We start from the raw sequence: 70465 nt of genomic DNA on the forward strand, positions 1-70465 counted from the left end.
TTCAGGAGCGTCTGCGTGTGGCGTTCAGGAGCGTCTGCCTGTGGCATTCAGGAGCGTCTGCGTGTGGCGTTCAGGAGCGTCTGCGTGTGGCGTTCAGGAGCGTCTGCGTGTGGCGTTCAGGAGCGTCTGCGTGTGGCGTTCAGGAGCGTCTGCGTGTGGCGTTCAGTAGCGTCTGCATGTGGCGTTCAGGAGCGTCGGCGTGTGGCGTTCAGGAGCGTCTGCGTGTGGCGTTCAGGAGCATCTGCGTGTGGCGTTCAAGAGCGTCTGCGTGTGGCGTTCAGGAGCGTCTGCGTGTGGCGTTCAGGATTGTCTGCGTGTGGCGTTCAGGAGCGTCTGCGTGTGGCGTTCAGGAGCGTCTGCGTGTGGCGTTCAGGAGCGTCTGCGTGTGGCGTTCAGGAGCGTCTGCGTGTGGCGTTCAGGAGCGTCTGCGTGTGGCAATCAGGAGCGTCTGCGTGTGGCGTTCAGGAGCGTCGGCATGTGGCGTTCAGGAGCGTCTGCATGTGGCGTTCAGGAGCGTCTGCGTGTGGCGTTCAGGAGCGTCTGCGTGTGGCGTTCAGGAGCGTCTGCGTGTGGCAATCAGGAGCGTCTGCGTGTGGCGTTCAGGAGCGTCGGCGTGTGGCGTTCAGGAGCGTCTGCGTGTGGCTTTCAGGTGCGTCTGCGTGTGGCGTTCAAGAGCGTCTGCGTGTGGCGTTCGGGAGTGTCTGCGTGTGGCGTTCAGGTGGCACTCGCTTGTGGCGTTCAGGAGCGTCGGCGTGTGGCGTTCAGGAGCGTCTGCCTGTGGCGTTCAGGAGCGTCTGCGTGTGGCGTTCAGGTGGCACTCGCTTGTGGCGTTCAGGAGCGTCTGCGTGTGGCGATCAGGAGCGTCTGCGTGTGGCGTTCAGGAGCGTCTGCGTGTGGCCTTCAGGAGCGTCTGCCTGTGGCCTTCAGGAGCGTCTGCCTGTGGCGTTCAGGAGCGTCGGCGTGTGGCGTTCAGGAGCGTCTGCCTGTGGCGTTCAGGAGCGTCTGCCTGTGGCGTTCAGGTGGTACTCGCTTGTGGCGTTCAGGAGCGTCTGCGTGTGGCCTTCAGGAGCATCTGCCTGTGGCCTTCAGGAGCGTCTGCCTGTGGCGTTCAGGAGCGTCTGCGTGTGGCGTTCAGTAGCGTCTGCGTGTGGCCTTCAGGAGCGTCTGCCTGTGGCGTTCAGGAGCGTCTGCCTGTGGCGTTCAGGTGGTACTCGCTTGTGGCGTTCAGGAGCGTCTGCGTGTGGCGTTCAGGAGCGTCTGCGTGTGGCGTTCAGGAGCGTCTGCGTGTGGCGTTCAGGAGCGTCTGCGTGTGGCGTTCAGGAGCGTCTGCGTGTGGCGTTCAGGAGCGTCTGCGTGTGTCTGTTCATACAGCAGAGCAGTGTGGAGGTGATGTTGTTCATGATGGTGAAAAGTTTAGGTTTCCTGTCATGTTGGACCAGCGATGGAGATCCTGAGAGCTGCAGTCTGACTACAACAGGTAGGACTGTTCTTTATTCTGATTGGTTGTTGCTGCGCCCAGCCTTGAGGTGCAGGAGCTCATTTCTGTTGTTGCTCTACAATGTTTGCATCCTGTTGTGTTTGGATGAATTCCTGGTCATCCAGTGGCTGCTCTGTGTGGCGTTGGACCAGCATGGAAAACACTCCGAACTTCAGTGAGACGCCATAAGGTAGGACTGTGTTCTTTATTCTGATTGGTTGTTGCTGCGCCCAGCCTTGAGGTGCAGGAGCTCATTTCTGTTGTTTGCATGGTGTTGTGATTGGATGCCTTCCTGGTCATCAGTGTTCATTGTAAAGACTGTAGAACAGGGCGTTCAGGAGCGTCTGCGTGTGGCGTTCAGGAGCGTCTGCGTGTGGCGTTCAGGAGCGTCTGCGTGTGGCTTTCAGGAGCGTCTGCATGTGGCGTTAAGGCGCGTCTGCGTGTGGCGTTCAGGATTGTCTGCGTGTGGCGTTCAGGAGCGTCTGCGTGTGGCGTTCAGGAGCGTCTGCGTGTGGCGTTCAGGAGCGTCTGCGTGTGGCGTTCAGGAGCGTCTGCGTGTGGCGTTCAGGAGCGTCTGCGTGTGGCAATCAGGAGCGTCTGCGTGTGGCGTTCAGGAGCGTCGGCGTGTGGCGTTCAGGAGCGTCGGCGTGTGGCGTTCAGGAGCGTCTGCGTGTGGCATTCAGGAGCGTCGGCGTGTGGCGTTCAGGAGCGTCTGCGTGTGGCTTTCAAGAGCGTCTGCGTGTGGCGTTCAATAGCGTCTGCCTGTGGCGTTCAGGAGCGTCTGCGTGTGGCGTTCAAGAGCGTCTGCGTGTGGCGTTCAGGAGCGTCTGCGTGTGGCGTTCAGGAGCGTCTGCGTGTGGCCTTCAGCAACATTTGTGTGTGGCGTTCAGGAGCGTCTGCGTGTGGCTTTCAGGAGCGTCTGCATGTGGCGTTCAAGAGCGTCTGCGTGTGGCATTCAGGAGCGTCGGCGTGTGGCGTTCAGGAGCGTCTGCGTGTGTCTGTTCATACAGCAGAGCAGTGTGGAGGTGATGTTGTTCATGATGGTGAAAAGTTTAGGTTTCCTGTCATGTTGGACCAGCGATGGAGATCCTGCGAGCTGCAGTCTGACGACAACAGGTAGGACTGTTCTTTATTCTGATTGGTTGTTGCTGCGCCCAGCCTTGAGGTGCAGGAGCTCATTTCTGTTGTTGCTCTACAATGTTTGCATCCTGTTGTGTTTGGATGAATTCCTGGTCATCCAGTGGCTGCTCTGTGTGGCGTTGGACCAGCATGGAAAACACTCCAAACTTCAGTGAGACGCCATAAGGTAGGACTGTGTTCTTTATTCTGATTGGTTGTTGCTGCGCCCAGCCTTGAGGTGCAGGAGCTCATTTCTGTTGTGTTTGCATCCTGTTGTGATTGGATGCCTTCCCGGTCATCAGTGTTCATTGTAAAGACTGTAGAACAGGGCGTTCAGGAGCGTCTGCGTGTGGCGTTCAGGAGCGTCTGCGTGTGGCGTTCAGGAGCGTCTGCGTGTGGCGTTCAGGAGCGTCTGCGTGTGGCGTTCAGGAGCGTCTGCGTGTGGCGTTCAGGAGCGTCTGCGTGTGGCGTTCAGGATTGTCTGCGTGTGGCGTTCAGGAGCGTCTGCCTGTGGCGTTCAGGAGCGTCTGCCTGTGGCGTTCAGGAGCGTCTGCGTGTGGCGTTCAGGTGGCACTCGCTTGTGGCGTTCAGGAGCGTCGGCGTGTGGTGTTCAGGAGCGTCTGCGTGTGGCGTTCAGTAGCTTCTGCGTGTGGCGATCAGGAGCGTCTGCGTGTGGCGTTCAGGAGCGTCGGCGTGTGGCATTCAGGAGCGTCTGCGTGTGGCGTTCAGTAGCGTCTGCCTGTGGCGTTCAGGAGCGTCGGCGTGTGGCGTTCAGGAGCGTCTGCGTGTGGCGTTCAGTAGCGTCTGCGTGTGGCCTTCAGGAGCGTCTGCCTGTGGCGTTCAGGAGCGTCTGCCTGTGGCGTTCAGGAGCGTCTGCCTGTGGCGTTCAGGTGGTACTCGCTTGTGGCGTTCAGGAGCGTCTGCGTGTGTCTGTTCATACAGCAGAGCAGTGTGGAGGTGATGTTGTTCATGATGGTGAAAAGTTTAGGTTTCCTGTCAAGTTGGACCAGCGATGGAGATTCTGAGAGCTGCAGTCTCTACAACAGACTGCAACAGGTAGGACTGTTCTGTATTCTGATTGGTTGTTGCTGCGCCCAGCCTTGAGGTGCAGGAGCTCATTTCTGTTGTTTGCATGGTGTTGTGATTGGATGCCTTCCTATTCATCAGTGTTCATTGTAAAGACTGTAGAACAGGGCGTTCAGGAGCGTCTGCGTGTGGCGTTCAGGAGCGTCTGCATGTGGCTTTCAAGAGCTTCTGCGTGTGGCGTTGAGGAGCGTCTGCGTGTGGCGTTCAGGAGCGTCTGCGTGTGTCTGTTCATACAGCAGAGCAGTGTGGAGGTGATGTTGTTCATGATGGTGTAAAGTTTAGGTTTCCTGTCATGTTGGACCAGCGATGGAGATCCTGCGAGCTGCAGTCTGACTACAACAGGTAGGACTGTTCTTTATTCTGATTGGTTGTTGCTGCGCCCAGCCTTGAGGTGCAGGAGGCTTTTCCTGCTGTTCTGCTACAATATCTGCTACTGTTGTTGAACGTACAATGAGCCGGTGACGACTGAAACGCTGCAACAGCCGATCTGTGTGGTCTGGAACCCAGAGTGGATATAAGCGGTGGGCGGAGCTAAGGTGGCGTCCCCCATAGCGTTCTCACTGATTGTATATAAGAGATGGGCGGAGCTAACGGGGCGTCGAGCACACCAGACTCCACCTATTTCACCAAGTGTACTGGTGGAGTCACTGGAGGAAATGGGTGGAGTCTGATCTGCTCCAGCTCCAATGAGACTGGGGCTCTTTCTGAAACCAGCTTCATCGCCCCCTGCTGGAATTTCCCAGGAATTGCACTTCAGCATGGCTTCCTGTTTCCTGTTGGCGCTCGCTTGGAGCAGCAGTGAAGAAGCTCAGAGCTGCAGTCTGGCTCCAGAAGGACGTCACTGTATTCTGATTGGTTGTTGGACCAGAGGCTTTTCATTGTTCAGCAGTTTGAGTTCTGCTGTTCATCAGTGAGACGGCAGCAGACGTCGTCCTGTCCAGCCGTCCGTCTGTCTCTGGAGGTTCTGTCCTTCGTTGTAAAGACAGTGTGGAACCTTTATGTTGTTCTTCGGTTCCAGTTTCATGTTTAACAGAACCATTTCCCAGACTGGACCGGTTCTGAGGTTTCAGGCTTCTGTTCTGAGACGGAGACGTTTGTCCATACAGTGTCCTTAAGGAGACATGTCCGTCCACGTTCCAGCTTGTGCATTGCACTCCAGTTACTGGAGAACAGCATGGCGTTCTTCATTTGAGGGAATAAAGTAAACAAAAGATCCAGTAACATAAGTGCACGGTGGACGCCATCAGGTCGACAGGAGCATCCAGCCGGTGAGCGGGAACGGGACGCCGCGGGGGAACGGGACGCCGCGGGAGAACGGGACGCCGCGGGAGAACGGGACGCCGCGGGGGAACGGGACGCCGCGGGGGAACGGGACGCCGCGGGAGAACGGGACGCCGCGGGAGAACGGGACGCCGCGGGAGAACGGGACGCCGCGGGAGAACGGGACGCCGCGGGAGAACGGGACGCCGCGGGGACGGGACGCCGCGGGAGAACGGGACGCCGCGGGAGAACGGGACGCCGCGGGAGAACGGGACGCCGCGGGAGAACGGGACGCCGCGGGAGAACGGGACGCCGCGGGGGAACGGGACGCCGCGGGGGAACGGGACGCCGCGGGGGAACGGGACGCCGCGGGAGAACGGGACGCCGCGGGAGAACGGGACGCCGCGGGAGAACGGGACGCCGCTGGAGAACGTCACCAGGAGGAACAAAAGCAGCGATAGTAGCCCACCATCCCGAGAAAACGCATCAGCTCTTTCCTCGTCCTGGGCTGTGGGAACTTATCTATGGCCTCAACCTTTCCCCTCGCTGGCCGAACACCCTGACCAACAACACGACCCAGATCGACGACAGACGCCTCAGCAAACTCACACCTGGCTAGATTTACAGTGAGCAGAGCTTCCGCTGAAAGGACATAAACAGCTTGCAAACGAGACAAGTGCTCTTCCCATGTATTAGAACACACGGCCAAGTCATCCAGGCAAACAGCGCAACCGTCTAGACCGCTAACAACTCCATTCATCAAGCGCTGGAAAGTCGCCGGCGCATTCCGTAACCCAAAAGACATGACACCGTACGAGTGCAGTCCATTCAGTGTAATGAACACTGCTATCTGTTTAGCCTGCGCCGTAAGCGGCACCTCCCAACAACCTTTCAACAAGTCCAGCTTGGTCACACAGCTCGCCCCCCCACCTGGTCTACACAGTCCTCCATCCGAGGAAGAGGGGACGAGTCGGGCCTGGACACTGCGTTGACTTTTCGGAAGTCAGTGCAGAAGCGTAGATTGTCAGGCTTTGGCTCCAGTATCCACGGCGAGGCCCAGCTGGAGTCCGACGGCTCTGCAGTTTCATTTTCCACCATGTAACAAACTTCAGCTTCGAGCTGCCGCCGCCTCTCAGGATCTACCCTGTAGAACCTTTGTTTAATTGTGGTGAATCACCGACATCAATGTCGTGTTCGATCAAGGTGGTACATGATGGAGCGTCACCAAAAAGACTCAGGAACTGCTTAATCAAGCCAACAACCGGAGTGCCTTTACGCGGATGCAGATAAGCCAAAGAGGTGTCAACTGTTTCAACGATCCACTGTTCCTCAGTCTTCCAGACACCACAGCCTCGTCTGGCTCAGGCGGATCCCCGGGCCCAGCACACCGAGGACGAGACTCAGACGGTTTTTCCCCCGTTGCAACCCGGTGTCTGGAGAGAAGAAAGGTTTCAACAAGTCGACGTGACAAAGCTGAGTTTTAGCTCTACGCTCTGGAGGTGAGATCAAATAATCCAGATCAGAGCTCTTTCCACCACCGTATACGGACCCGGAAACTTGGCCTGAAATGGAGATGAAATTAAAAGCCAAAAGAGCAAGAACTTGGTGTCCCGGCAAAAATTCTCGGTGTGCTGCCTGCACATCATAGACACCTGAAGCCACTGACAAAATCCATCAAGTCACTTGGAGGATCAGAATCTTTCCAGTTGTCCTGCAGAGCTCCAGGGGCCCCGAACCCTGTGACCGAAGACGAGACCATGTGGGCTGAACCCGGTGCCTTCCTGAACCACCTCAGGAGCAGCAAGCAGCACCCAGGGCCACACCTCCTCCCAGCCGCCCTGCATCTGGACACGTTTGATGAAACCTCTACAAAGCTCCTGACTCAGAGCATGTTAGGCAGAACAGAAGTTATGTTTTATTTTAACATCTTCAGGAACTGGTCAAACAGTTTAACAAGAATTAGACCCTTGGTCGTACTGAATGACACGAGGCAATCAAAAACAGAATGAACTGAGACCACAGACGTAGCTGTGATGCTGTGCAGAGGACAGGCAGGCGGACACCGTGCAGATGGACACCGTGCAGGCGGACACTGGTCAGCAGGTATCCAGTAGCTGATGTGGACGGTGGCCACGGGCCAACAGTCTATCAGCAGATGCTCAAAAGGCCAACTAACAGCTGGAATCGGACTGAGAGGCCCCGGCCTGAGAAACTGGTTGGTTTACTCGTCACCTGACGTACGGCCAGACTTACCGTATGCAGAGACATCTCTTCTCAGGCGAGGCCAGAAGAAGTACCTCAGAACCCTGTCATACGTCTTCCTGACCCCAAGATGGCCGCACCGGTCCTGAGAAATCTGCAACCCAATCCTACAAAACTGCTCTGGCACAACAGCCTGGTGAACAGGTTCCCCCACAAACCCTTCAGACTGAGGCGTCCATTTTCTCATTAGCACGCCGTCGTGCAAAAAGGAATGACGAGAACGGCTTCTAACCTCAGAAGGAGAACCGACCCGATCCAAGAGCTCCTCAAGGTACCGCTCGCCTCCTGCTGCTTCACCAGCTCACTGCCAGAAATGGAGCAACAGGAAGCGCAAAATCAGTCACAGGATCCTCGTCTCTGACCGTGTTCACGCTGCTGTTTGACCGAGTCACCACACAAGCCCCAGGAGCTCCAGGCAGCTGAACTCCATCCTCAGGAGCGCAGCGTTCTCCTGGTTCCTGATGACTCCGACTGGAGGAGGAACACTGGCCGCTCTGCTACCGGCAGCCTCATTCCCCAGAACCAGAGCTGCTCCGTCCACTGGTGACGCTGGACGGACACCGTGAGACCTCACCCTGAAAGAAACCAGTCAGGCACCGTCCTGGGCCGTGGCACACTCAGAACACTCCGGCCCAGACCCTCTACAGGAGCACAAGTTCCAGGAGAGGTTTGTTCAGAAAACGGTAACACAGAAGCAACGACGAAGCAATCAACCGAGCCGGAGTCACAAAAGATCCTCACTCACTCACTACGGCCACCAGAGACCAAGCCCTCGGTGGTGAACGGCATGTAGGACCTCAGCTCCGGAGAACCTCAGGGGCAGCCTCCGAAAAACCAGGACCGGCAGCAGACGCAGCACACGTCTCAGGCTGAAGGTGCAGGTCTCAGACCAGACTTCAGAGTAAAGCAGTCCTTCTTCCAGATCCACGCTTCTGACAGTAGCTGCAGATCTGATCAGAGTCACGAACACGACCCGTCCTGAACTCGGCTCCATCCGACCTTTTAAATGTGTCTCGGTAGCCAGAATCGCCCGTTTGGCCCGGTGAATGAGACGGCGATGATCCGGCAGAGCAGCAGCCTCTGCCAGACGCCGACAAACGGCATCTGCTCAGAGACCGAGTTCTAGAGCTGTTCCAACATCAGCTCACGCAGATCCTCTCTGGTCGCCTGCTGAAGAGCAGCAGCGATCATGACTACTGCAGCAACACGTCATCAGCAGGTCAAACTAACCCTCTCACCACGGTCTGACCAGCTCACGCTCCCTGTTAGTGGAGAACAATCCAACACTGGTGAATTCTGCTTCACAATGACAGGAAGAGCCACATCCAGGGATCAAAAAGCGACGTCGCTATGAACGCTGGGCCGCCACGAGCCGGTTCTCCCTGTGGGAACTGTTCTGACTCCTCCTGCTTAAAACCCAAACAGAAGGATGGTGAGGCCGCTGAGACCGCTTCCAGGGTCTGGACTCAGACTGGAGATCAGGATCAAACCAGCTTTTGCCCTTCTGTCCTGCGCCCGTGGGGGTGGCGGTGGGGGTGGAGGGTGGAGGGAGGAGGTGGAGGGTGGAGGAGTCAGAGGGAGGACATGGAGGTGGAGGTGGAGGTCTGGCCTGGCTCTGTCATCGGGAGGCGTAGCAGCGTTCCAGAACAGCCTGGAGAGGAACCCTCAGTGTGGAACCCCGGGTGGAGCTGGAGAACTGGCGTCACTGCAGGAGGACGGAGGTCAGAGGTCAGAGGTCACACACTGCTCACTCTACTGACTACAGAGCATCTTCCTCCTCCAGCGTCTTTCTGAGGTTTTATGGATTCTCTGTAGAAAACATGAATCTGTTCAGATCTCTTCAGATCTCTTCAGATCTCTCTAGAACTCTCCAGAACTCAGCAGCGGCTCAGATTCTCTCCTCTGATCATCACAGGTTCAGTCTGGACTCTGAGCTGCAGGGATCAGCAGGAACCAGGACCCTTCAGGACCCTTCAGGACCCTTCAGGACCCTTCAGGACCCTTCAGGACCCTTCAGGACTCTGCAGACGGAACGTTGAGACATCGTCCCTCCATGCTGTCCTGGTCTTCCCCGGGTCCTCCTCCCGGTGGGACATGTCCAGGACTCGTCCCCACGAGGCGTCCTGAAGAGGATCCTGGTTTTTAAAGACCTGGTCCACACAGTGGGTCTTCACCTGGAGTGCAGCTCAACAAGTAGCACCTGGCGATGGCCAAGAGGGGGCGCTGGAGCGCCACCCAGAGACAATAGAGACCAAATAAACAGTGAAGGACCATGAACAGTGTGGTGTCCTTTCAAAATAAAAGCATGTTCTCTACGTTTCTTTCTTTGTAGTTTAATTCTGTGAATCCTGATGGTATTTATTGTTGTGTTGTGTGTGTGTCTCCTGGCCCGTCTGCTTCACTGTGAGCACAGCGCCACCTGCTGGACGGTTCCTGTAGCTCCACCCTGGAGCCAGAGCTGCTGGAGACCCGAGACAGGAGAACGTCGCGGTTCCGTCCTGCCGTACAGTCCGACTGTTCCCAGTGGTCCAGAGTCCAGATGCAGCTGAAGGGAGGCCGGAGGTTCTGATCTGGTCTACAGAACCCCGCGGGTCTCTGGGGACACTCGGGTCCGGGTCAGCCGGTCCTGGATCTGGACCTCGGGACGCAGGAGTCTGTCTGCTGGACACAGACCTGCTGATTGGACGGTGGAGAATCGGAGACGTCCAGATGAGACAGACGCTGCAGAGTGGACGGAGGACAAAGTCAGTCGCAGCCAGAGTAGGAGTTCCTGCCGACGCCTGTTTCAGTCGTTCTGACGGGACCAGAGCTCTGAGACGTCAGACGGACAGGACCGTCCTGGTCGGACGGTCTGGACACTGGTCCTGCAGACGGACGGAGCGCAGCGCCGGCGGCAGAGGGGAGGAAGAACGGCGGAACCTTCTGCTTCACCAGGAGTTCAACCTGAACGGGCTGCTGAAGACCTGCAGCAGTCACTGGGAGCTGCTGGCCGTCCGTCCAGAGCCGCCCGAAGACACAGGGACACTGCAGGACAGCCGAGGCCTTCGTCACAGATGTGATGCACATTCCAGTGTATTACAAAACACCTGAGGAAGTATACTGGTAAATACAGGTCCTTCTAAAAATGCTCATATTGTGGTGAAGGTCGTTGTTTTCTGTGAAGCAGTGAAACCATCAGACTGTCAGATGTTCGATTCGTCCCCCGGCTGGAGCAGTTCAGGCCTTTATTGTTTTAATGTGGAGGATTTTGGCCAAAAAGTGAATAAAAACCGGCCTTTCTCAAAAAGTGAGCATGTTATGAAAAGGTCCTCTGAAGGAGAATCAGCGGTTCATGACTCCAGACCGCTTCCTGGGTCAGACCGCCGCCCGGACCGCCGCCCGGACCGCCGTCCAGAGGACATCAAGGACGCCCTCCAGCCAGAGGGGGAGGACAGGAAGACACTTCTGCTCCCAGAGTGCATCAGGGCCCCTCAGCGGGACCAGAAGAGGGGACGGACCCTGAGGAGGACTGTGGAGACGGGCCGGTTCCAGACCTCGATGGACCTGCAGAAGCAGGACTGAGTCTGGAGTAGAACCGTCCAGAGCCGCCGTGCACAGGCGTGTGCAGGACACGGGCTCCAGGTCCACACTCCCCAGGTCAAGACACTCCTGAACCAGGACCAGCGGCAGACGCTCCGGACCCGGGTCCAGGAAGCAGACTGGACTGCTCAGGGGTCCACTGGACTGTTTTCAGACGAGAGCAGATTCTGCAGGTCATTCAGAAACCAAGGACCAGAGTCTGGAGGAGGACTGGGGAGGAGTCCAGAGTCCAGGACCCAGTCAGTGCTGGTCTGTGGGGCCAGTCAGCTGCTGGGGGGTCCACTGGGTTTCATCCAGGCCAGGTCAGTGCAGCTGCTGCCAGGAGGTTCTGGTCCTGCTGCTTCGTGGAGAGGAAGGTTTCTTTCTTCAGCTCACAGAACCAGAACCCCTGACCCTGGTCCTGCTGAGACCTGAACCCAGAGAGGATCTGTGGGATACTGTGAAGAGGAGGCTGAGAGTCAGCAGACCCCCCACTGGGATGAGCTTCAGGCCGCTATCGAAGCATCCCGGGCCTCCAGACCCCCCCAGCAGGGCCTCAGGCTGACTGCCTCCAGACCTCCAGACCCCCCCAGCAGGACCTCAGGCTGACTGCCTCCAGACCTCCAGACCCCCAGACCCCCCCAGCAGGGCCTCAGGCTGACTGCCTCCAGACCTCCAGACCCCCAGACCCCCCCAGCAGGGCCTCAGGCTGACTGCCTCCAGGCCTCCAGACCTCCAGACCTCCAGACCCCCCCAGCAGGACCTCAGGCTGACTGCCTCCAGACCTCCAGACCTCCAGACCCCCCCAGCAGGACCTCAGGCTGACTGCCTCCAGACCTCCAGACCCCCAGACCCCCCCAGCAGGGCCTCAGGCTGACTGCCTCCAGACCTCCAGACCCCCCCAGCAGGGCCTCAGGCTGACTGCCTCCAGACCTCCAGACCCCCCCAGCAGGGCCTCAGACTGACTGCCTCCAGACCTCCAGACCTCCAGACCCCCCCAGCAGGACCTCAGGCTGACTGCCTCCAGACCTCCAGACCCCCAGACCCCCCCAGCAGGGCCTCAGGCTGACTGCCTCCAGACCTCCAGACCCCCAGACCCCCCCAGCAGGGCCTCAGGCTGACTGCCTCCAGGCCTCCAGACCTCCAGACCTCCAGACCCCCCCCAGCAGGACCTCAGGCTGACTGCCTCCAGACCTCCAGACCTCCAGACCCCCCCAGCAGGACCTCAGGCTGACTGCCTCCAGACCTCCAGACCCCCAGACCCCCCCAGCAGGGCCTCAGGCTGACTGCCTCCAGACCTCCAGACCCCCCCAGCAGGGCCTCAGGCTGACTGCCTCCAGACCTCCAGACCCCCCCAGCAGGGCCTCAGACTGACTGCCTCCAGACCTCCAGACCTCCAGACCCCCCCAGCAGGACCTCAGGCTGACTGCCTCCAGACCTCCAGACCTCCAGACCCCCCCAGCAGGACCTCAGGCTGACTGCCTCCAGACCTCCAGACCTCCAGACCCCCCCAGCAGGACCTCAGGCTGACTGCCTCCAGACCTCCAGACCCCCAGACCCCCCCAGCAGGGCCTCAGGCTGACTGCCTCCAGACCTCCAGACCTCCAGACCCCCCCAGCAGGGCCTCAGGCTGACTGCCTCCAGACCTCCAGACCTCCAGACCCCCCCAGCAGGGCCTCAGGCTGACTGACTGCCTCCAGACCTCCAGCCCCCCCCAGCAGGGCCTCAGGCTGACTGCCTCCAGACCTCCAGACCCCCCCAGCAGGACCTCAGGCTGACTGCCTCCAGACCTCCAGACCTACAGACCCCCCCAGCAGGGCCTCAGGCTGACTGCCTCCAGACCTCCAGACCCCCCCAGCAGGACCTCAGGCTGACTGCCTCCAGACCTCCAGACCCCCAGACCCCCCCAGCAGGGCCTCAGGCTGACTGCCTCCAGACCCCCAGACCCCCCCAGCAGGGCCTCAGGCTGACTGCCTCCAGACCTCCAGACCCCCCCAGCAGGACCTCAGGCTGACTGCCTCCAGACCTCCAGACCCCCCCAGCAGGGCCTCAGGCTGACTGCCTCCAGACCTCCAGACCTCCAGACCCCCCCAGCAGGGCCTCAGGCTGACTGCCTCCAGACCTCCAGACCTCCAGACCCCCCCAGCAAGACCTCAGGCTGACTGCCTCCAGACCTCCAGACCTCCAGACCCCCCCAGCAGGGCCTCAGGCTGACTGCCTCCAGACCTCCAGACCTCCAGACCCCCCCAGCAGGGCCTCAGGCTGACTGCCTCCAGACCCCCCCAGCAGGGCCTCAGGCTGACTGCCTCCAGACCTCCAGACCTCCAGACCCCCCCAGCAGGGCCTCAGGCTGACTGCCTCCAGACCTCCAGACCCCCCCAGCAGGACCTCAGGCTGACTGCCTCCAGACCTCCAGACCTCCAGACCCCCCCAGCAAGACCTCAGGCTGACTGCCTCCAGACCTCCAGACCTCCAGACCCCCCCAGCAGGGCCTCAGGCTGACTGCCTCCAGACCTCCAGACCTCCAGACCCCCCCAGCAGGACCTCAGGCTGACTGCCTCCAGACCTCCAGACCTCCAGACCCCCCAGCAGGGCCTCAGGCTGACTGCCTCCAGACCCCCCCAGCAGGACCTCAGGCTGACTGCCTCCAGACCTCCAGACCTCCAGACCCCCCCAGCAGGGCCTCAGGCTGACTGCCTCCAGACCTCCAGACCTCCAGACCCCCCCAGCAAGACCTCAGGCTGACTGCCTCCAGACCTCCAGACCTCCAGACCCCCCCAGCAGGACCTCAGGCTGACTGCCTCCAGACCTCCAGACCTCCAGAGCCCCCAGCAGGACCTCAGGCTGACTGCCTCCAGACCTCCAGACCCCCCCAGCAGGGCCTCAGGCTGACTGCCTCCAGACCTCCAGACCCCCCCAGCAGGGCCTCAGACTGACTGCCTCCAGACCTCCAGACCTCCAGACCCCCCCAGCAGGACCTCACGCTGACTGCCTCCAGACCTCCAGACCTCCAGACCCCCCCAGCAGGACCTCAGGCTGACTGCCTCCAGACCTCCAGACCTCCAGACCCCCCCAGCAGGACCTCAGGCTGACTGCCTCCAGACCTCCAGACCCCCCCAGCAGGCCCTCAGGCTGCCTGCCTCCAGACCTCCAGACCCCCCCAGCAGGGCCTCAGGCTGACTGCCTCCAGACCTCCAGACCCCCCCAGCAGGACCTCAGGCTGACTGCCTCCAGACCTCCAGACCTCCAGACCCCCCAGCAGGGCCTCAGGCTGACTGCCTCCAGACCTCCAGACCCCCAGACCCCCCCAGCAGGGCCTCAGGCTGACTGCCTCCAGACCTCCAGACCCCCCCAGCAGGGCCTCAGGCTGACTGCCTCCAGACCTCCAGACCCCCCCAGCAGGACCTCAGGCTGACTGCCTCCAGACCTCCAGACCTCCAGACCCCCCCAGCAGGGCCTCAGGCTGACTGCCTCCAGACCTCCAGACCTCCAGACCCCCCCAACAGGGCCTCAGGCTGACTGACTGCCTCCAGACCTCCAGACCCCCCCAGCAGGACCTCAGGCTGACTGCCTCCAGACCTCCAGACCCCCAGACCCCCCCAGCAGGGCCTCAGGCTGACTGCCTCCAGACCTCCAGACCCCCCCAGCAGGACCTCAGGCTGACTGCCTCCAGACCTCCAGACCCCCAGACCCCCCCAGCAGGGCCTCAGGCTGACTGCCTCCAGACCTCCAGACCCCCCCAGCAGGACCTCAGGCTGACTGCCTCCAGACCTCCAGACCCCCAGACCCCCCCAGCAGGGCCTCAGGCTGACTGCCTCCAGACCTCCAGACCCCCCCAGCAGGGCCTCAGGCTGACTGCCTCCAGACCTCCAGACCTCCAGACCCCCCCAGCAGGACCTCAGGCTGACTGCCTCCAGACCTCCAGACCTCCAGACCCCCCCAGCAAGACCTCAGGCTGACTGCCTCCAGACCTCCAGACCTCCAGACCCCCCCAGCAAGACCTCAGGCTGACTGCCTCCAGACCTCCAGACCTCCAGACCCCCCCAGCAGGGCCTCAGGCTGACTGCCTCCAGACCCCCCCAGCAGGGCCTCAGGCTGACTGCCTCCAGACCTCCAGACCTCCAGACCCCCCCAGCAGGGCCTCAGGCTGACTGCCTCCAGACCTCCAGACCTCCAGACCCCCCCAGCAGGGCCTCAGGCTGACTGCCTCCAGACCTCCAGACCTCCAGACCCCCCAGCAGGGCCTCAGGCTGACTGCCTCCAGACCTCCAGACCCCCCCAGCAGGACCTCAGGCTGACTGCCTCCAGACCTCCAGACCTCCAGACCCCCCCAGCAGGGCCTCAGGCTGACTGCCTCCAGACCTCCAGACCTCCAGACCCCCCCAGCAGGGCCTCAGGCTGACTGCCTCCAGACCTCCAGACCTCCAGACCCCCCCAGCAGGACCTCAGGCTGACTGCCTCCAGACCTCCAGACCTCCAGACCCCCCCAGCAGGACCTCAGGCTGACTGCCTCCAGACCTCCAGACCTCCAGACCCCCCCAGCAGGACCTCAGGCTGACTGCCTCCAGGCCTCCAGACCCCCAGACCCCCCCAGCAGGGCCTCAGGCTGACTGCCTCCAGACCTCCAGACCTCCAGACCCCCCCAGCAGGGCCTCAGGCTGACTGCCTCCAGACCTCCAGACCTCCAGACCCCCCCAGCAGGACCTCAGGCTGACTGCCTCCAGACCTCCAGACCTCCAGACCCCCCCAGCAGGGCCTCAGGCTGACTGCCTCCAGACCTCCAGACCTCCAGACCCCCCCAGCAGGGCCTCAGGCTGACTGACTGCCTCCAGACCTCCAGACCCCCCCAGCAGGGCCTCAGGCTGACTGCCTCCAGACCTCCAGACCCCCCCAGCAGGACCTCAGGCTGACTGCCTCCAGACCTCCAGACCTCCAGACCCCCCCAGCAGGGCCTCAGGCTGACTGCCTCCAGACCTCCAGACCCCCCCAGCAGGACCTCAGGCTGACTGCCTCCAGACCTCCAGACCCCCCCAGCAGGGCCTCAGGCTGACTGCCTCCAGACCTCCAGACCCCCCAGCAGGGCCTCAGGCTGACTGCCTCCAGACCCCCAGACCCCCCCAGCAGGGCCTCAGGCTGACTGCCTCCAGACCTCCAGACCTCCAGACCCCCCAGCAGGGCCTCAGGCTGACTGCCTCCAGACCCCCCCAGCAGGGCCTCAGGCTGACTGCCTCCAGTTCAGAGAGATGTTTCCGGTCGGAGCCTCTCGGGAGGCGTCTGAAGGGGAGATGGTCGATCATGAACATGTTTAATGTTTCCGATCGCAGATCCTGTGGTGTGTGGAGCTCCGAGTAGAGCCGTCTACACCCCCGGAATAGAGCTCCCTGATTGGCTGAACAGCTCCGTCTATAATGAAACTTTCCTAATCAAAGTTCAACGAGTTTTTATTCTGGGGTAAAATATCAAATCATTGGACATAAAGAATGGTTTAAGACATTTGGTGATTTAAAAAAGTAGCTTTTATTTGTCATTTGTCCACTGATTCTACTAGTAGCTACTAAGTCTACTGCTCCACTCGGAGTGAATTATGATCCCATGTGGAGGATAAATGATCAGAAAATGATCTGAAACTGTTTCCTTGTTCTGTCCTGGAACATTTACATTGTCTGACAAGGTCCCGACGGGGGTGTGTGTGTGTGTGTGTGTGTGTGTGTGTGTGTGTGTGTGTGTGTGTGTGTGTGTGTGTGTGTGTGTGTGTGTGTGTGATACCGATGTGAATGAATGAACTGAGGGAATGAATGAGTTCTCCTCTTATTATTGAAGGAGGAGATGAATGAAGGGAAGCAGCACGAAGTCACGCTGGACGACGCCAGATCTGGAGGAGAGAGGAGCCGGGTCTCGGCTGAAGAATCTGCTGGTGTGTGTGTTCTGCTGCAGAGCGACACACACACACGAGGAGACCAGGAGAGGGAGATCTGGCGATCTGTCCTCTGCTGTCTCTGAATCGGGGAAGATTGAAAAATTCCTGGAGTGTGGCGGCTTTAGCATATATGAAGGTCTGATGTTTATCAGTACATCACAGAAAACACTCACCTTCGTCACAACATGCTCATTTTCTGAGAAGGACCGGAACGTTAATCTGACTGTACAGAAAGTAAACTGCTGCCCGGGCCGCTCCTTCACTGTCTGGCCTTTTAGTAGTGGAGTGAAGTGATTCACTCAGTGCTGCCCCCCCCCCCCCCCCCCCCACCAGCCTCCCCCCCCCCCCACCAGCCTCCTCACAGCTGAGCCAACAGCGAAGAGCAGCCTCTCTGTGGGTGGAGGCTGTTTGCTGCCATCTAGTGGGCGGCAGCAGTAACAGCAGCTGACAACTTTCCAAATGTAATCCAAACGATTACATTACTCTACGTTACTCTAATTTACAAAAGTAATAAAAATGTTTTATTATAGTACTGAAAGAAGAACACGTTATGTGTTGGCTGAACATCCAAACTGCAGAGAGAGAGAAGACAGAACACATGTTTGTTTCGGGAAAGTAAAGTGATGGTTAAAGAATAAAGACGCTGAAGGAACCATGAGGATCAGACATGAGGGACGCAGCAGCAGAGTGGTGCAGTGTGATGCTGGGAGTGAAGAGGTGAGGGTTAGATTCCGTCCTGCCCTGGAGCAGGGCAGCGGTCGTCCTGCAGCTGCTCCCGTCCCCCAGGTCTCCTCTGATTGGCTGAAGACAGATGGGTTCTCCAGCTGCCGGAGCTTCAGGCTGGAGAACCTTAGAATGAGTCAGAACGCAGCGTCCGGTCTGACCGGGCGGCGCTCCGTCCAGACGGCCGCCGCTTTCAACGCCGTGTTTGGACAACATGGCCGCCCGTCCCTCCACGGGCCCAGCAGGGGGCCACAGCGCCCACTCACACCTGGACCACATCCTGCAGTCAACCCCGGCTCTGGTGAGGCCACATCTGGATGCCACATGTGGCCCGGTCCCGGTCCCGGTCCAGTCCGGTCCTGGCCCGGTCCTGGCCCCGGTCCTGGTCCTGTCCTGGTCCTGTCCTGGTCCTGTCCTGGTCCTGTCCTGGCCCGGTCCTGGTCCCGGTCCTGGTCCCGGTCCTGGTCCTGTCCTGGTCCTGTCCCGGTCCTGGTCCTGTCCTTCCCCGGTCTTGGTCCGGTCCTGTCCTGGTCCCGGTCCGGTCCTGGTCCTGGTCCGGTCCTGGTCCTGGTCCAGTCCTGGTCCTGTCCTGGCCCGGTCCTGGTCCTGTCCTGGTCCTGTCCTGGCCCGGTCCTGGTCCTGTCCTGGTCCTGGTCCTGTCCTGGTCCTGTCCTGTCCTGGTCCTGGTCCTGGTCCGGTCCTGGTCCTGTCCTGGCCCGGTCCTGGTCCTGTCCTGGTCCTGTCTTGGCCGGTTCTGTGTCTCTATGATCCAGAGCAGTTTGCCACAGTCTCTCCAGGAAAACCCGATAAAGACGGCATGAGCCGCTGCCAGGCCTTCTCCTGACGTTCTACTGGACCGACGCTGAACTCGTCTGACCGAGCAGAGCAACATTCTTCATTCCTGCCACCAAACCAGTTCTCTATGAACAGAGCAGAGCTACGTCTCTGCTGCTACGTCTCCTGACATGTCTTAGTCCGTCTCGCTGCCACGCTCCTCTGTTCCTCCACCGTCCTCCGGTCTCGTCTTCCCTCTAATCCCTTTCTCCTCCCCTCCCTTCTCCCCCCTTCCTTTTTCCTCATCTTATCCTCTTTTTCATTCCCTAACAACCCAAGTGTCGGTGTAAATAAACGTTGACTCTTAACGACAGACGGCTCTGGATCAGGGTGAACGGACCACGAAGGGACGGGAGAGCCGTGACGGCGATTCAGACGATTGTTAAAGTTTATCTCCGTAATCGGAGTTAGAAAAAAGCAGCAACACTGATTGGCGAAGGCCTGGGGGGGGGGGAGCCCTCAGGGGAGCCATCGTCACCGTGTGACGCCAACGTGGGAAACGGAGCGTTTTCACGGTGGGAGGGGCTGCCTCTCTGAGCAGCACAAACAGGAGGAAAGCTCAAACACTCAGGCAGAAGGAAAAAAACGCTTTGGGGAGTTTTTGGTGAGAACAGAACTATAGAACAAGGGTAAAACATACAGAAAGTGAGTTTTGCATGATACAGCCCCTTTAACATTCTGGGTCGTGGAGTTCATCGGGTCTGCATCGCCCTCCAGACTCTGTCGGTCCCTCCTTTCTGCCTGAAATCATATATTCCTCATTACTTTTTTTGGCAGTATTAAAGTCTACAAGTATCATGTTTGGCAGTGCAAACAACTTTCCTCTAGCCTCGTAAACCAGCCCCGCCCACTCCTCAGCCCCGCCCACTCCTCAGCCCTGCCCACTCCTCAGCCCCGCCCACTCCTCAGCCCCGCCCACTCCTCTTCCACATTGGATTTGGAGTTAAGCTCAGTCTGGACAGGAGCCATAGAAACTTCCTGCAGGGGGCGTCGGTTACTGCTTTGACTGACAGCGTACTTCAGCCAATCAGCGCTTCAAAACAAACATGTCATCAAAATGCGTTAGCTTCTCTAAGGATTAGCATTAGCTCATTAGCTCTAGCTTCTCTAAGGGTTAGCATTAGCTCATTAGCTCTAGCTTCTCTCAGGGTTAGCATTAGCTCATTAGCTCTAGCTTCTCTCAGGGTTAGCATTAGCTCATTAGCTCTAGCTTCTCTAAGGGTTAGCATTAGCTCATTAGCTCTAGCTTTTCTACACGCAAAGACAGGTGAAATTGTCTTTTCCTGTCAGACCCTCTCCAGCCAGACTCTGATCTGCTTGATTGTTGTAATTCTTGGTATTTCGGCTCTAACTTTCCTGACTGCAGCTTGCAGATGATGGTTAAAGTTAAAGTCCGTCTTCTCCGCTACGCGCAGCGATAGCGTCACTTCCGGTTCAGCCACCAGAATTCGCCCAAAAAATTTGAAAACAAAAAGCGGCAGCGCTGATTGGCTCGGCCGTTTCAGTACAGAGTCGAATCCCCTCTATGGGCTCCGACCAGACTGAGACCAGCTCCACAATCCAAACTGAATGAGGAGTGGGCGGGGCTGGTTTACCAGGCAAACTTTACTCCTCACAGATTCCAAATATCAGTGTTCCTTTTCAAATTCAAATATGCTCAACTGCTGTTTTGCTGCGAATAGCACACAAAGTAATTTCATTTCAGTTTTAATGAGGCTGAATCCAGCAGACGACTCCAGTTAACGTCATTCCTGCCATTTGTTTCTCTTTGTAAACGAGCCTGGCACTAAACGACATCCTGACGTTAGCAAACACAAGCTAACGTTCCTTTAGCTAGCCGCATGACTCAATTTCAAACCAAACCATGACCCAGTCTCAGCTCAGCTTTCTGTACCGGTCAACAGCCTGCACTCTGAAACGCTGCTTCATACTTCCTGTTTTACCGAGAGCTTCATCCCAGGAAAGACGGGCCGGGGGGGGATCATGACAGAGTTTGTGTTCAGCACCTTCTCAGGCTGGGACTCTACTAGTGCTCGTCATGACAAGGGAAAAAAAAAGACATTTCCTGTAGCTTGTGAGGAAGCAGAACACCTCACTGCGTCTTCAGATCTGGGAGAAGTTTTAACCTGGAACAGTACCTTTTTGAAGTACTTTGTACTGTGTGCCAGTACTACAGTAGTAGTAGTACGGCCAGTCATCTGGAAATGTGAAGGATGAAGATACAGAGCGTTCAGCACGGCAGCATCGGCTGTGTCCTCTGAGACACGTGTCCTCTGAGTGTGACGGTGGAGCAGTGAAGACAGTGAGACTGTTCGTCCAATCAGGAGCCTGGAAGCTGCTGGCTCAGGGACTTCCTGAAACCAGCGCCCAGCTTCCTGTTCTGTGGAGGAACCCTGACGAGCAGTGACCATGATTAATGACCTTTCACCTTTTGACAGAGTTCCTGACAGAACCCTGACCTGCTCAGATAAACAACTCTGTATGAACAACTCTATATACACAACTCTACACAAACAATACATAAACATCTCTATATAAACAACTCTATAACAGTGTAGAACCAGCAGCAGCATGTGCACTGAATACACTCGCTTGCTCACTCACTCTCTCACTCACTCACTCACTCACTCACTCACTCACTCACTCACTCACTCACTCTCTCACTCCAGGGTTTCTGCTATAAAAAAATGTCAGTGGACGACGTGACCGGCAGGTTTTCAATGTACCGGACAAGCGTCTGATTTCCTGGTCAGATTTTATCTGAATTCGTTGGGCTTAAAAGCTGCAAAGTATACGGTGTACTGTAAACCCCCGCAGCTTCCGCCAGGCTGGGGGGGGGGGGTCGGGTTACTTTTCAAAGGGCCCTCGCTTGTCAAATTTCGTGCAGACTAAATTTCAATAGAGCAGTCGGGAAATTTATTCAAAGATTTGCCCAAAGATCAGGACAGATATAAAGTCTCCTCACCTGCAGAGCCAGCCTGTAAAAATATATCTTCCTGTTATGAGGTCTTCAATCCATGTAATCTTTGTCACTCTGCGTGACAAAGTGATTTAAAAACATCAGTAATCTGGTCGTAGAAACATTTGTTCTGTCTTCACAGTAAAGCTGTGAAACAACCTGAGTGGACTGTTTAGAAAATGGATTCTAAACCTGGACTGAGGTCAGACAGCGAGTCCTGGACAGATCCCCGGAGAGGAGGGTCAGGATCAGCACCTGGACAGGGAGGCTGGGGACATTGAGTCCCAGTGGACCATGTTCTCCACCTCCATTGTCGAAGCAGCTGCTCGGAGCTGTGGTCTCCAGGTCTCCAGTGCCTGTCGTGGTGGCAACCCCCGAACCCGGTGGTGGACACCGGAAGTAAGGGCTGCCGTCCAGCTGAAGAAGGAGTCCTATCGAGCCTTGCTGGCTCATGGGACTCCCGAAGCAGCTGACAGGTACCAGCAGGCCAAGCGAACTGCAGCCCGAGCAGTTGTGGAGGCAAAAACTCGGGTCTGGGAGGAGTTCAGGGAGGCCATGGAGGAGGACTATCGGTCGGCCTCGAAGAAATTCTGGCAAACAATCCGGCGCCTCAGGAGGGGAAAGCAGGTCTCCGCCAACACTGTTTACAGTGAAGGTGGGGAGTTGCTGACCTCAACTGGGGATATTGTTGGACAGTGGAAGGAATACTTTGAGGACCTCCTCAATCCTGTCGCCACGTCTTCCTGGAGGAAGCAGAGGCTGAGGTCTCAGAGGTGGACTCGTCCATCACCCAAGCTGAAGTCACTGAGGTGGTTGGCAAGCTCCTCGGTGGCAAGGCACCGGGGGTGGACGAGATTCGGCCTGATTACCTTAAGTCTCTGGATGTGCAGGGACTGTCTTGGTTGACACGTCTCTGCAACATCGCGTGGCTGTAGGGGACGGTGCCTCTGGATTGGCAGACCGGGGTGGTGGTCCCCCTGTTTAAAAAGGGGGACCAGAGGGTGTGCTCCAACTATAGGGGGATTACACTCCTCAGCCTCCCCGGGAAAGTCTATTCCAGGGTACTGGAGAGGAGGATCCGACCGATAGTCGAACCTCGGATTCAGGAGGAACAATGCGGTTTTCGTCCTGGTCGTGGAACAGTGGACCAGCTCTATACCCTCCATAGGGTGCTCGAGGGTTCGTGGGAGTTCGCCCAACCAGTCCACATGTGTTTTGTGGATTTGGAGAAGGCATTCGACCGTGTCCCTCGTGGTGTCCTGTGGGGGGTGCTCCGGGAATACGGAGTCCGGGGCCCCTTGTTAAGGGCCGTCCGGTCTTTGTATGACCGGAGTAGGAGTCTGGTCCGCATTGCTGGCAGTAAGTCGGACCTGTTCCCGGTGCATGTTGGACTCCGGCAGGGCTGCCCTTTGTCACCGGTTCTGTTCATAATCTTCATGGACAGAATTTCTAGGTGCAGCCAGGGGCCGGAGGGGGTCCGGTTCGGGAACCACAGGATTTCATCTCTGCTTTTTGCAGATGATGTCGTCCTGTTGGCTTCATCGAACCCGGACCTACAGCATGCACTGGGGTGGTTCGAAGCCGAGTGTGAAGCGGCAGGGATGAGGATCAGCACCTCCAAATCCGAGGCCATGGTCCTCAACCGGAACAAGGTGGCTTGCCCTCTCCAGGTAGGTGGAGAGACCCTAGCCCAGGTGGAGGAGTTCAAGTATCTTGGGGTCTTGTTCACAGTGGGGGACGGATGGAGCGTGAGATTGACAGGCGGATCGGTGCAGCGGCTGCAGTGATGCAGTTGTTGTATCAGTCCGTTGTGGTGAAGAAGGAGCTGAGCCGAAAGGCGAAGCTCTCGATTTACCGGTCAATCTACGTTCCCACCCTCACCTATGGTCATGAGCTTTGGGTCATGACCGAAAGGACAAGATCCCGGATACAAGCGGCCGAAATGAGCTTCCTCCGTAGGGTGGCTGGGCGCTCCCTTAGAGACAGGGGGAGGAGCTCAGTCACCAGGGAGGAGCTCGGAGTAGAGCCGCTACTCCTCCACATCGAGAGGAACCAGCTGAGGTGGCTCGGACATCTGTTTAGGATGCCTCCTGGACGCCTCCCTAGGGAGGTGTTCCGGGCATGTCCCACTGGGAGGAGACCCCGGGGAAGACCCAGGACACGCTGGAGAGACTATGTCTCTCGGCTGGCCTGGGAACGCCTTGGGATCCTCCCAGAGGAGCTGGAGGAAGTGTCTGGGGACAGGAAGTCTGGGCATCCCTGCTGAGACTGCTGCCCCCACGACCCGGCCCCGGATAAGCGGTAGAAAATGGATGGATGGATGGAATATTCAAATAAAAATTGAGCTTGAAGGGAATATTTTTCACCGGACATTTTGACCGGCGGTATTAAAATATGTCAGACTTCGGCAGACTTTCCCGGTCAAAGTCCGGTAATTACCGGATAACGGAAACCCAGACACTCTCTCGCTCCAGTCCAGTGTGGTCAGGATGGGGGGTGTGTGAGGGGTCTGCTGGATGTGGAGTATGCTAGCAGCCCTGCAGGCTGGGTCTCCGGTCCTCAGAAGCTTTCAGGACCACTTCATTTAAAAAGTTCCAGAAGGTTCTTCTCCAGAGGTGCTGCTGACCTTCACTTCGTTACATCTGCAGCGTGTCTCATCAGAATCAGGGCAGAATGTTATTTTTATTTTGACGTCTTCAAGGTGCAGGTGCAGGTGTTCCTGGGAGGCTCTGCCCCCTGCTGGTCTTGATGTTCTCTGCAGGAACGTACCGCAGAACGGTATACAGCTTAGCCATCTTGCATTAGAACTGTTATAACTGCTGCTGATCCCTGGAGGATCAGCGTTGTTGCTGTGAGGGGGGGCCGCTCCACACACTGACCTGGAACCTGGGCTGGTGGCGTCTCCACTGGGGAGGTTGACTAGTTTCCCTGAGTGATCTCTGCTTCACAGCGTCTGGCTGGAACAGACGCTCTCATGCTCGTCTGGCGTGCCCCCCGCCGTGCCCCCCGCCATGCCCCCGCCATGCCCGCCACCATGTCCCCCGCCATGCCTGCCACCATGCCCCCCGCCATGCCCGCCGCCATGCCCGCCACCATGCCCCCGCCATGCCCCTGGGCCCGGTCTGGCCACCTTTGACCTGCAGCACCGTCCAGCAGGGCTGGGTTCTGCAGGTCAGCTCCTCGCTGGGCTCGTTGTTCTGGACTGGGTTCCTCCTCTCACTGAGCAAAGTGGATCTTTAGAACCTGAGGTTCCTCATCTTGATCCTGGAGATCCAGAGCCACTGAGGCTCCACAGCGCCACCTGGCAGCGCTGCGCCGCGGCGTCACCATAGAAACCCTTCTCACTTCCCTCACTCCTGTCCTCACCAAAGTAACTTTTCTTGGGAACCCCGGCACCACAGGTGGAGCAGGGCAGGAGGAGCAGCAACTGGTAGGAACCGGGTTCCTCTGACTCTGAACTGGTCTGAACCGGTTTCCTCTGACTCTGAACTGGTCTGAACCGGTTTCCTCTGACTCTGAACTGGTCTGAACCAGTTTCCTCTGACTCTGAACTGGTGTGAACCAGTTTCCTCTGACTCTGAACTGGTGTGAACCGGTTTCCTCTGACTCTGAACTGGTGTGAACCGGTTTGCTCTGGCTGGTGGTGTGGAGCTGAACAGGGACCAGAATGAGGACCAGAATCAGTTTCCTGGAGGTTTATTCTGGTTTCAGGACTGACAGCAGAAAAGTGAATCAGAGGAGTCGGGTTACATGAGATTCCAGAGCAGAGTTACACAAGAGACCAGCTGGTCCAGCAGGGTCCACATCAGACCTGGTCTAGGACCGACTGCAGGAACCTGGACCAGGTTCAGGTTCAGAGACCACAAAGCAAATTAAAGCTGAAGATGTTTTTTCTTCCATCTGAAAGACAGAAACTGGAGCGAGGACCAGGACCAGGATCAGGACCAGGATCAGGACCAGATCTGGATCCTGACTCAGCTGCTTGGAACCAGACTGTGCCCTGAAGAGACAGAAAGGGTCAAAGGTCAAAGGTAAGAAATCCTACAACACTTGGTAGAACGATCTAATCTGGGTTTAACCCGGTCTCTGACCGGTGTGGACCGGTTTGACCCGGTCTCTGACCGGTGTGGACCGGTTTGATCCGGTCTCTGACCGGTCTGGACCGGTTTGACCCGGTCTCTGACCGGTGTGGACCGGTTTGAACCGGTCTCTGACCGGTGTGGACCGGTTTGAACCGGTCTCTGACCGGTGTGGACCGGTTTGAACTGGTCTCTGACCGGTGTGGACCGGTTTGAACCGGTCTCTGACCGGTGTGGACCGGTTTGACCCGGTCCCTGACCAGTTTGACCCGGTCTCTGACCACTGTGAACCTGTTTGACCCGGTCTCTGACCGGTCTGGACCGGTTTGACCCGGTCTCTGACCGGTGTGGACCGGTTTGACCCGGTCTCTGACCGGTGTGGACCGGTTTGATCCGGTCTCTGACCTTGGGCCTTCCTCTTGTAGTAGATGAAACCAGCCAGAGACAGAACCAGACCCAGGGTCAGTCCAGAGGCTCCGATGATGATCTTGTTCTTCTCAGACTCTGGTAAGGACGGATCTGGAGGACAGACAGGAGACAGAGGGACAGACAGGTGAGGGACAGACGGGTGAGGGACAGACGGGTGAGGGACAGACAGGTGAGAGACAGACAGGTGAGGGACAGACAGGTGAGGGACAGACAGGTGAGAGACAGACAGGTGAGGGACAGACGGGTGAGGGACAGACGGGTGAGGGACAGACGGGTGAGGGACAGACGGGTGAGGGACAGACAGACGGGTGAGGGACAGACAGACGGGTGAGGGACAGACAGACAGGTGAGGGACAGACAGGTGTCTTTACCCCAGTCGGTGATCAGAGGGTCCTTCAGGCTGGCGTGATGAACCACACATGAGATCTTCTCTCCCAACCTGTTGGACACAAACCAGCATCCTTCAGTTCTGACTGGACCAACCCAGACCTGGACCTGGATCTGGATCTGGACATAATCTAGACCATGACTTCAGCCAGGTCCAAGCATTTGGACCTGGTTTGTAGCCCTGAATCTTAATGTGGATCAATGATAAGACCTCCCATCTGGGTCTGGAACCTGGACCTGGATATTGTCCTAAATCCTGAGGTGGTCCTGGTCCTGGATTTAAAACTGAAGCTGGACAAGCTCAGAGACTCAGTACTTGGGACCTAGATCTGGATTTGATCCTCATGTCTGGACCTGGACTGAAATTGGCCACTTGGTTCCTTGACTTGATTCAAGAACCTGGACTGGGTTCCAGGGACCAGGATGTGACCCCTCGACTTGGACCCAGTACTGAGTCCTTCTGCTGATACCTGGACCTGAACTAGGGTTGGACCTGGTAGCAGATCTGGACCCTGTGTTTGGACCTGGTTCCCGGTGTGTGGGCGTGGCCCCGGTGTGTGGGCGGGGCCTCACCTGGGCGTGTACTCCAGGTGGGAGTGGATCTGGTAGTACCAGTCGGCGTTGGCCATCCGCTCAGTGGACGTGACGTCCTCCGTGACTTCCTGTCCGTCCCTCAGCCAGCCCACCTGGATGTCTTCGGGGTAGAAGTCGTAGACGCTGCAGACCAACAAGCGGCGGCCGCCGCTGTCACGAGTCTCAGAGTGGATCCTCACGTAGGGCGCAACTGGAACCACAACCACCAGCAGAACCGGCAGGATCAGACAAGACCTGGAACCGGTTTGAGTCTGAACAACAAAGGAGGAACCTGAACAGAACCTGGATTCATCTTCACTGAGCAGAGAACAGCTGCTGGTTCTACTGTGGAGGTTCTCCAGTCTGACCACCAGGGGGAGCCGGAAGTTCTCCAGTCTGACCACCAGGGGGAGCCTGAAGTTCTCCAGTCTGACCACCAGGGGGAGCCTGAAGTTCTCCAGTCTGACCACCAGGGGGAGACTGAAGTTCTCCAGTCTGACCACCAGGGGGAGCCTGAAGTTCTCCAGTCTGACCACCAGGGGGAGCCTGAAGTTCTCCAGTCTGACCACCAGGGGGAGCCGGAAGTTCTCCAGTCTGACCACCAGGGGGAGACTGAAGTTCTCCAGTCTGACCACCAGGGGGAGCCTGAAGTTCTCCAGTCTGACCACCAGGGGGAGCCTGAAGTTCTCCAGTCTGACCACCAGGGGGAGACTGAAGTTCTCCAGTCTGACCACCAGGGGGAGCCTGAAGTTCTCCAGTCTGACCACCAGGGGGAGCCTGAAGTTCTCCAGTCTGACCACCAGGGGGAGACTCTCGATTAAAGCTGGTGTCCGGAGTTTCCCTTCGTTTCCAATGTGTGTATCATTTTTCAACAGAGCTTCAATGTGTCAGTCTGGTTCGATACTACAATATAATATTAGCATAAAGCAATATAAAAATGTATTTATGAGCCCCGCCTTCGTCTCATAGACCCCCATGTTATCCGAAAAAGTGCCGGTCAGCTTCAGCCAATAGATTTCGAGCTTCCGCCTTGTCGTGCCGTCAGTCAACGTGGAGCAGCCAGAGAGCACGTCGCTCGCCCAGCAGAGGAGAGTTAGCTCTGCAGCAGATATATCCGCCGTCTGCTGAACATCCACCGTAAACAGCTCAACATGGAGGAAGCTGTAGGACTGGAGGCGCTCATTTTCACCCGACAGATAACGCGCGTGCACAATTAAAGGGGCGTGGCTTGGTCGCTCATGAAAGCAGAGGGAGGGCGGAGCCTCCAGACGTTGGATTAAAAAAATTCTCTTTCAAAACTCCGGACACGAGGCTTAATCTCACGTTCAGTCAGACTAGATTAATCTCAGGTTCAGTCAGACTTTAGATTAATCTCAGGTTCAGTCAGACTTTAGATTAATCTCAGCTTCAGTCAGACTTTAGATTAATCTCAGGTTCAGTCAGATTTTAGATTAATCTGAGGTTCAGTCAGACTTTAGATTAATCTGAGGTTCAGTCAGACTTTAGATTAATCTGAGGTTCAGTCAGACTTTAGATTAATCTCAGGTTCAGTCAGACTTTAGATTAATCTGAGGTTCAGTCAGACTTTAGATTAATCTCAGGTTCAGTCAGACTTTAGATTAATCTGAGGTTCAGTCAGACTCACCTGCTTTAGACAGGATCCTTCTGTACCAGATTTCAATGTTGTGTTTGCAGAAGTTTTCTCGCTCCAGTTGCCTCCTAGCCAGCACAGCTGGATCGTTGCTTAAGCGTTCTGCATTCTTCACTCCGATTTCTGTGTATCCCACATATTTCCCCAGACTGCTGGAGTATCTGATGATCTCCAGCTTGTTGTAGAAGATGGAGTAGATGTACTCGATGTCTTTCAGCTCAGAGGAGTTGAAGTTACAGCGGGACAATTCCAAGCTCAGAAATCCATCTGAAAGCAGACAGACGAGAGTTCAGGGAATGTGTGTCATGGTGTGTGCTGGCCCGGGTCCCAGAGGCCCTCAGGCTCTGAGGCGCCCTCTGCTGGCAGAAATGTTTTCGCAGCAATAATGGAAGAGGTCTTTTCTGCTGAGTCATTGTCGGAAAGTGATCGATGATACAAAGCACAGAAATGCTTGTGTATATAACCGTGTGAGCGTTAGGTTCGAGCAGGAGGGGCCCTGTGTGTGTGTGTGTGTGTGTGTGTGTGTGTGTGTGTGTGTGTGTGTGTGTGTTCTCATCTGCTCTGCAGCTGAGATTAGTCCCACCTGCAGACAGTCAGGCTGTGATTGGAGGACTGGAGCTGCAGGGAGCAGAGTGGGGCACAGGTGTGTGTTCAGCGGTCTGGGGAGAGTGTGTGTTAATATCTCACTGAGGACAGAAGCTAAGCTAACAGGCTAACAGCGGACTGAGGACAGAGGCTAAGCTAACAGACTAACAGCGGACCGAGAACAGGCGAAGCTAATAGGTGAACGGACGCGTGCTTGGCATCCCGGGTGCTCTGGTACGTCTGCAGTCCATCCTGAACTTCGCTGTGTGCTTTAGCGCCCGTGAGCTAGCTTTTGAGCTGCTTCATCGAGCGAACAAAGATGGCGACCGACAACAAGGGCTGAAGTTGTTCTGCAAAACCTTGACGGCTCAAAATGTCGAAGATGCACTTCCTGAAATCTCTGCAGATGGTCTATCAGGGTCTATCAGGGTGTAGCAGGGTGTAGCAGGGTGTATCAGGGTCTAACAGGGTGTATCAGGTGTATCAGGGTCTAACAGGGTGTATCAGGGTGTATCAGGGTGTATCAGGTCTCCTACCTGCACTGTGTCCAGTGAGGAAGAGGAGCAGGATCCAGGTGAAGGATGAAGTCATGCTGCTGCTGCTGCTGCTGCTGCTGAAGCTCCTGAACAACTGACTCAGTCTGACTGAGAGACTCTTTAAAGCAGGAAGGAGTCACATGACCTGCTGCCACCTGTTGGCAGGAAGGAGTCACATGACCTGCTGCCACCTGTTGGCAGGAAGGAGTCACATGACCTGCTGTCACCTGTTGCCAGGTAGACTGTTGTTCTGCGAGGCGTCGGCTGTTGACAGACGTGACGTCAGAACACACCTGGATCTCCGGCCGACAGCAGAACCCTGCAGAGAGCCTGCAGTTTGGATTCAGACTCAGGCCTGAACCACCCAGCAGAACGTCAGTCTCTGCGGTGGATTTGACGGGTTCCACATCACGTTCTGGTGGAAACACCAGGAGAGTTTACTCACCATCATTTGAAGGTTCTCCTGAAGAACCCTGAGGTTCTTCACAGGCGCTATGGAACTCTCCAGATCCAGTCAAAATTTTATCCAATGTTTTCCCAGCAGGATCTCGGGGTGCGTGGCCGGAGCGCTGGGGGGGGTACTGGCCTGGGGTGGGTAGCCGCCCGTGTGGGCTGGTTCTCCCGGGGGGGTCATGGCCCTCCGCCCGGGGTGGGGGGTTCGGCTCTTGGGCTCTCGGCCCTGCCGGCTCCTGCCGGTCGTGGCTCCGCGGGGCCCGGGCCCCGGGGCTGCCGGGGTCCCCGGCCGGGGCTTTCCTCTGCCCCGTTTCTGGACCGGAGCGTGGGCGTCTGCCTGGGGGGGCGGCTTGGATCCGGGCTCTGTGATGTCCGCCGGCTGTCTGGGCTCTGAGGGCCTCTCTGGCCTGCTTCTGGCCTTCTCAGGGGTCAGAGGTCATATATGCATGATCACTATCACCATCACTGTCACCATCATATTCACATGATCACGCTGATCTTTAATCACTCTTCACATACTGGGTTACCTTGTCTTCTGGTGGTGGTTAGAATAATGGTGATCTGTAGCAGACCTCTCTTGATGCACGCCCCGAGTTTACTACTAGTCACTACTAGTTACTACTAGTTACTACTAGTTACTACTAGTCACTACTAGTTACTACTAGTTACTACTAGTTACTACTAGCGATATTCTCAAAAAAAAAAAAGGTTTGTAGTGTCCTTGCATTTCCTTCCTTCCCTACACCACCTTTTATTTTTATAGCCTGGTCTGTTCACTACTATGGTTTGTCAGGGGGAAAAAAGAAAATTATATGTATATATATATATATATATATATATATATATATATATATATATATATATATATATATATATATATATATATATATATCAGTGGCGGCTGCTGGTCTTCCGAAGAGGGGAAGCTCATTTTCAGCATACATTGTAATATGTGTAATCTGTTTTTTGTATGTAAATTCTATTAGCTTTCATGCCTTTTGTATGCCCTGTCAAAGTTAGACAGATCCTCAAAGCCCACTTGTGACCAGACAACACCTCCCTGAGATGGTTTCATCCAGAGGCATGGCCAGCAGGACATTTTATTGGTGACAGCACTTCAGTCAGCAGCTCACCTGGTCAGACCAGGACAGCTGAAAGGACCTGTTACTTTTCCCCACCTTTCGGCACCAGCTCAGTCTTAGGAGTTGATCTGTTCTGCAGTTTAACACCAATTTTCTCTTCGTAAAGAAGAATATCAAATGGCTTCGCCAAAATCCGGTCCACAACATTCACATTGTCTGCCGCTGTGTGCAGCTAGCGAGCAGCTGGAGCTGCTGGAGGCTGGAGCTGTGTGAGAGAAGGGGAGAAGCTCCACAGCTGCTAGTCCAGGACAGAAACCACAGAGTGACCGAAACGAGTCTCCAAACACAACGCTAGTCGTTTTTCACAAACACAAAGTCTCCAGGGATCAGCAAAGCCTCCGAATCAACTCAGAACAGCAGAATGAAAAACTTCAGAAGCACTTTGGTGCATTTTTTTTACTTCAAGATCACTGATTTGCTCATTTCGCTGTCAATCAAGCTTCAGACAGATCATCCAATCAGCACGCAGAAGCTCAGCGTCCAGGCGAGCCCACTGCCCCATAGACCCCCAGAGACGCTGAGCGTCCGATGGGCGGGACCAGCCCAGCATTTTATCCAATGAGCGTCCAGTTTCACTGCAGCAGAACAACCCACTCTAGCTTCCGCATGGACGCTCAGCGTCCGGCTGTTTAAAGCGCCGTGCCGCTGCGAGGAGGAGTGAGAAAAAAGCCGAGTCAATTACTTGAGATAAGTAGCCGATTCTGAACAAAAGATGAACGTGTTGTAGCGCATATCTAGTCAATGAAATGTTCACACAACAGTAAATATTGGACCACTTATTTTTTGACATTTTAGGGGAAGTTGAGCTTCCCTTGCAGTCTTAGAGCAATCGCCACTGATATATATATATATATATATATATATATATATATATATTAAGGCTGTGACTTTAACGCATTAGTTACGATTAATTAATTACAAAAATTTTAACGCGATAAAAAAATTATCGCAAATTGTTGCGGAACGTTTGTCACCGGGCGAGTTTCACCGGGACATATTTCGCTGTGACACAACAAGGAAACAGCTCCCGACTTGGTGACTTTCTCGTTAAATGTGGCGACTTTCCAAAGCCTCCTGGCGACTTTTTTTGTCAATAGCGACTAGCAACAAATTTAGCGACTTTTTCTGGCGCTCTGGAGACGTGACAGGACGCCTCGTTCTGCAGCTGCTGTCCTCAATGAGCTGCGGAGCTGCGTGAGCCCCTCCCCCGTCCCAAAGCACTCACAGACGGCCAGTCTCAGCAGCGCCCCCTGCTGCAGGCAGAGCAGAGAGCAGACCCACACCACTCCTCCACACTTCAGATGAATCGCGTGTGCGCAAATCCGCCGCTGCTCACTGCTGACAAACCAAGAATCAACAGAAGAAAATTCATTTGTAGTTCTAAACATATTTAGGGTGTTTTTTTAACTCACATTTTGCTTCTCCCATGACGTTATTCCTCTCTCCTACAGCGGCCATTACAATTACATGCAAATTGCAAATTAGGTGACGACCTCATCGAGCGACTTCTGGCGACTTTTAGGACAGCCAATAGTGACTTTCCTTACTGGGGAGTTGGCAACACTGCTCCCGACGACAGCGCACTGCTTGGTCTCCTGCACAGAAAATGTAGATTTAAAAAGCCAGCGGATGGCAGCGTGGATAAAACCAAAGCTGTATGCACATTGTGCAGCAAAGAATCTGCATCCCATCGCAGCACATCCAGCCTGCTGTATCATCTGAATGCTAAGCCTGTCGCAGCAGCGGCCAACACGCAAGCCTGGCATACAGCTAGAGTTGAAGAGGACGTCACTCCGACTACTTCCAGGACCCTCGCCCAGCCCAACAATAGTTGCACTAATCAGTGTGTATTGGTTTATTTGTCTTGGTTAAATTCCTCCTTCCCTGCTGAAAAAATGAACAGTGTTTTGTTGCTTAAGCTTATGTATCACTATATTGATTCACTATACCAAAACCCATTAGAAAAAGAAAGGTTCTCACTGATCTCGGGTCAGATATCGATATGAGATTAATTGACATTAATTAATTACAAAGGCCCTAATTAATTAGATGAATTTTTTTAATCGAGTCCCACCCCTAAGATATATATATATATATACAGTGGGGGAAATAAGTATTGAACGCATTAACTGTTTTGTCATTACATTTATTTCCAAAGATGCAATTCATGTGACATTTCTTCCAGACACTGGTATTAACTCAAATAATCCACACATGAAAAGAAATCACAACATTCAAATCCATAAATAGTGATTATGTGGAATTAAGTGCAATAACACAGGAAAAAAGTATTGAACACACCATGGGAAAGCTGTATAGTTTGTCAAGGAAAGGCACCATACCATCTCACACCTGAAAGTAATTAGTCTTTGTACTTCCTATAAGTGCAAACCAACATCAGCTGGGTTAGTGCTAATTGATGGCCCTATAAACAGGTTGTTTTTTCACCAAGTAGTCAAACAAGACACATCTCATGATGGGTAAAAGCAAGGAGCTCTCTCAAGACCTTCGCAGCCTGATTGTTGCTCAGCATCAGAATGGAACTGGTTACAGACTTATCTCAAAGAATCTGAGTATTCCAGTAAGCACCGTTGGGGCCATTATCCGCAAGTGGAAGAAGCATCACCTTATCATCAACAGGCCGCGCACAGGAGCTCCTCGCAAGATTTCTGACCAGGGAGTCAGAAAGATGGTCAGAAGAGTTCTCAAAGAGCCAAGGACCACCCGGAAAGCACTCCAGCAAGACATGGAGGCAGCAGGTACAAGTGTTACAGAGAAAACGATAGGCAATGCACTCCACCGCCATGGCCTCTATGGACGCTCAGCCCGCAAGACTCCGTTCCTCAAAAAAAGGCATGTTGAAGCTCGTCTAAAGTTTGCTAAACAGCATCTGGATAAGCCTGTGGAATACTGGGAGAATGTTGTCTGGTCAGATGAGACCAAAATTGAACTTTTTGGCTGTCATACTACACACCATGTTTGGAGGAGAAATGGCTCTGCACATCACCCAAATAACACTATACCAACAGTGAAGTTTGGTGGTGGAAACATCATGGCATGGGGTTGTTTCTCATCTCGTGGTACTGGCAGACTTCATATAATTGAAGGAGCAATGAATGGAAACATCTATCGGCAAATTCTTGAGATGAACCTCCTGCCATCCACCAGGATGATGAAGATGAGACGGGGCTGGACCTTTCAACAGGACAACGATCCGAAGCACACGGCAAAGTTGACTCTCGAACGGTTTAAAAAAAAAGAAAATCAATGTGTGAGAATGGCCCAGTCGATCACCTGACTTAAATCCGATCGAACATTTGTGGAAAGAACTAAAGATAAGGGTTCACCAGAGGGCACCAAAGAATATTCAGGATTTGAAGACAATCTGTGTGGAGGAATGGGCAAAAATCACACCTGAGCAGTGTGGGCGATTAGTTCATACATACAACAAGCGTCTGGAAGCAGTCATTGCAAACAAAGGCTTCTCCACAAAGTATTAAACCAGTCTCAGATAGTGTGTTCAATACTTTTTTCCTGTGTTATTGCACTTAATTCCACATAATCACTATTTATGGATTTGAATGTTGTGATTTCTTTTCATGTGTGGATTATTTGAGTTAATACCAGTGTCTGGAAGAAATGTCACATGAATTGCATCTTTGGAAATAAATGTAATGACAAAACAGTTAATGCGTTCAATACTTATTTCCCCCATTGTATATATATATATATATATGTGTGTGTGTATATATATATATATGTATGTATATATACAGTTTCTGTGTTGGTTGTCGGCTCTGTTTTGGTGTTGTCTAGATCGGGGGTTTGGGATGGTTCTTGGTTGCGTGTGGTGCGTTGACAACACTGTTGTGCATTGTGAATTTGTACATAGGTTGTGCCCCCCCCCCCCCCCCCCCCCCCCGTTCTCCCTGTCTTTATCTCTCTCTCTTTCTGTCCCTGCTCTCTGAGCGTCTCCGTCCCGGTCCTGTCCTCAGCCATGCTGGATGCCAGCTTTAAATAAAGGCAGCAGCAGGAGGAGACTCAGTCTCCTCCTGCTGCTGACAGTAGGGATGTGCGATACCACTTTTTTTCAGACCAATACCAAGTACGAGTACTTCATCTTCAGTACTCACCGATACCGATACTTGCATACCGATACTTTATATACATAAAATGTAAAATAATGCAATGAGATTATTTTTGAAAATGAATTTTATTTCCAATAAAAAGGCAGCCCAGCCACGATGTTTAAGTCCAAAATAATAGTCTGAAAAATAAAACAAGCAACTCTGAGTTTGCACTTATTTAAATGAAATTAAGTGCAAGATAAAACAATTTCTCTGAGTTTTACACTTTACATAAACTAAGGTTTTTAAATGTACTAATTTTAATGATTTTTTTTATGAACTAAAGTCAAAGATAGAAGTTTAAAGAGCTGCTGGTGTTCTCTGTGCTGCTCTCGGATCTCTGCTCTTCAGTTTCTCGGTCTTCTGCAGAGTTTGCCGTCGAGTTGCTGCCGGAGTTTTCTTTTTTCCAGCTCAACAGCGTCAGACTCTCGTCCACAAGCTTCGCCCTGAGGTGTTTAAACAAATTACTAGTGGGAAATGAACAACATCGCGCACCTCCTTTAGCAATTTTAGCATTGCAGAGTTAGCATTCTGCAAAGCTCGGCTCGTTTTCACTGATATAACAGAATTTCCACACCGGCGGTTCTGGTGAGACGAGCAGCCGTTCTGGATTCATCCTGTTGTCTCTGCTCTGGATGAGACTCATGGAGAATCAACCCGCTGCAGTGTCGCCCTGCGCCTGTCAGCGCCCCCTCCTGGAGAGGAGCTTCTTCCTCCTTCATGTTTGTCGGCAGCTTGCATCCCATTCGGTTGCACTACCGCCACCTGCTGGTGAGGAGGGCTTACTACGCGTGGGGTTTTCTTGCCGTGAGTATCGGCGGCTGGCATCGGTAGCCTTCACGAGTACCCGATACCTTGAAATAAGGCCAGTATCGGCCCGATACCGATACCTGGTATCGGTACTCGCACATCCCTAGCTGACAGTAAAATTTGTTCGGACAGTAAAAGGCTACAATCAGACAGTGTTGACGCCCAGCTGCTGAACAGGACAAGGGGGGGAAAAAAAACTTTATCCAATGTTATTACAGTTATTACAGTGAGAGATTCAGTCCAACTTTATTTATAAACTGTTATCACAGAGAAAAAGATTCAATTCAACTTTATAAACTGTAGTATCTGTATCTGTATGTGATGATCAGACTTTAGAGACGATCAGATCAGTGATATAAACAGATCAAAGCTTTGGGTCGTTTCCATGGAGACAGTGATGACATCAGCAGCAGCAGCAGCCAATCATCTGCACTTGTTTCCTTTAATGAGGAAGAAGGTTCCGACGGCCACGCCCACCAGACCCACAAGGAGACCAAGTCCACAGAAGACTGAGGGTCCAACACCTGGCTGGGTCTGCCAGGTCGAGAGGTCAATATCTGGAGGGAGAGAAAGAGAGAGAGAGGTCAACATCTGGAGAGAGAGAGAGGTCAACATCAGGAGAGAGACATTCTGACTGGTCCTCCTGTGGACCCAGAGACAGACCGGTCCTCCTGTGGACCCAGAGACAGACCGGTCCTCCTGTGGACCCAGAGACAGACCGGTCCCCCTGTGGACCCAGAGACAGACCGGTCCTCCTGTGGACCCAGAGACAGACCGGTCCTCCTGTGGACCCAGAGACAGACCGGTCCCCCTGTGGACCCAGAGACAGACCGGTCCTCCTGTGGACCCAGAGACAGACCGGTCCTCCTGTGGACCCAGAGACAGACCGGTCCTGCTGGTTCTCACCCCAGATCCGGGTCATGGGGGTCTTCAGGGCCGGGTGGTGCACAGAGCAGCTGTAGAAGTCTCCGTCTTTGGGGACGAAGTCCAGCCGGGCCGTCTGTCTGAAGGTTCCGTCCTCGTTGGGGAACGGCCGGTTGACGGCCGTCCCTTCGCTCACGTTCCGTCCGTTCTTGGTCCAGGAGACGGAGACCGGGGCCGGGTAGAACCCAGACACGTGGCACAGCAGAGTGTTCTTCTGGTCCAGGTCCACGTCGTCTCGGGGGTAGATGATGAAGGTGGAGGGGGGGTCTGAGACACACAGGACAGGTTACACACACACACACACACACACACACACACACACACACACACACACACACACACACACACATAGGACAGGTTACACACACACACACACACTCACACACACACACACTCACACACAGGACAGGTTACACACACACACACACACACACACACACACTCACACACACACACACTCACACACAGGACAGGTTACACACACACACACACACACACACACACACATTCACACATAGGACAGGTTACACACACACACACACACTCACACACAGGACAGGTTACACACACACACACACACACACACACACACACACACACACAGGACAGGTTTTACACACACACACACACACACACACACACACTCACACATAGGACAGGTTACACACACACACACACATAGGACAGGTTACACACACACACACACACACACACACACACACACAGGACAGGTTACACACACACACAGGACAGGTTACACACACACTCACACATAGGACAGGTTACACACACACACACACACACACACACATACAAGACAGGTTTTACACACACACACACACACACACACACACACACATACAAGACAGGTTTTACACAAACACACACACACACACACACATACAAGACAGGTTTTACACACACACACACACACACACACACACACACACACACACATACAAGACAGGTTACACACACACACACACACACACACATACACACAGACACACACACACACATACACACACACGCACACATACACACACACACACACATACACACACACACACACATACACACAGACACACACACACACACACACACACACACACACACACACACACAGACACACACACACACACACACATACAAGACAGGTTACACACACACACACACACACACACATACACACAGACACACACACACACATACACACACACGCACACATACACACACACACACACATACACACACACACACACATACACACAGACACACACACACACACACACACACACACACACACACACACACACACAGTCTTGTATTTCTATCCTTGTGGGGACCGTCCATTGACTCCCATTCATGTCTAGCCCCTAACCCTGACCCTTACCCTGACCCTAACCCACACCACAACAAAGCCTAACCCTAAAGAAATGTTTTTGACCTTTTACTTTTTTCAGTAACAACAACATGGTCAAGAAAACACTGTTTCTCCTACTTAGGACCGGAAAAAGGTCCCACAAGGCACGTCGTTCCACGTTTTGCTATCCTTGTGGGGACATTTGGCCCCGACAAGGATAGAAATACAAGAACACACACACACACACACATACAAGACAGGTTACACACACACACACACACACACATACAAGACAGGTTACACACACACACACACACACATACAAGACAGGTTTTACACACACACACACACACACACACACACACACATACAAGACAGGTTTTACACACACACACACACACACACACACACACACACACACACAAGACAGGTTTTACACACACACACACACACACACACACACACACACACACACACACACACACACACACACACACACACACACACTGAGGTGTGCTCACCTTGCTCCAGAGGAATGTCCTTCAGTGCTTTACGAATGACGTTCATGTTCAACCGGCAGAGGTGTAGATGGTACACAGCTTGATCATATACTCCATCGAAACTGATGGAATCGATGAAGTAGGGCAGAGTGACGACTCCTTCTCCTTTATCAAAGTCTGCGTACCAAAGACAATCACCGCCCTGTGTGAATATGTCCTCTCCTTCAGAGTCTGAACAGCCATGGGCACGGAAGTGTGAATGCTGAGCTGAAAACACACACAACCAGTCAGTCAGTCAGTCAGTCAGCAGTGGAGGACAGTCAGCAGCTTCCAGTCAGAGCTCCAGATGAAGCAGCGTCTCACCATCAGCAGAGACTCTGAGGACACAGCAGAGGAAGAGGAGCAGCTTCATCTTCATCAGCAGCTGGTTCTCCAGGACAGTGTGAACCTGTCAGGCTGCAGCACAGAGTGACAGAACCTCCTGCAGGATCCTCCAATCAGAGAGCTGCTCTGCCGTGACATCATCGGTGTCCAGGTGTGGAGCGGCAGGTGAGAGCAGCGAGAGATCAGAACGAGAACATTCCAGAGGAGGGTTTACTGTGTGTGTGTGTGTGTGTGTGTGTGTGTGTGTGTGTGTGTGTGTGTGTGTGTGTGTGTGTGTGTGTGTTCTCGTATTTCTATCCTTGTCGGGGCCAAATGTCCCCACAAGGATAGCAAAACGTGAAACGACGTGCCTTGTGGGGACCTTTTTCCGGTCCTAAGTAGGAGAAACAGTGTTTTCTTGACCATGTTGTTGTTACTGAAAAAAGTAAAAGTGCAAAAACATTTCTTTAGGGTTAGGCTGTGTTGTGGTGTGGGTTAGGGTTAGGGTAAGGGTCAGGGTTAGGGGCTAGACATGAATGGGAGTCAATGGACGGTCCCCACAAGGATAGAAATACAAGACTGCGCGTGTGTGTGTGTGTGTGAGCTCCGAGCTGAGATCAGCCATGACAGTCAGCAGGTGTGTGTTGCCATGGAGACAGCTGCTCTCAGCAGCCATGACAGTGAGTCAGCAGTTTTTCTTTCAGTTTGTTTGGCTGAAGAATCGTTGTTCTTCAAGAACCCAGAGGTGAAACTGAAACTCATTTTTTCACAGTGAGCGTCAGAATCCTTTCATGGATTCATCCTGAGGTTTTCCTGTCTGTAGGTTCATCCATTCATCCATTCATCCATTCATCCACAGCCAGTGAGTAAAGATGAGGGAAGTCTTGGATTCAGGAGGAAATCTCTCTCTGAATGCACTGGAGCGGATGGGAGAACGTTCTGCACTCTCCTCAAACAAAAGCATCTGGAGACAGAACCGTTTGAGATACAGAGGAAATGAGAGCATCGTGAGAATCACAAGGAAAATTCCTTCGTTTTGATGTGTGAAATGTTAAAGTAGAAGCAGAAATGTGGCCGTAGAGACGAGAGAAACACAGTTCGTGTTTTAAAGGGAGAGCCTCTCCAGCACACTCCCAGGATAAACTCCAAACACGACTGAAATTCTGAACATTTGAAGCTCAGAGTTTAAATCTGGTGGAAGATTTGGAGCTGAGGTTCCACATCTGGATGGAGGACCAAAGCGCCGACAGTTTCATATTTTAATGACGTCTCTCCGTCGGAGTCTGGCGAGGCACCATGGACCTGTTCACACAGGAACTCTTGGTGGCGACTCTCATCCAGAAAACATGGAGGAAGAAAAATTCTCTTGTCAGAACCCTGAGAGAGGTCCCAGAACTCTGGTCCAGAATGTAGACCCAGACCCAGACCCAGACCCAGACCTCCTCCTGGACCCAGACCCAGACCTCCTCCTGGACCCAGACCCAGACCTCCTCCTGGACCCAGACCCAGACCCAGACCTCTTCCTGGACCCAGACCCAGACCCAGACCCAGACCTCCTCCTGGACCCAGACCCAGACCTCCTCCTGGACTCAGACCCAGACCTCCTCCTGGACCCAGACCCAGACCTCCTCCTGGACTCAGACCCAGACCTCCTCCTGGACCCAGACCCAGACCTCCTCCTGGACCCAGACCCAGACCCAGACCTCCTCCTGGACCCAGACCCAGACCTCCTCCTGGACCCAGACCCAGACCTCCTCCTGGACCCAGACCCAGACCTCCTCCTGGACCCAGACCCAGACCTCCTCCTGGACCCAGACCCAGACCTCCTCCTGGACTCAGACCCAGACCTCCTCCTGGACTCAGACCCAGACCTCCTCCTGGACTCAGACCCAGACCCAGACCTCCTCCTGGACCCAGACCCAGACCTCCTCCTGGACTCAGACCCAGACCTCCTCCTGGACCCAGACCCAGACCTCCTCCTGGACTCAGACCCAGACCTCCGCCTGGACTCAGACAGACCCAGACCTCCTCCTGGACTCAGACCCAGACCTCCTCCTGGACTCAGACCCAGACCTCCTCCTGGACTCAGACAGACCCAGACCCAGACCTCCTCCTGGACTCAGACAGACCCAGACCTCCTCCTGGACTCAGACCCAGACCTCCTCCAGCAGTGGAGACTCTCAGGATCTCTTCAGGTCCTGGTATCTGACTGGTCTCTGCTGACCTTTGACCCCGTCAGCCAGTCCTTCTCCTCAGACCTGCTCAGACCAGGCAGGAAGTGGATCCTTATCGATCCGGATCTCCTGGCGTCAGCAGCAGCCATCTGGTCCGTCCTGCTCAGCCGGTCCAGCTGACCTGCCGTGACCCCACCTGGGAGAGGTCATGTGACCCATCAGCCCGGTGAGGACCAGCTGAGGACCAGGTGAGCACCAGCTGAGGACCAGCTGAGGACCAGCTGAGGACCAGCTGAGGACCAGCTGAGCACCAGCTGAGGACCAGTGAGGACCAGCTGAGGACCAGGTGAGGACCAGCTGAGGACCAGCTGAGGACCAGCTGAGGACCAGCTGAGGACCAGCTGAGCACCAGCTGAGGACCAGTGAGGACCAGCTGAGGACCAGCTGAGGACCAGCTGAGGACCAGCTGAGGACCAGCTGAGGACCAGCTGAGCACCAGCTGAGGACCAGCTGAGGACCAGTGAGGACCAGCTGAGGACCAGCTGAGGACCAGGTGAGGACCAGCTGAGGACCAGCTGAGGACCAGCTGAGGACCAGCTGAGCACCAGCTGAGGACCAGCTGAGGACCAGGTGAGGACCAGCTGAGGACCAGTGAGGACCAGCTGAGGACCAGTGAGGACCAGCTGAGGACCAGCTGAGGACCAGCTGAGCACCAGCTGAGGACCAGCTGAGGACCAGTGAGGACCAGCTGAGGACCAGCTGAGGACCAGCTGAGGACCAGCTGAGGACCAGCTGAGGACTGGAGGGGGGTCACAGTCCTGCGTCTCCTCCTGAAGCCCGGTTCTCTGCAGGACCCCTCCAGTCCTCCTGGAAGGTTCTCCGTCAGAGGCCCGGCTCCTCAGTCCTCCAGACCTGCAGTCCAGCCGGGCTCGGACCGGTTTCCCTTCATTCCTGGGTACGGTCTCCTCTCAGTCCTCCAGGTCAGTCATTCATTCACATCAGCCTCACTCCTTCACCCCCCGGAGCAGGGACTGAGAGAAACCCCCCAACAGAAGAGTCTGAACTTCCTGATAACTTTTCCTCCACATCTGATCGTTCGTGTTTCCTTCACTGTTCCTCCAGAGAGCAGCAGCAGAACAAGAAGTTCTGACAGAACCAGACCAGAACCAGCTGCTCCACATCTCCACACTCCTCCAGTCGCTGCTCCTCATTCAGCCTTCATCAGTTCAGCAACGCAAAGCTGAGCAGAAGAACAATGAGGAACAACAATCCGTATGGACACGCACACACACACACACACACACACACACACACACACGCACACACACACACACACACACACAGACATTTTGTCCTCAGATTGTGTAGTTTGTCGTGTATTTTGTACACCTGAGGCTGCTGTAGTGAAAGTGCACCTAAGGCATTATGGGTAGAGTTGTGAGTGTTCGGAGTTCTGGTCCACCGGTCCAGGAACCCTCCCACACCACAGGAATCCCCCCCCCACACACACACTCCACAGGACCCCCCCCCCCCCAGGAACCCCCAGGACTGTCCTGTCCCTCTGCTGACCGAGCTCTGCTCGGAGACATTCTGCTGTCTCATTGTGAAGTCCAACTCCAGAGGAGGCGGAGCCTCTGGTGGTGTGGAGACAGTCACCTCTGCATCAGTGTGACGAAGACCGAGGACATGGTGCTGGACTGTAGAGACGACAAGTGTCCCCTCTCTCAGCCGTGGAGACGGTCTCCAGCTACAGCTACAGGAATAGGTACAGCTACAGCTACAGCTACAGGTACAGCTACAGGTACAGCTACAGCTACAGGTACAGCTACAGGTACAGCTACAGCTACAGCTACAGCTACAGGTACAGCTACAGGTACAGCTACAGGTACAGCTACAGCTACAGGTACAGCTACAGCTACAGGTACAGCTACAGCTACAGGTACAGCTACAGCTACAGCTACAGGTACAGGTATAGCTACAGGTACAGCTACAGCTACAGGTACAGCTACAGCTACAGCTACAGGTACAGGTACAGCTACAGCTACAGGTACAGCTACAGGTACAGCTACAGGTACAGCTACAGGTACAGCTACAGCTACAGCTACAGGTACAGCTACAGCTACAGCTACAGCTACAGGTACAGGTACAGGTACAGCTACAGCTACAGCTACAGCTACAGGTACAGCTACAGGTACAGCTACAGGAACAGCTACAGGTACAGCTACAGGTACAGGTACAGCTACAGGTACAGCTACAGGTACAGCTACAGGTACAGCTACAGCTACAGCTACAGGTACAGCTACAGCTACAGGTACAGCTACAGCTGCAGGTACAGCTACAGGAACAGCTACAGGTACAGCTACAGCTACAGCTACAGGTACAGCTACAGCTGCAGGTACAGCTACAGGAACAGCTACAGCTACAGCAACAGCTACAAGTACAGGTACAGGTACAGGTACAGCAACAGCAACAGCAACAGCAACAGGTACAGGTACAGGTACAGGTACAGGTACAGCTACAGGTACAGCTACAGGTACAGCTACAGGAACAGCTACAGCTACAGCTACAGGAATAGGTACAGCTACAGCTACAGCTACAGCTACAGCTACAGTTACAGCTACAGCTACAGCTACAGGTACAGCTACAGCTACAGCTACAGGTACAGGTATAGCTACAGGTACAGCTACAGCTACAGGTACAGCTACAGCTACAGCTACAGGTACAGGTACAGCTACAGGTACAGCTACAGGTACAGCTACAGGTACAGCTACAGCTACAGGTACAGCTACAGCTACAGCTACAGCTACAGGTACAGGTACAGGTACAGCTACAGCTACAGCTACAGGTACAGCTACAGGTACAGCTACAGGAACAGCTACAGGTACAGCTACAGGTACAGGTACAGCTACAGGTACAGCTACAGGTACAGCTACAGGTACAGCTACAGCTACAGCTACAGGTACAGCTACAGCTGCAGGTACAGCTACAGGAACAGCTACAGGCACAGGTACAGGTACAGCTACAGGTACAGCTACAGCTACAGCAACAGCTACAAGTACAGGTACAGGTACAGGTACAGGTACAGGTACAGCAACAGCAACAGCAACAGCAACAGGTACAGGTACAGGTACAGGTACAGCTACAGGTACAGCTACAGGAACAGCTACAGCTACAGGTCCAGCTACAGCTCCAGGTACAGCTACAGGTACAGGTACAGCTACAGGTACAGGTACAGGTACAGCTACAGCTACAGCTACAGCTACAGCTACAGCTACAGGTACAGCTACAGGAACAGCTACAGCTACAGGTACAGCTACAGGAACAGCTACAGCTACAGGTCCAGCTACAGGTACAGCTACAGCTACAGGTACAGCTACAGCTACAGGTACAGCTACAGGAACAGCTACAGCTACAGCTACAGGTACAGCTACAGGAACAGCTACAGGAACAGCTACAGCTACAGGTACAGCTACAGGTACAGGTACAGGTACAGCTACAGGAACAGCTACAGGTACAGGTACAGGTACAGGTACAGCTACAGCTACAGCTACAGGTACAGCTACAGGTACAGGTACAGGTACAGGTACAGCTACAGGTACAGGTACAGGTACAGGTACAGCTACAGCTACAGCTACAGCTACAGCTACAGGTACAGGTACAGGTACAGGTACAGCTACAGGAACAGCTACAGGAACAGCTACAGGAACAGCTACAGCTACAGGTACAGCTACAGGTACAGCTACAGCTACAGCTACAGCTACAGCTACAGGTACAGCTACAGCTACAGCTACAGCTACAGCTACAGGTACAGGTACAGCTACAGCTACAGCTACAGCTACAGGTACAGCTACAGCTACAGGTACAGGTACAGGTACAGGTACAGGTACAGCTACAGGTACAGCTACAGCTACAGGTACAGCTACAGGTACAGGTACAGCTACAGGTACAGGTACAGGTACAGGTACAGCTACAGGAACAGCTACAGGTACAGGTACAGGTACAGGTACAGCTACAGCTACAGCTACAGCTACAGGTACAGCTACAGGTACAGGTACAGGTACAGGTACAGGTACAGGTACAGGTACAGGTACAGCTACAGCTACAGCTACAGGTACAGCTACAGGTACAGGTACAGGTACAGGTACAGCTACAGGAACAGCTACAGGAACAGCTACAGGAACAGCTACAGCTACAGGTACAGCTACAGCTACAGCTACAGCTACAGCTACAGGTACAGCTACAGCTACAGCTACAGCTACAGGTACAGGTACAGGTACAGCTACAGCTACAGCTACAGGTACAGCTACAGCTACAGGTACAGGTACAGCTACAGGTACAGCTACAGGTACAGCTACAGGTACAGCTACAGCTACAGGTACAGCTACAGGTACAGGTACAGGTACAGGTACAGCTACAGGTACAGGTACAGCTACAGGTACAGGTACAGCTACAGGTAGAGCTACAGGTACAGGTACAGGTACAGCTACAGGTACAGGTACAGCTACAGGTACAGGTACAGCTACAGGTACAGGTAGCTCACCTGCAGGACGAGCCCCTCCCGTGCGGTGGACAGCGTCCTCAGCACCGGCACTCAGAACCAGCTTCAGGATAGAACCAGCCAGACTGAACTGGTTCCTGGTCTTGAGGCTGCTGCTCTGCTGCTCTGCTGCTCTGGACACTCCGTCACCATTCAGCTCTGGACACTCTGCACAACATTTATTCCTGCTGTACATATACATACAGCGCAGTACTGTGGAAATACTCCAGTAGGGACCTTTCCCTCCGGCCTGGCGGCCTTCATGCTGGGGGGCTCGGTCTCTGTTGTTCTCCTTCTCTATTACACCAACGCCCAAATAAACGCCAATTTGACCCCCTAAACATGCATGAAAACTCACCAAATTTGGCACGCACATCATGACCGGCGAAAAATTTTATAAAATCCAAAAACGAACACCATCGGCTCTCTAGCGCCACCTATATCCCAAAAAACGTCTAAAGCAGTCGCTACGGCCCGTAAGAATGTCGTAGAGAGATCAAACCAACACTCACGTGTTCGTCTCAGCAAGATCTACATTCCACGCGCTCACACCCCTGACCCAAATCCAACAGGAAGTCCGCCATTTCCCTTTCAAAGTAAAATTTTGCTCAAAATCACTCCTCACGAAAAAATGATCTCCTCCAAGACCGTTTGTCGTACAGACATCAGACTAACGCGACATGATAAAGGAGAAATTTCTCTACAAAAGTTGTTCAAAACTTTGTCAAAAGTCCCACGGTGTGGATTTTATTAGCGTTCAAAGTTGGAAGTCAGAAATCCTGCCTTGCTCCGGCCCTCATCCGTTATAATGGGGAAAAAAGGAAAAAAGTCGCCTTTTTTCAGCACCTCGAACAAGTGGCGACTGCGGCTAAACCGTGACTCCTATCAACAAACCGAGCACACGTGAAGCCTCAGCAGGTCCTTCCAAACAAGATGATGTAGCACAGGGCCTGAAGGCCTCCGGCACGGTGCCGGAAATCCGGCGTGGAGATATTTTGGGGTTTTTTTTTCTCTTCTCTGTGACCGGTCATTAAGTGACCGTTCTACCAGTGATGCTCAATGTTCAGGAGTTTTAGCCAATCAGAGCGAGCTGGGCGGGCCTTAAGTGTTTCACACTTTGGACAAAGCATCTGATTGGTTTCTCGCCGTGCGCTGATCACTTCAGTGTCTTCTCTCAGCGGCGAGAGTGGAGCGGCCTCAGATGAGTTCGCTGAATTGTCTCCGCTTCCTGGCCGCTCGAAACCCTTATATTCTCTCTCTAAAACAGCCGCCCTCGCCATGCTTCTTGCTCCCGGTGTGAACGCCCCACAAGTCGACGGGGCCCGCGACTCTTTCGCTGGAAACGCTCTCCGCCGGCCGCCCCCCCACCACTCAAGATGAGTGACAATTGCATCATTACATTGTCTTTGTGTGTGATCTCTTTGCCACGAAAATTTGCGTCCGGTGGAAACATACTGGAGCTTGTTTGAGCTCCGTGGAGAACGGAGGCAGACCGCCAGGTCAGAGCGCAGCCTGGGGAGGCGCTCATAACAGATCAGGAGTGTCTGAGCTCTGCAGAACCGAGTCAGGCTTCACGTCCTGACAGTCCTGGACGGAGGTTGTTCTGGCCCCGGAAAAGAAAAAAGAATCCCCCCTATCGTCTCATTGGTTCCTCTTATCGACAGGTCGGCTAACTTCCCAAAAATGTTGGAAAACACAAAACAATAACAAAAAGTTGTTTCAGTTCAGTTTCAGTGTATTTTTATTTTTGAAAAGGGACAGTGTGCACGTCAACATCATCCTTCAGAAAAAGGGACAGATGCCTGGACCAGGTTGTAGCATGCTTTTGATTTGATTTATTTATTTCATTGAAATAGAACAAAAGGTGATGCAACATACTCGCATCCACTTACTTCAGCACAGATCTGATGAATAAAAAGGTACAGAAAGAAGCAAAAGCTTATAATATCTGCCTCTTATCAATTCAGAGTCCTTTACACTTCCCGTGTGCGCATGCTGCTAATTTCCACCTGCAGTCCCTTCAGCAGGTTGATGTATTAAAATAATAAACAGTAAAAACAAACGAAACGAACAATGAGACGTCAGTTTCTAACAGTAAAAAGATGAGACAGTGAGGCCGGTGCTTTTCAAATGGATAGCTTTAAGAGGAGACAGAGCAGAGCTGTCTGCAAACACAGGAGCACACACACACACACACACACACACGCCCTGAGAGTATAAAGTACCCCCCACACACCCATACAGTAATCAATAAAATACCCCCTCCCCATCCCAGCCTTATCTAACCATGTGAGCAAACCTGAGCTGATAGGATCCATTTCTTTACCAGACAGGAAGGACTTCAGGTCTGTGAGGCTGTTATTTCTGCTGGGAGGTTATTCCACTGATCTGTGGACACAAGAGAAAGATGATTTAGCAAATGTAGTTTTTCGTGGTGGGATACAGCATTCTCCCCTCGACACTGATCCAGTGGTCCGTGTTGATGCCTCAGAGCGCAGAGAAATAAACTGTTTCAGTGGTGGAGGTGCGTCGTTATGTATGATCTTAAAAAGCAGGCAGAGGTTAGCATGTATGATTATATCTCAAGACTCAACATGTTATATTTCTGAAGCACTGAGCAGTGGTGGTGTGAACGCTTTGTCTTATCATGAATTTTTATGGCGCTTTTATGAAATGAATATAGTGGTGGACACGCTGGAGAGACCATGTCTCTGGGCTGGCCTGGGAACGCCTTGGGATCCTCCAGAGGAGCTGGAGGAAGAGTCTGGGGACAGGAAGTCTGGGGACAGGAAGTCTGGGGACAGGAAGTCTGGAGACAGGAAGTCTGGGCATCTCTGCTGAGACTGCTGCCCCCGCGACCCGGCCCCGGATAAGCGGTTCAAGATGGATGGATGGATGGAATATAGTGGTTTTAGAATTGTTTCACAGGCTTGTTGGGGAAGACTTTGTATCAGTCCTGGAGCGGGTCTGGTGGTTGGATGGGAAGATGAAGACCTGCAGCGCTGTCAACTGGATTTAAAGGATCAGTTCAGTTTAAACAGTTTTCACATTGTTTATAGAATGAAGTAGAACAATATTCTCACCCTGAATGCTTTTCTGATCTGAACAGTGCTTCAGGAGAAATTTAGATCCAAAGTGGAGCTGCAGACCTCCGTATACTGTTAGCCAATGGGGCGTGTGTGGCGCCGGCTCCCAAAACGGCTTTAATCGTCCAAAAACTCATTAGTTTCACCAATATTTCCTCCTGGTCGCTCAGCCTCTCCTCCACCACAGCCCGGGGTCTCCAGATACATGCTGTTGTGGTTTTACAGATCTCTGAACTGAATACGGTGATGTGGATGTAAACCGAAGTACATTCACCAAGAGACACAGTAGGTGGCGCTGTGCGCCTCAGTTGTTGGTCGCCACCCGCGTATATGAGTATATTGTTCGAGTTCGTTCTATAAACAACGTGAACACTGTTTAAACCGAAGTTATCCTTTAAAATGTCCTGCTTCAAGCCCTGATGATGTAACATAAGTGTTAAAAATATCATGTTATATGTACGTTTTCACAGGTAAGAAAAGGTGTGCGCTCTGCATTTTTTTTGGTCTCAGTTATAATGGAGCCGGATGGGGAAAAATCTCGCGCTTCTCACAAACTGAAGCCTCTACGGTCCAAACTAAACGTCTGACTGCTCTGAAAGCCTCACCAACTGAAAGACAACGAATTTTCGCATCAAAAGTGATATTTTTTGTTCAGTTTTGCCAAACAGGAAAGGAACAAGGACCAGTTGTTTCCCAAAGAGAAGCTTTTATTTTCTCCTCTCTCCACTCTAACTGAAATGACCATATATGGGCATACAGTGCAGTTACACAGCTGACAGCAGCTGTCAATCAAACTCTGACACTCAGTGCCTTCATTCAGTGACTCTCAAAAGCAGATGGGAGAAGCTAACAGCTACATGTTAGTGGTTGACTGATGCTACCAGCTACATGTTAGTGGATGACAGATGCTAACAGGTCCATGTTAGTGGCTGGGGCATGCTAACAGCTCCATGTTAGTGGATGACAGATGCTAGCAGTTCCATGTTAGTGGATGGGACATGCTAACAACTCAATGTTAGTGGATGACAGATGCTAACATCTCCATGTTAGAGGATGACGGGTGCTAACAATTACATGTTAGTGGATGGGAGATGCTAAAAACTCGCATGTTAGTGGGTGGACGTCTCAGTCGTGGGCCGGCGGGGAGGCTTGGTCCCGACCAATGCCGCTTGCGGCTTTAATTATTATTTATTATTTTTATTATTATTATTATTATTAGCACTGCTTGTTTAACTGTTTTAAAGTTTGGCTTCTTACCCGGGACCTGAGCTAACCCGAACCCCTTTTTCATGCCAAAAACATGTAAATGTGAACCAGTATAGCAATGAAGTTCTTTGAATCCTTTGAATCCTGAAGACTCTCAGACCTGATCCCTGGACCTCTGAAGACACTAGCTGATCTGTTTAATCTGTCCATACACACCTGCTCATTTCCTTCAGTATGGAAGACCGCTAGAGTTACTCCTGTCTTCAAAGGAGGCGATTTGACTGACTTAAATAATTATCGTCCAATTTCTATTATATGTGCTGTTGCCAAGGTTTTTGAGAAAATTATATCCAATCAACTGTATCAGTACCTTAATGCATATCATATTTTATCACCAGTACAGTCTGGGTTTAGAGCTGGATACTCAACAACTACAGCTTTGCTGAAATTTTCCAATGACACATTCTCCTCCATTGACCAGGATCAACTTGTGGGATCCATGTTTTTAGATCTGTCCAAAGCTTTCGATTCAGTTGACCATTACTTGCTTCTTGACAAACTTTATGCAGCAGGCCTGAATAAAGAGGCAGTTTTATGGTTCAACTCTTATCTTCACAATAGGAAAATTTGTATGCTGACGATACAGTGCTTTATGATGCTAATTCCGATCTCACACAACTGCAGATTCAGCTGCAAGCAGATTTTAATCTGATTCAAAACTGGCTTGAAAATAATAAATTAAAGCTGAATTTGAAGAAATCGTGCTGCATGCTTTTTGGCTCTCACTTTAACTAACTTACATCTCCTAACCTACTTACTGCATTTAGTAATGGTTCAACTGTCCAAAACGTTGACTCTGCTAAATGTCTTGGACTTTGGTTTGATCCTGAACTCTGCTTCAAACCTCACGTAGATTACATCATCAGACGAACATGTGCTACTTTAACTCCTCTTTTTCGGTCTGCAAACTGTTTTACACAAGAAGTCAGGAAGCAAATAATGACTCAACTTGTCCTCCCTGTTGTTGATTATGCTGACACAATCTATCAAAACACTCATGACTTGTATCTCAAACCTTTAAATGTTCTCTTCAATTCTCTGTCGATTCATACTCAAATGTCCTTTTAGAACTCATCGCTGTATTTTGTTTGAGAAGCTGAACTGGTTGCAGCCATATGAAAGGCGACAATATCACTGGACACTGTTCATTTTCAAATGTATTTATTTTTACTGTCCTCTGTATCTTAAATGATTTTTGGTTCCAGTAACTTCTGTATATTCTGTAAGAAGCACTCATAGTCTTACTTTTACTGCTCCACGTACAAACAAAGAGAGCGGTCGCAGAGCCTTCCAGTGCAGGGCTCCATCTGACTGGAATAGTTACCTCTATCCATTCGTGATGTAACATATTTGGGTCGATTCCAATCCTTGTTATTTTCACACCTTAAAGCTTCCTGTTCATGTTTTTAGGTTTTTTTTTGTTTGTTTCTGTTTTTTTTTCCCTTTGAACTTCCGTCAATGATGTATCACCTGTTTCTGAGTTCATGGAGGACTGGGGGGCGAGGGAACAAAGGAGCATGTCTGTCCTGTGTGTGTGTGTGTGTGTGTGTGTGTATATGTGTGCATTCATGTATGTTATTGTAAATTGTGTTAGATATGTGTGTGTTTATGGACCCCCTCGAAAATGAGATGCTACGGGCGAATCCCAATTCTCTGCTTAATCCTCCGTCTCACTCCTCATTCCTCAGAATGTGCGCTCCGGTGAAGTTAAGTGGTGTCCCGTTCCTAAACAAGTAGAGGAAAGGAGAGAGACTAAGGAGCGTTATCTCCCTTAATTTTGAGATTCTACCAGACCTACCTTGGAGTTAAGGATGACCCAGAATGCTTGTTAAATAGTTCGTTTTGCTGTTATTTTATTAATAACACATTTTGTATATTACTTTGGGAGTAAGTGTATTAAGTTTCTATCACAGATGATATTTACAAAGGCTATTAGAAAGAAATCAAGAAAATTCATTTGAATCCATTTATTAACAAGGTCACACAGCAAAATGTTCAACATTTCTAAAGCAGGGCGCAGTACTTACAGTTATAAAGGACGTTGTTATTGATCATTGACCTAAATTATTGCAAAATTATTGCGGAGAGAGAGAAAAAAAAACAGCGCTCCACGCATGTGCGCTCTCTCTCTCCTTCGGACGGTCCAAAGAAGCGTCGCGCTAGCCGCTAGCCCCCTCCCGACGGTCCGAAACCCCCCCAAACTTTTTTCCTGCAGGAAACGCTGCACTTCCAGCTTTCTTCTACCCTCTTGCGCAGTGCTGCCCCATGTGGTCCAAGGACGTAACTGTCTTTAAGGGTTGTCCCATTTCCAAGTGACTTTACATTCCTGAACACTAAGGAGGCGCTTCATTAGAGACTGAGGATCAGGGTTGAGGAGTGAGGATTAAGCAGAGAATTGGGATTGGGCCGTAGGGGCATTCCATTAATAAAACGTCAAACTTCAAGACTCTCAGACCTGATCCCTGGACCTCTGAAGACTCAGACCTGATCCCTGGACCTCTGAAGACTCAGACCTGATCCCTGGACCTCTGAAGACACTCAGACCTGATCCCTGGACCTCTGAGGACTCAGACCTGATCCCTGGACCTCTGAGGACTCAGACCTGATCCCTGGACCTCTGAAGACACTCAGACCTGATCCCTGGACCTCTGAGGACTCAGACCTGATCCCTGGACCTCTGAAGACTCTCAGACCTGATCCCTGGACCTCTGAAGACTCAGACCTGATCCCTGGACCTCTGAAGACACTCAGACCTGATCCCTGGACCTCTGAAGACTCTCAGACCTGATCCCTGGACCTCTGAAGACTCAGACCTGATCCCTGGACCTCTGAAGACACTCAGACCTGATCCCTGGACCTCTGAAGACTCTCAGACCTGATCCTTTGCCTCACAGTATCGCCACAGTCAAGGTGTGTGTGTGTCCAGGTTTGTCCAGGTGTTCCACTCTACATGATCCAGGTCTACACTCTGACTCTACATGATCCAGGTCTACACTCTGACTAGATGATCCAGGTCTATCTGACTCATGGTTGGAGTTGACCTCTGACCTTCTGCTCCATCACTGCTGGCTGATGGGTGGAGTTCTGTTCCATCAGTGCAGTTTGATCCTTCTGAACATCTGGTTTTGAACTGGTGTGAACCGGTTTGCTCTGACTCTGAACTGGTGTAAACCGGTTTCCTCTGCCTCTGAACTGGTGTGAACCGGTTTGCTCTGGCTGGTGGTGTGGAGCTGAACAGGGACCAGAATGAGGACCAGAATCAGTTTCCTGGAGGTTTATTCTGGTTTCAGGACTGACAGCAGAAAAGTGAATCAGAGGAGTCGGGTTACATGAGATTCCAGAGCAGAGTTACACAAGAGACCAGCTGGTCCAGCAGGGTCCACATCAGACCTGGTCTAGGACCGACTGCAGGAACCTGGACCAGGTTCAGGTTCAGAGACCACAAAGCAAATTAAAGCTGAAGATGTTTTTTCTTCCATCTGAAAGACAGAAACTGGAGCGAGGACCAGGACCACAACCAGGACCAGGATCAGGACCAGATCTGGATCCTGACTCAGCTGCTTGGAACCAGACTGCGCCCTGAAGAGACAGAAAGGGTCAAAGGTCAAAGGAAAGAAATCCTACAACACTTGGTAGAACGATCTAATCTGGGTTTGACCCGGTCTCTGACCGGTGTGGACCGGTTTGACCCGGTCTCTGACCGGTTTGACCCGGTCTCTGACCGGTCTGGACCGGTTTGATCCGGTCTCTGACCTTGGGCCTTCCTCTTGTAGTAGATGAAACCAGCCAGAGACAGAACCAGACCCAGGGTCAGTCCAGAGGCTCCGATGATGATCTTGTTCCTCTCAGACTCTGGTAAGGACGGATCTGGAGGACAGACAGGAGACACAGAGACAGACAGGTGAGGGCCAGACAGGTGAGGGACAGACGGGTGAGGGACAGACGGGTGAGGGACAGACAGACGGGTGAGGGACAGACAGGTGAGAGACAGACAGGTGAGGGACAGACAGGTGAGGGACAGACAGGTGTCTTTACCCCAGTGGGTGATCAGAGGGTCCTTCAGGCTGGCGTGATGAACCACACATGAGATCTTCTCTCCAGACCTGTTGGACACAAACCAGCATCCTTCAGTTCTGACTGGACCAACCCAGACCTGGACCTGGGTCTGGACCTGGACATAATCTAGACCATGACTTCAGCCAGGTCCAAGCATTTGGCCTCGGCCGTCCCCTGGAACGTGGACATGTCTCCAGTGGTCTACTTGTACTCAGACAGGCCTGCCGCGGGCGTCGACACTCATATCCCAGAGCGCTGAACAGCCGGGTCCCAATCCTTCCCCATAAGATCTCAAACGGCGCCAGTAACTCTAAACAGTTGTTCTCAACGATCAGCTGACTGATCGGACCTCCCTCTCTCTCACACCGACATCAGCACTGATCACTGCAACAGATTCCTGGACTTCTTCTCCGGTAAGGCAGCCTCAACCCGGTCGAACACCCCTGATACCGCCCTCCCTGTGCCACCAGTTGGAGAGGATCATAACGGACATGAAGCCCTCCACATGTCCTCTGGACCCCCCCTGCCAGCCTCCCCACTGAAATCCAACACTGCAGCCATTGGTCCACTCATCACAGAGACCATTACCCAGTCTCTCCAGTCCGGCCAGGTCCCTCCAGCTCTCACAACAGCAGTCCTCCACCCCCATCTGAGAAAGCCCTCCCTCCACCCCGAAATCCCTGCTCACCACAGGCCTGTTTCAAATCTACCTTTCCTCTCCAAGGTACCAGAAAAGGTGGCTGCAGCCCAACTACATCCTTATCTTCAGAGCCATCACTTATACGAAACATTTCAGTCTGGTTTCCGCTCTGCACAGAGACAGCTCTGGTCCACGTCATGGAGGATCTGCTCATGGCTGTGGACCAGGGCTCGCCACCCCTCCTCCTGGTACTGGACCTGTCAGCTGCCTTCGATACCGTGGACCACGCCGTTCTGCTCCATCGCCTCCAGTCAGCGATCGCTATCACTGGAACCACTTTCAACTGGTTCCAATCCTCCCTCACCGACAGAACAGAACATGTGCAACTCGGCAAATCCAAGTCCCTCCCCCATTCTGCGAGCTGTGGTGTACCACAAGGCTCAGTTCTTGGTCCGACCCTCTTCTCCATATACATGCTTCCCCTTGGTCACATCATTCAAAAACATAATGTCTGATTCCACTGCTGCGCCGACGACACTCAGTTATACATAAAACTGACTCCGCCCTCCCCTCAGCTCTGCCACCAGCTCTCTGTCTGCCTGAGGAGATGAGGACATGGATGTCCGAGAAGTTTCTTCAGCTGAACAGCAGTAAAACAGAAGCCATCCTGGTTGGACCACACATCAGACTCGGTCCCTCCCCCTCAGCAGTCTCCCCATCTTTGGTCATAACATCTCCCTGTCATCCTGTTAAAAATCTTGGAGTCACCTTTGACCCTCAGCTCACATTTGAAACCCACATCCGCCACCTCTGTAAAATCTCTTCCTTCCACCTCTAAAACCTCGCCAAACTCCGCCCCTCCCTCTCCCAGCCAGACGCTGAGAGGCTGGTCCATGGCTTCATCTCCTCCAGGCTGGATTACTGCGACGCCCTCCTCGTCGGGATCCCTGGCAGGAGTCTGCAGAAGCTGCAGCACATTCAGAACTGTGCTGCCGGATCCTGACCAGGAGGCGCGAATTCAATCACATCACGCCGATACTCAAAACTCTCCCCTGGCTGCCGATTCAACCCAGAACCCACTACGAAGTCGCCTCCAGGCTCACCAGAGCCGACATGGAACTGCTGACCCCCCACACCGCCACACCAAGCCTCCGCCCCTCCTCCTCCTCCTCCTCCTGCCTCCATCACCCCCGGACTAAACTCTCCACCCTGGGAGGCGGGGCCTCCAGGCAGCGGCCCCCCGGCTGTGGAACGCTGTCCCCGAGACCCTGAGGGGCCACAGAGTGGAAACCTTCAAAAAAGGCCTGAAGACTTTCTGATCCTCCCTGTTCCATCATCCTGACCTTGAAGTTTTAAAGTGTTATTTTTGTTCTGTTTTGTCCTGTTTTTTTGCCTTTGACAATAGTTTTTAATCTCGCTCTGTAGAGCTTTGAGATTTCATTTGAAATGTAAAGCGCAAGACAAATAAAATTTATTATTATCATTATTATTATTGTTATAATTATTATTATTATTATTATTATTATTATTATTATTATTATTATTATTAGTAGTAGTAGTAGTAGTATTATAAGTATTTGGACCCCGTTTGTAGTCCTGAATCTGAATGTGGATCAATGCTTGAACCTCCTATCTGGGTCTGGGTCTGGAATCTGGACCTGGATATTATCCTAAATCCTGAGCTGGACCTGGACCTGGACCTGGATTTAAAATTGAAGTTGGACCAACAAAGAGACTAACTACTTGGGACCTGGATCTGGATTTGATCCTCATGTCTGGACCTGGACTGAAATTGGCCACTTGGTTCCTTGACTTGATTCAAGAACCTGGACTGGGTTCCAGGGACGAGGATGTGACCCCTTGACTTGGACCCAGTACTGAGACCAGCTGCTTGATACCTGGACCTGAACTAGGGTTGGACCTGGACCCTGTATTAGGACCTGGTTCCCGGTGTGTGGGCGAGGCCCCGGTGTGTGGGCGTGGCCCCGGTGTGTGGGCGGGGCCTCACCTGGGCGTGTACTCCAGGTGGGAGTGGATCTGGTAGTACCAGTCGGCGTTGGCCATCCGCTCAGTGGACGTGACGTCCTCCGTGACTTCCTGTCCGTCCCTCAGCCAGCCCACCTGGATGTCTTCGGGGTAGAAGTCGTAGACGCTGCAGACCAACAAGCGGCGGCCGCCGCTGTCACGAGTCTCAGAGTGGATCCTCACGTAGGGCGCAACTGGAACCACAACCACCAGCAGAACCGGCAGGATCAGACAAGACCAGGAACCGTTCAGACCGACTGGAAGAGAACCTGAGTCTGTTTGAGGACTGGAACCTGGAACCGGTTTGAGTCTGAACAACAAAGGAGGAACCTGAACAGAACCTGGATTCATCTTCACTGAGCAGAGAACAGCTGCTGGTTCTACTGTGGAGGTTCTCCAGTCTGACCACCAGGGGGAGCCTGAGGGTCTCCAGTCTGACCACCAGGGGGAGCCTGAAGTTCTCCAGTCTGACCACCAGGGGGAGCCTGAAGTTCTCCAGTCTGACCACCAGGGGGAGCCTGAAGTTCTCCAGTCTGACCACCAGGGGGAGCCTGAAGTTCTCCAGTCTGACCACCAGGAGCCTGAAGTTCTCCAGTCTGACCACCAGGGGGAGACTCTAGATTAATCCCAGGTTCAGTCGGACTCACCTGATTTACTCAGAGCGTTGCTGTAGAAGATGTCGATGTTCGGTTTACAGAACGTCTCCTTCCTCAGTTGCATGTCAGCCAGCTCGGCTGGATCCTTGTTGAAGCGTTCTGCGTTCTTCACTCCGAACTCTGAGAATCCCACGAACTTCCCCCGACTGCTGGAGAACCTGAGGATCTCCAGCTTCTTCAGGAAGAAGGAGAAGACGTACTGCATGTCCTGCAGCTCCGAGGAGTTGAACACACATCGATCCACCCTGGTGAGCAGAAATCCATCTGAGAGAAGGAGAGAGAGAGGATCAGGAGTGTGTGTGTGTGTGTGTGTGTGTGTGTGTGTGTGTGTGTGTGCGTTCTCGTATTTCTATCCTTGTTGGGGCCAAATGTCCCCACAAGGATAGCAAAATGTGGAACGACGTGCCTTGTGGGACCTTTTTCTGGTCCTAAGTAGGAGAAACAGTGTTTTCTTGACCATGTTGTTGTTACTGAAAAAAGTAAAAGGTCAAAAACATTTCTTTAGGGTTAGGCTTTGTTGTGGTGTGGGTTAGGGTTAGGGTTAGGGTTAGGGTTAGGGTTTGGTCCTGGCATTGTGATCATCTATGAATGTTTATAACTATAGCTACACATGTTATAATGGCATTATAATGCTTTATGAATGTACTTATAATGTGTTATGCAGGGGGGCTTCAAGTAAAGTGTTACCTTTGATTTGAAGGGAGATTTTTCACTTTGGGCCATTAGAATAACATGGGGAACTTCAGCCATCGCCACGGCAACACCGTTGATAATACAATATGGTTACCATTTGCTTTTTTGATCGGGACGACATGAAGAATTTATCAACCAATTTCCATTCATTTCTGATAAACTAATAATTTTACTCCCCATACAGATTTTATTTTGATTCTGTAGGGGGCGCTGTAAAACCGATTTTGAAAGTTTCACTGTCAATGTGTCCAGGAAGCAAGGAGTAATAAGTGTTTAAAATTTGGTTTGGATTGGAGTCATTATGTAGAAATGGCAGCCATTTATCACATTGAAAAAATGACAAAATTTGACATCAACTTTGCGGCGTTGCCACGCGGAAACCGTAATCTGAAGATTTGTGAATTGGATAACTTTTAATTGTCTACTCGTGTAGATGGTGTCCACCAAATTTCAGCTCATTTGGAGAAGCGCACAATCAAAACGAACATTTTGTACGACGCACTGGAAAACGCTGACTCGGCATTTTTGAAAATTCAATCCCAGCTCGCTGCTTTCCTGCTGTTTTGAGGTCGGGGTCATAATAATATTTTTTGTTTGTCCCAACAAGGCGCATGTGCATACCGAATTTTGTGGCTGTACGACAAAGTTTTTTGCGGACTCCCTCCCATCGACGCAATGCATTTTGGGTTTTGCAGGTGTTGCTGTAGGGCCAAATTTTAAATCCCAATATTGAAATTCATATTAAAAAAAATTTTTCGCCGAAACTGAATTTTGTGCAAAATTTGGTGAGTTTTCGAGCATGTTCAGGGGGTCAAATTCCAGTTTAAAGAGCAGAAGAAGAAGAAGAAGAAGAAGAAGAAAGAAAGAAAGAATATTAAAGCCGCGAGCGGCGTCAAAAGGCCCTCGCCCGCCGCTTACCTGACCCGCCCCGTTTCATTCTTTCATTGATGTTTGTCAAATTTGGCACATTTCCATGGCAACAAGTGCATTTGATTTGATGGGAGATTTTTCACTCGGGCCCATTAGAATAACATGGGGAACTTCAGCCATCGCCACGGCAACACCGTTGATATTACCATATGGTTACTATTGGCTTTTTTGATCGGGACCACATGAAGGAATTATTTCCCAAATTCCATTCATTTCTGATAAACTAATAATTTTACTCCCCATACAGATTTTATTTTGATTATGTAGGGGGCGCTGTAATGCCGATTTCCAAAATTTCACTGTCAATGTGTCCAGATAAGAAGGGTCAATAAGTGTGTAAAATTTGGTTTGGATTGGAGTCATTAAGTCGAAATGGCAGCCATTTATCACACTGAAAAAATGGCAAAATTTGACATCAACTTTGCGGCGTTGCCACGCGGAAACCGTGATCTGAAGATTTGTGAATTGGATAACTTTTAATTGTCTACTTGTGTAGATGGTGTCCACCAAATTTCAGCTCATTTGGAGAAGCGCGCGATCAAAACGAACATTTTGTACGACGTCCTGGAAAACGCTGACTCAGCAATTTTGAAAATTCAATCCGAGCTGGCTGCTTTCCTGCTGTGTTGAGGTCGGGGTCATAATAATATTTTTTGTTTGTCCCGACAAGGCGCATGTGTATACCGAATTTTGTGGCTGTACGACAAAGTTTATTGCGGACCCCCTCCCATTGACGCAATGCATTTTGGGTTTTGCAGGTGGCGCTGTAGAGCCAATTTTTAAATCACAATATTGAAACACATACTAAAAAAAATTTTTCGCCGGAACTGAATTTTGTGCAAAGTTTGGTGAGTTTTCGAGCATGTTCAGGGGGTCAAATTCCAGTTTAAAGAGCAGAAGAAGAAGAAGAAGAAGAAGAAGAAAGAATTAAAGCCGCGAGCGGCGTCAAAAGGCCCTCGCCCGCCGTTTACCTGACCCCCCCCGTTTTATTCTTTCATTGATGTTTGTCAAATTTGGCACATTTCCATGGCAACAAGTAAAATTGATTTGATGGGAGATTTTTCACTTTGGCCCATTAGAATAACATGGGGAACTTCAGCCATTGCCACGGCAACACCGTTGATAATACAACATGGTTACCATTTGCTTTTTTGATCGGGACGACATGAAGGAATTATCACCCAAATTCCATTCATTTCTGATAAACTAATAATTTTACGCCCCATACAGATTTTATTTTGATTCTGTAGGGGGCGCTGTAACACCTATTTCCAAAATTTCACTGTCAATGTGTCCAGATAAGAAGGGTCAATAAGTGTTTAAAATTTGGTTTGGATTGGAGTCATTATGTCGAAATGGCAGCCATTTATCACACTGAAAAAATGGCAAAATTTGACATCAACTTTGCGGCGTTGCCACGCGGAAACCGTGATCTGAAGATTTGTGAATTGGATAACTTTTAATTGTCTACTCGTGTAGATGGTGTCCACCAAATTTCAGCTTATTTGGGGAAGCGCGCGATCAAAACGAACATTTTGTACGACGCCCTGGAAAACGCTGACTTGGCATTTTTGAAAATTCAATCCCAGCTCGCTGCTTTCCTGCTGTTTTGAGGTCGGGGTTATAATAATATTTTTTGTTTGTCCCGACAACGCGCATGTGTATACCAAATTTTGTGGCTGTACGACAAAGTTTTTTGCGGACTCCCTCCCATCGACGCAATGCATTTTGGGTTTTGCAGGTGGCGCTGTAGAGCCAATTTTTAAATCCCAATATTGAAATTCATATTAAAAAAAATTTTTCGCCGGAACTGAATTTTGTGCAAAATTTGGTGAGTTTTCGAGCATGTTCAGGGGGTCAAATTCCAGTTTAAAGAGCAGAAGAAGAAGAAGAAGAAGAAGAAAGAAAGAAATTAAAGCCGCGAGCGGCGTCAAAAGGCCCTCGCCCGCTGCTTACCTGACCCGCCTCGTTTTATTCTTTCATTGATGTTTGTCAAATTTGGCACATTTCCATGGCAACAAGTAAAATTGATTTGATGGGAGATTTTTCACTTTGGCCCATTAGGATAATATGGGGAACTTAAGCCATCGCCACGGCAACACCGTTGATATTACAATATGGTTACCATTTACTTTTTTGATCGGGACGACATGAAGGAATTATCCCACAAATTCCATTCATTTCTGATAAACTAATAATTTTACTCCCCATACAGATTTTATTTTTATTCTGTAGGGGGCGCTGTAACGCCGATTTTCAAAATTTCACTGTCTGTGTGTCCAGGAAGCAAGGATTAATCAGTGATTAAAATTTGGTTTGGATTGGAGTCATTATGTCGAAATGGCAGCCATTTATCACACTGAAAAAATGGCAAAATTTGACATCAACTTTGCGGCGTTGCCACGCGGAAACCGTGATCTGAAGATTTGTGAATTGGATAACTTTTAATTGTCTACTTGTGTAGATGGTGTCCACCAAATTTCAGCTCATTTGGCGAAGCGCACGATCAAAACGAACATTTTGTACGACGTCCTGGAAAACGCTGACTCAGCATTTTTGAAAATTCAAATCCAGCTAGCTGCTTTCCTGCTGTTTTGAAGGCGGGGTCATAATAATATTTTTTGTTTGTCCCGACAACGGGCATGTGTATACCGAATTTTGTGGCTGTACGACAAAGTTTATTGTGGACCCCTTCCCATTGACGTAATGCATTTTGGGTTTTGCAGGTGGCGCTGTAGGGCCAGTTTTTAAATCCCAATATTGAAACACATACTAAAAAAAATTTTTCACGGGAACTGAATTTTGTGCAAAGTTTGGTGAGTTTTCGAGCATGTTCAGGGGGTCAAATTCCAGTTTAAAGAGCAGAAGAAGAAGAAGAAGAAGAAAGAAAGAAAGAAAGAAAGAAAGAATTAAAGCCGCGAGCGGCGTCAAAAGGCCCTCGCCCGCTGCTTACCTGACCCCCCCCCCCCCCGTTTTATTCTTTCATTGATGTTTGTCAAATTTGGCACATTTCCATGGCAACAAGTACATTTGATTTGATGGGAGATTTTTCACTCGGGCCCATTAGAATAACATGGGGAACTTCAGCCATCGCCACGGCAACAGCGTTGATATTACAATATGGTTACTATTTGCTTTTTTGATCGGGACAACATGAAGGAATTATCACCCAAATTCCATTCATTTCTGATAAACTAATAATTTGACTCCCCATACAGATATTATTTTGATTCTGTAGGGGGCGCTGTAACACCGATTTTCAAAATTTCACTGTCAATGTGTCCAGGAAGGAAGGATTAATCAGTGTTTAGAATTTGGTTTGGATTGGAGTCATTATGTAGAAATGGCAGCCATTTATCACACTGAAAAAATGGCGAAATTTGACATCAACTTTGCGGCATTGCCACGTGGAAACCGTGATCTGAAGATTTGTGAATTGGATAACTTTTAATTGTCTACTTGTGTAGATGGTGTCCACCAAATTTCAGCTCATTTGGAGAAGCGCGCGATCAAAACGAACATTTTGTACGACGTCCTGGAAAACGCTGACTCGGCAATTTTGAAAATTCAATCCCAGCTCGCTGCTTTCCGGCTGTTCTGAGGTCGGGGTCATAATAATATTTTTTGTTTGTTCCAACAAGGCGCATCTGTATACCGAATTTTTTGGCTGTACAACAAAGTTTATTGCGGACCCCTTCCCATCGACGCAATGCATTTTGGGTTTTGCAGGTGGCGCTGTCGGGCCAATTTTTAAATCCCAATATTGAAACACATATTAAAAAAAATTTTTCACCGGAACTGAATTTTGTGCAAAATTTGGTGAGTTTTCGAGCATGTTCAGGGGGTCAAATTCCAGTTTAAAGAGCAGAAGAAGAAGAAGAAGAAAGAAAGAAAGAAAGAAAGAAAGAAAGAATTAAAGCCGCGAGCGGCGTCAAAAGGCCCTCGCCCGCCGCTTACCTGACTCGCCCTGCTTTATTCTTTTACTGATGTTTGTCAAATTTGGCACATTTCCATGGCAACAAGTACATTTGATTTGATGGGAGATTTTTCACTTTGGCCCATTAGAATAACATGGGGAACTTCAGCCATCGCCACGGCAACACCGTTGATATTACAATATGGTTACCATTTGCTTTTTTGATCGGGACGACATGAAGAAATTATCAACCAAATTCCATTCATTTCTGATAAACTAATAATTTTACTCCCCATACAGATTTTATTTTGATTCTATAGGGGGCGCTGTAACGCCAATTTCCAAAATTTCACAGTCAATGTGTCCAGATAAGAAGGGTCAATAAGTGTTTAAGATTTGGTTTGGATTGAAGTCATTATGTCGAAATGGCAGCCATTTATCACACTGAAAAAATGGCAAAATTTGACATCAACTTTGCGGCGCTGCCACGCGGAAACCGTTATCTGAAGATTTGTGAATTGGATAACTTTTAATTGTCTACTCGTGTAGATGGTGTCCACCAAATTTCAGCTCATCTGGAGAAGCGCGCGATCAAAACGAACATTTTGTACGACGTCCTGGAAAACGCTGACTCAGCAATTTTGAAAATTCAATCCCAGCTCGCTGCTTTCCTGCTGTTTTGAGGTCAGGGTCATAATAATATTTTTTGTTTGTCCCGACAACGCGCATGTGTATACCAAATTTTGTGGCTGTACGACAAAGTTTTTTGCGGACCCCCTCCCATTGACACAATGCATTTTGGGTTTTGCAGGTGGCGCTGTAGGGCCACTTTTTAAATCCCAATATTGAAATTCATATTAAAAAAAATTTTTCGCCGGAACTGAATTTTGTGCAAAATTTGGTGAGTTTTCGAGCATGTTCAGGGGGTCAAATTCCAGTTTAAAGAGCAGAAGAAGAAGAAGAAAGAAAGAAAGAATAATATTTTTTGCAAAAACAATATGCGATTTTTTTTTCTGCCATTATTTCGCCCACATGTTATATATTTTCGGAAAGGTCTCAACAAGCCCGACGCGTCTGTGAGGTGTTTGAGAGTGTGAATGTCTGTGGTCGAGCGCTACGCGCTCGACAAGTCATGTTTGTGTGTGAGAGGGTGTGTGTGTTTTTTGTATTTGTACACGTGTGTATGAGTGCATGTCGGGGTGTGTGTGTCTGGACATGCTGGCCTATGTCTGAGGTCGAGCGCTGCGCGCTCGACTTGTCATTTTTGTACGTTTGAGTGTGTGAAAGGCCTGTGGTCGAGCGCTGCGCGCTCGAAAAGTCATGTGTGTGTGTGCGTTTTTGTGTTTGTGCACGTGTATGTGTGAGTGCGTGTGGGTGTGTGTGTGTCTGGACATGTTGAATGATGTCTGAGGTCGAGCGCTGCGCGCTCGACTTGTCATCGTTGTGTGTTTTGAGAGTGTGAAAGGCCTGAGGTCGAGCGCTGCGCGCTCGACTAGTCGTTCTCTGTGTTGCAGAAACAATAGGCCCTTCGCCCTTGGCAGGCCAGGGGCTCGGGCCTAATAATATTTTTTGCAAAAACAATATGCAATTTTTTTTTCTGCCATTATTTCGCCAACATGTTATATATTTTCGGAAAGGTCTCGACAAGCCCGACGCGTCTGTGAGGTGTTTGAGAGTGTGAATGTCTGTGGTCGAGCGCTACGCGCTCGACAAGTCATGTTTGTGTGTGAGAGTGTGTGTGTGTTTTTTGTATTTGTACACGTGTGTATGAGTGCATGTCAGGGTGTGTATGTCTGGACACGTTGACCTATGTCTGAGGTCGAGCGCTGTGCGCTCGACTTGTCATTTTTGTACGTTTGAGTGTGTGAAAGGCCTGTGGTCGAGCGCTGCGCGCTCGAAAATTCGTGTGTGTGTGTGCATTTTTGTGTTTGTACACACGTATGTGTGAGTGCGTGTCGGTGTGTGTGTGTCTGGACATGTTGAATGATGTCTGTGGTCGAGCGCTGCGCGCTCGACTTGTCATCGTTGTGTGTTTTGAGAGTGTGAAAGGCCTGAGGTCGAGCGCTGCGCGCTCGACTAGTCGTTGTCTGTGTTGCAGAAACAATAGGCCCTTCGCCCTTGGCAGGCCAGGGGCTCGGGCCTAAAGATTAAAGCCGCGAGCGGCGTCAAAAGGCCCTCGCCCGCCGCTTACCTGACCCGCCCCGTTTTATTCTTTCATTGATGTTTGTCAAATTTGGCACATTTCCATGGCAACAAGTAAATTTGATTTGATGGGAGATTTTTCACTTGGGCCCATTAGAATAACATGGGGAACTTCAGCCATCGCCACGGCAACACCGTTAAAATTACAACATGGTTACCATTTGCTTTTTTGATCGCGACCACATGAAGGAATTATCAGCCAAATTTCATTCATTTCTGACAAACTAATAATATGACTCCCCATACAGATTTCATTTTGATTCTGTAGGGGGCGCTGTAACGCCGAATCTGAAAATGTCATTGTCAATGTGTCCAGATTAGAAGGGTCAATAAGTGTTTAAGATTTGGTTGAGATTCGATGTGTTATATACGAATGGCAGCCATTTGTCACCCTCAAAAAATGGCAAAATTTGACATCAACTTTGCGGCGTTGCCACGCGGAAACCGTGATCTGAAGATTTGTGAATTGGATAACTTTTAATTGTCTACTTGTGTAGATGGTGTCCACCAAATTTCAGCTCATTTGGAGAAGCGCGCGATCAAAACGAACATTTTGTACGACGCCCTGGAAAACGCTGACTCAGCAATTTTGAAAATTCAATCCCAGCTAGCTGCTTTCCTGCTGTTTTGAAGGCATGGTCATAATAATATTTTTTGTTTGTCCCGACAACGCGCATGTGTATACCAAATTTTGTGGCTGTACGACAAAGTTTATTGCGGACCCCCTCCCATTGACGCAATGCATTTTGGGTTTTGCAGGTGGCGCTGTAGAGCCAATTTTTAAATCCCAATATTGAAATTCATATTAAAAAAAATTTTTCGCCGGAACTGAATTTTCTTCAAAATTTGGTAAGTTTTCGAGCATGTTCAGGGGGTCAAATTCCAGTTTAAAGAGCAGAAGAAGAAGAAGAAGAAGAAGAAGAAAGAAAGAAAGAAAGAAAGAATAATATTTTTTGCAAAAACAATATGTTTTTTTTTTTTCTGCCCTTATTTCGCCCACAAGTTATATATTTTCGGAAAGGTCTCGACAAGCCCGACGCGTCTGTGAGGTGTTTGAGAGTGTAAATGTCTGTGGTCGAGCGCTACGCGCTCGACAAGTCATGTGTGTGTGTGAGAGTGTGTGTGCGTTTTTTGTATTTGCACACATGTGTATAAATGCATGTCGGGGTGTGTGTGTCTGGACATGTTGGCCTACGTCTGAGGTCGAGCGTTGTGCGCTCGACTTGTCATTTTTGTACCTTTGAGCGTGTGAAAGGCCTTGGTCGAGCGCTGCGCGCTCGAAAATTCGTGTGTGTGTGTGCGTTTTTGTGTTTGTACACGCGTATGTGTGAGTGCGTGTCGGTGTGTGTGTGTCTGGACATGTTGAATGATGTCTGAGGTCGAGCGCTGCGCGCTCGACTTGTCATCGTTGTGTGTTTTGAGAGTGTGAAAGGCCTGAGGTCGAGCGCTGCGCGCTCGACTAGTCGTTGTCTGTGTTGCAGAAACAATAGGCCCTTCGCCCTTGGCAGGCCAGGGGCTCGGGCCTAATTAAAGCCGCGAGCGGCGTCAAAAGGCCCTCGCCCGCTGCTTACCTGACCCGCCCCTTTTTATTCTTTCATTGATGTTTGTCAAATTTGGCACATTTCCATGGCAACAAGTAAATTTGATTTGATGGGAGATTTTTCACTTGGGCCCATTAGAATAACATGGGGAACTTCAGCCATTGCCATGGCAACACCGTTGATAATACAATATGGTTACCATTTGCTTTTTTGATCGGGACGACATGACGGAATTATCATCCAAATTTCAGTCATTTCTGATAAACTAATAATTTTACTCCCCATACAGATATTATTTTGATTCTGTAGGGGGCGCTGTAATGCCGATTTTCAAAATTTAAATGTCAATGTGTCCAGGAACGAAGGATTAATCAGTGTTTAAAATTTGGTTTGGATTGGAGTCATAATGTAGAAATGGCAGCCATTTATGACACTGAAAAAATGGCAAAATTTGACCTCAACTTTGCGGCGTTGCCATGCGGAAACCGTGGTCTGAAGATTTGTGAATTGGATAACTTTTAATTGTCTACTTGTGTAGATGGTGTCCACCAAATTTCAGCTCATTTGGAGAAGCGCGCGATCAAAACGAACATTTTGTACGACGTCCTGGAAAACGCTGACTCAGCATTTTTTAAAATTCAATCCCAGATAGCTGCTTTCCTGCTGTTTTGAAGGCGGGGTCATAATAATATTTTTTGTTTGTCCCAACAACGCGCATGTGTATACCGAATTTTGTGGCTGTACGACAAAGTTTTTTGCGGACCCCCTCCCATTGACGCAATGCATTTTGGGTTTTGCAGGTGGCGCTGTAGAGCCAATTTTTAAATCCCAATATTGAAATTCATATTAAAAAAATTTTTTCACCGGAACTGAATTTTGTGCAAAATTTGGTGAGTTTTCGAGCATGTTCAGGGGGTCAAATTCCAGTTTAAAGAGCAGAAGAAGAAGAAGAAGAAGAAGAAGAAAGAAAGAAAGAAAGAAAGAATAATATTTTTTGCAAAAACAATATGCTTTTTTTTTTTTCTGCCATTATTTCGCCCACATGTTATATATTTTCGGAAAGGTCTCGACAAGCCCGACGCGTCTGTGAGGTGTTTGAGAGTGTGAATGTCTGTGGTCGAGCGCTATGCGCTCGACAAGTCATGTTTGTGTGTGAGAGTGTGTGTGCGTTTTTTGTGTTTGTACACGTGTGTATGAGTGCAGGTCGGGGTGTGTGTGTCTGGACATGTTGGCCTACGTCTGAGGTCGAGCGCTGCGTGCTCGACTTGTTGTTTTTGTACGTTTGAGTGTGTGAAAGGCCTGTGGTCGAGCGCTGCGTGCTCGAAAATTCGTGTGTGTGTGTGCGTTTTTGTGTTTGTACACGGGTATGTGTGAGTGCATGTCGGTGTGTGTGTGTCTGGACATGTTGAATGATGTCTGTGGTCGAGCGCTGCGCGCTCGACTTGTCATCGTTGTGTGTTTTGAGAGTGTGAAAGGCCTGAGGTCGAGCGCTGTGCGCTCGACTAGTCGTTGTCTGTGTTGCAGAAACAATAGGCCCTTCGCCCTTGGCAGGCCAGGGGCTCGGGCCTAATAATATTTTTTGCAAAAACAATATGCTTTTTTTTTTCCTGCCGTTATTTCGCCCACATGTTATATATTTTCGGAAAGGTCTCGACAAGCCCGACGTGTCTGTGAGGTGTTTGAGAGTGTGGATGTCTGTGGTCGAGCGCTACGCGCTCGACAAGTCATGTTTGTGTGTGAGAGTGTGTGTGTGTTTTTTGAATTTGTACACGTGTGTATGAGTGCATGTCGGGCTGTGTGTGTCTGGACATGGTGGCCTATGTCTGAGGTCGAGCGCTGCGCGCTCGACTTGTCATTTTTGTACATTTGAGCGTGTGAAAGGCCTTGGTCGAGCGCTACGCGCTCGAAAATTCGTGTGTGTGTGTGCGTTTTTGTGTTTGTACATGCGTATGTGTGACTGCGTGTCGGTGTGTGTGTGTCTGGACATGTTGAATGATGTCTGTGGTCGAGCGCTGCGCGCTCGACTTGTCATCGTTGTGTGTTTTGAGAGTGTGAAAGGCCTGAGGTCGAGCGCTGCGCGCTCGACTAGTCGTTGTCTGTGTTGCAGAAACAATAGGCCCTTCGCCCTTGGCAGGCCAGGGGCGAAGGGCCTAATTAAAGCCGCGAGCGGCGTCAAAAGGCCCTCGCCCGCCGCTTACCTGACCCCCCCCCCCGTTTTATTCTTTCATTGATGTTTGTCAAATTTGGCACATTTCCATGGCAACAAGTAAATTTGATTTGATGGGAGATTTTTCACTTGGGACCATTAGAATAACATGGGGAACTTCAGCCATCGCCACGGCAACACCGTTGATATTACAATATGGTTACTATTTGCTTTTTTGATCGGGACGACATGAAGGAATTATCCCACAAATTTCATTCATTTCTGACAAACTAATAATTTTACTCCCCATACAGATTTTATTTTGATTCTGTAGGGGGCGCTGTAACGCCGATTTTCAAAGTTTCACTGTCAATGTGTCCAGGAAGGAAGGATTAATCAGCTGTATCAGCTGTTATGTATGAATGGCAGCTGGTAGCAGTATCGGACAGAACACTGAGATTTCCTGCAGGTCCTGAACGTCTCACTGGTCAGTAGCTGCTGGTGTTTCAGCCAATCAGAAAAAGATCAGCTGATGAGTCATCAGTCTCCGGGTAGAGAACACTCTGGAAGGTTTGGAGGAATAAAGTCTGGTTTTCGCTCCAGAAGTTTGTTTTGAACAAATGAAGTAAAGATGACCTTTGACCTGATTGACCTGAGAGAACAGAAGGAAAACTGAACTCTGAGGAGTTTCCAGAGGAACAGAGACTGATTGATTCATGAGAGCCTCCAGGATCAGACTGTCAGTCCTCTGATTGATCCTTTATTTATTGGTTTTCTTCTCCACTGGAGAGATTAGTAGTTTGAATCATTCTCTCTGATCAGTGCTCTGATTGGTCCAGAGCTTCTGTCCACCGACCTCTTCTGTCAACAGGAAATCAGACTTTATAAAGCAGGGTGAGGATCAATGATTCAGCAGGTTGAACTCTGAACTGATTACAGCAGTCAGTGACTCTTTGTCCTTCTCTAGTTTGACTCTGGAAACAGAGAAAACACAGATCTGCTCCTCCTGCTAACTAGTAGAGTTACTACTAGAGCCGGTTGGCTGTTAGTTAAGCCAGGTTTACACTTGCACGATTCTGTGGCACGCATTGCCACGAATCGAGTCGCAAACGGTCACAAACCACTCGGAAAGTGGCGTGAAGTGTCCGTCGGGACTGCGTTCCATGTCGGGACGAGAATTTTGAAATGTTCAAAATTTTGGTCACGACAAAATATCACGAACCGGCCGTGAACTATGCTCCAACTGTCCGTGAACGCCTCGTGAACTCGGGACGATGCGGGAGGACGCTGCCAGTCTTGGCCGCCGGCGAGGACCCGGAAAAGGGCCCCATGCGGGGGGTTTCCACCCACTGTCGCTGCAGCATCAAGTGTAGCGTCTTTAATTTGTCATTGAAATGGACTGATGTCAGCCGTCCGTCGGGGCCCCCTGCAGCTCGGGGCCCCTGCAGCTCGGGGCCCCCTGCAGCTCGGGCCCCCTGCA

The 70465-nt window shown here is 51.6% G+C and overlaps 3 protein-coding genes across 4 annotated transcripts; all 3 read right to left on the reverse strand.

Moving 5' to 3' along the window:
- Positions 1-24875: 24875 nt before the first annotated feature.
- On the reverse strand, positions 24876-29572 carry LOC115409333 (H-2 class II histocompatibility antigen, E-S beta chain-like). The gene is made up of 6 exons (XM_030120468.1): positions 29436-29572; positions 28309-28581; positions 26664-26874; positions 26075-26142; positions 25680-25793; positions 24876-25195 (listed from the first exon to the last, which is right to left on the reverse strand). The coding sequence occupies exons 1-6, from the start codon at positions 29488-29490 to the stop codon at positions 25170-25172; spliced, it is 747 nt and encodes a 248-aa protein (XP_029976328.1). The 5' UTR covers positions 29491-29572; the 3' UTR covers positions 24876-25169.
- On the reverse strand, positions 25244-57267 carry LOC115409139 (rano class II histocompatibility antigen, A beta chain-like). 2 transcript variants are annotated; one of them, XM_030120140.1, is made up of 5 exons: positions 57243-57267; positions 56885-57095; positions 54216-54283; positions 53903-54047; positions 25244-25679 (listed from the first exon to the last, which is right to left on the reverse strand). In XM_030120140.1, exons 1-5 carry the CDS (start codon positions 57250-57252, stop codon positions 25259-25261), a joined length of 855 nt encoding a protein of 284 aa, XP_029976000.1. In that variant the 5' UTR covers positions 57253-57267; the 3' UTR covers positions 25244-25258. The 2 variants fall into 2 exon arrangements, with proteins under 2 accessions (XP_029976000.1, XP_029976009.1); XM_030120149.1 differs by lacking the exon at positions 25244-25679 and adding an exon at positions 53440-53759 and having other exon boundaries at positions 53934-54047.
- LOC115409352 (H-2 class II histocompatibility antigen, A-U alpha chain-like) lies at positions 36162-39232 on the reverse strand. The gene is made up of 4 exons (XM_030120499.1): positions 39118-39232; positions 38776-39021; positions 36874-37158; positions 36162-36524 (listed from the first exon to the last, which is right to left on the reverse strand). The coding sequence occupies exons 1-4, from the start codon at positions 39170-39172 to the stop codon at positions 36391-36393; spliced, it is 720 nt and encodes a 239-aa protein (XP_029976359.1). The 5' UTR covers positions 39173-39232; the 3' UTR covers positions 36162-36390.
- Positions 57268-70465: the final 13198 nt, after the last annotated feature.

Source organism: Salarias fasciatus, chromosome 3 (genome assembly GCF_902148845.1).
Source record: "Salarias fasciatus chromosome 3, fSalaFa1.1, whole genome shotgun sequence".
Classification (NCBI taxonomy): Eukaryota; Metazoa; Chordata; class Actinopteri; order Blenniiformes; family Blenniidae; genus Salarias; species Salarias fasciatus.

What these genes read in the sequence shown, in the direction of transcription:
- LOC115409139 (XM_030120140.1), bottom strand. An exon ending in CACCTGGAGTACACGCCCAG is followed by an intron (nt 54,284 to 56,884) that starts GTGAGGCCCCGC and finishes TGTGTCCAACAG; the next exon opens with GTCTGGAGAGAAGATCTCAT. An exon ending in GATCAAACCGGTCCAGACCG is followed by an intron (nt 25,680 to 53,902) that starts GTCAGAGACCGG and finishes GGAAGGCCCAAG; the next exon opens with GTCAGAGACCGGATCAAACC.
- LOC115409352 (XM_030120499.1), bottom strand. Translation starts at nt 39,172, where the DNA reads ATGAAGATGAAGCTGCTCCTCTTCCTCTGCTGTGTCCTCAGAGTCTCT. An exon ending in CCTCAGAGTCTCTGCTGATG is followed by an intron (nt 39,022 to 39,117) that starts GTGAGACGCTGC and finishes GTGTGTTTTCAG; the next exon opens with CTCAGCATTCACACTTCCGT. An exon ending in CCCCATGACCCGGATCTGGG is followed by an intron (nt 36,525 to 36,873) that starts GTGAGAACCAGC and finishes CTCTCCCTCCAG; the next exon opens with ATATTGACCTCTCGACCTGG.
- LOC115409333 (XM_030120468.1), bottom strand. Translation starts at nt 29,490, where the DNA reads ATGACTTCATCCTTCACCTGGATCCTGCTCCTCTTCCTCACTGGACAC. An exon ending in CACCTGGAGTACACGCCCAG is followed by an intron (nt 26,143 to 26,663) that starts GTGAGGCCCCGC and finishes TGTGTCCAACAG; the next exon opens with GTTGGGAGAGAAGATCTCAT. An exon ending in CTACAAGAGGAAGGCCCAAG is followed by an intron (nt 25,196 to 25,679) that starts GTCAGAGACCGG and finishes CTGTCTCTTCAG; the next exon opens with GGCACAGTCTGGTTCCAAGC.